We start from the raw sequence: 72,089 nt of genomic DNA, 5'->3' as shown, positions 1-72,089 counted from the left end.
TTGGCTCTGGGCAGTGCCAGAGTCTGTCCTCTCTCCGTTTATTTTACAAACTTTCATTCCTCAGAGTTTACTGCTTTGATTTGCTTTTTCTACAAAATTTTCTCGATGTATGGAAATGATGAGCTGTTGGGGAAGGAGCATTTCCAATTCTGCAAGGATCTATAGGATTGTACTTGTATGTAGAGGGAATGTTAGAGCTGGCTGGAGAAATTTTTCAGCAGAACCATTTTCTGTCAGAGAGTGCAGGTGTATCAAAATGGAAACACTTTCCAAAACTGGGTAATTTTCACTGGAATGTCATTTCAGAAGAAAACCAGGAAGAAATTCCGACAATGTAAAAAAAAATAATTTTTCATTTTGAAATGAAAAGTCATTTTAAAAAATCAGTCTGCATGATATTAAATAGACTGTAAAATTAAAAAAGAAGAAAAGAAAGCAAAATGGAGTCTGTCAAAACAAAATGTTTAAATCAACAGGAAAATTTCAGGGGAAGTAGCCCCAACTGCAGACTCTGTGCTTGGAAGAAATGGAGCTTGGCGAGTGGCACTAGGTCTGCCTGTGAGTTATTTGTTTGACTGTTTATTTTGTTGTTCTCTGTGTATGGGTATTATAGCTGGGCCCTGAGTAAGCCCTTGGAGTTTTGATCAGTGCCTTGCTAAAGACCACAAGGCTTTAACCCTTGGACTTGGATTAGCCCCGTTGTTTGAAGTCTCTGAGTGGTTAATTGCTTCCTGGTGGTGAGGGGTGGGGCTGAACTGAGCTAAGTAGGGAAGACTTCATATAAAAAATCACTTGGTAGGCAAACTCAAGAGCCACAAACAAAAAAAGCTAACAGAAAAGTTTCAGGTGGAGTTTGGAGAGGGAGTGTCAGAGGCTCAATACTACGTGTGATATCAAGATGGCCAGCGTTGGAACAGTGGTGGTGACCTGCAAGAGGGGTGCCATGTTCTTTCCTGCCTGAAGCCACAAGGGATTTCTTATGCATGAAATGCTGGTTGGTGACTGTGCTAGAGGAACTGATTCTTGGATTGGAGGGGCAAGTTGGGAAACTACAAAGAATCCAAGAAGCTGAAGAGTGCCTAGACAACTAGGTTCAGGAAACACAAGTACCCCAGGTTCAAGGAAGAATAGAGCTGGCCACAAAGGAATTGATGAGAGAGAAAGGCAAAGAGGAGACCTGGCAGTTCTTAACCACTAGAGGCAAGAGATTACAGCAATATTCTACACAGTTGGAGATAGCTGAGGATAGGCAGACTGTGACCACCAGAGAAAAGAGAAGCAGGAGGAATTCCACACAGCTAGAAGGCCCTCAATGGGGAAACTATGGAATAAACCTCTTGAAATCCAGCAGGTCTAAGGGAACAAAGAGATGTACAGGACATGTGTGTGGATGGCAGCTTTGCCCAACCTGAAGGAAAATCACATTTACTCTCACAGAGTTCTCCAACCAGCCAAGGTAGACAGACAATTCCTATTGGAGATTCAATACTCAGAAGAATCAATGGAAAAACCTGCAAGGGACAGGCAGACAACAGGACATTGTGTTGCTTTCCTGCAGCCAAGTCATGAGACATCACTCTAAGATTGGATAGGCTTCTGAAGTTGACAGGATCCACTGGTGATGGTTCATATCATTACACATGACACTGCACAAAGGGATATCTTGCAGATAATAGATGACTTCAGGGAACTGAAGAAGAAGAAAGTCCAAGTGACCTTCTATGAGATCCTTCCTGTCCCTCGAGTAAAGGGAGATACAAGTCAAATGCTTCTGGAAGTGAATTGCTGGTTAGATAATAGGTGAAGGGCTTTGGTTTTCTGGGATATTGGTCCTCCTTCTACTAAGGTGGAGGGCATCCAATCTATACAGCCCCCTCTCCCCACAAAAGTTGGTCAATCATTTTGGGAACAGGGTGGTTAGAATAGTTAGGAGGGAGTTAAACTAATAGCAAAAAAGGAGGGTAAAATGGATGATATCAGCACTCAACAAAAAATCAAGATGTTGAGAACAAAATTAATCAAGGAACCAAAGGATGTGAAGAAATTCTTTATTTGCCTATACACCAATGCTAGGGGCCTGGGTAATAAACAAGACAAATTGGAACTGATCATTTATAAGTATAAATTCAATATATTACTGAAACTTGGTGGGATGGTTTGCATAATTGGAAAGTTAAATGTTTATACTTAGGAAGGATTGAGTCAGCAAAAATGGAGTAGGAGTTGCACTTTGTCAAAAACCTGTTTCTGAGTCACTGATAACTTGGAAGAAAATGATTTTGAATGCTGGTGGATCAATGTGCTAACAGATAAAGCACAAGATGGGATACTAATTAGTGTCTTCTACAGACCACCAAATCACACTAGGGAACAGGATGACTGCTTCTTTACGCACACATCTGCAATGTGCAGTAAAAAATGCGGTGTGATCGTAGGGGACTTCAATCTGAGTGACATGTGCTGGCAGTCTCATACTGCCAGTATTGAAACATTTTTAGAATTTCTAAACATAATAGATGACAATTTCCTAACTCAAAAAGTGTTGCAGCCAAAATGGGGGAATTCTATATTAGACTGTGTCCTAACAGATAAAGAGGAACTGTTCGCGGAACTAAAATTAATGGTACCTTACAAGTGATCGTGAGTTGGTAACATTTATAATGTGCAAGCAGAATAAAATCCAGCTCAATGAAGAATAATATATCTACTTCGTGCTTTAAAATGTCCAGTTTCAAATATCTGAGAACAATTTTATAAGCCAAATCAGCTGAGAGAAATTATCTTAATTTAAAAAAATGTGAATGATAATTGGGAATCACTTAAGAACACCTTCCTGCATGCCCCAAAGGCTACAATCCCACAACAAAGAAAAAAGGTTGAGGGCGGTTAAAAAAAGGCCTGGTTGAGAACAGAAGTGAAGGCATCTGTAAAAAAAAGTGTGTGTGTGTGTGTATTATCTATCTATCGATAGATATAACAAAACACAAATGGAAGAAAGGGAAAGTTGATAGTAATGAAAATAAATCAGAATTTCGGAATGGTAGAAAAATGATTGTGTAAGCAAAGGGACACAAAGAGAAATCTGTGGCCAGCACAGTTAAGGACAATAAGGAGTATTTAAAAACTACATTAGGAATAAAAAGAATCCTGACAAAGGTACTGGTCCATTACTAGATGAGAATGGCAGTATTATCAACCGTAATGCACAAAGGCAGAAGTGTTCAATAAATATATCTGTTCTGTATTTGGGGGAAAAAAAAGTATGTGGTCTCATTATATGTTGATAACATTCTTTCCAATCCACTAATATCTCTGGAGGATGTTAAACATAAGTTACTAAAGTTAGACATTTTTAAATCAGCAAGTCCACATAACTTGTATCCGAGAGTTTTAATCAGCTGGCTGAGGAGCTTGCTGGACCATGAATGTTGATTTTCAAAACGTCTCAGAGCACTGGGGAAGTTCCAGAAGACTGGAAGAAAGCTAATGTTGTGTCAATTTTTAAAAAGGGTAAAACGGGATGACCAGGGTAATTATAAGCCTGTCATTGAACCCAGGCAAGAGAATAGAGTGGCTGATACAAACTAGATTAATACAAAATTAAAAGAGGGTAATATTATTACCAATCAACATGGGTTTATGAAAATAGATTTGGTCAAACTAACTAGATTTTTTTGGGGTGGGATTACAAATTTGGCTGACCAAGGTAAAAGTGTTGATATCATATACTTAGACTTGACTTGGTACAGCACAACATTTTGATTAAAAAACTAGAAAAAAATAAAATTAACGTGGCTCACATTAAAAACTGATGAACTGATAGGTCTCAAAATGTAACTGTAAATGGGGAATTGTCATTTTGCAGGTCTTTTCCCAGTGGGGTCCTGCAAGGATCAGCCCTTGGCTATATGCTATTTAGCCTATTTATCAAGGACCTGGATGAAAACATAAAATCATCACTGATAAAGTTTGCAGATGACGCAACTTGGGGGAGTTGTAAATAATAAAGAGGACAGGTCACTCATCCAAAGTGATCTGGATCACTTGGTAAACTGGGTGCAAGCAAAGAATGTGGATTTTAATACAGATAAATGTATATATCTAGGACCAAATAATGTAGGCCATACTTACAGAGGGGGGACTCTATTCTGGGAAACAGTGACTGAAAAAGATTTGGGGATGGGATGGATAATCAGCTGTATTTGAGCTCCAGTGCAATGCTGTGGCCAAAAGAGCTAATGCAATCCTGGGATGCATAAACAGGGAAATCTCAAGTAGGAGTGGAGAAGTTATTTTACCTCTCTTTTTGGCACTGGTGCGACTGCTGCTGGAATACTGTGTCCAGTTCTGGTTCCCACAATTCAAGAAGATTGCTCATAGAATGGAGAGGGTTTGGTGAAGATCCATGAGGAAGATTAAAGGATTAGAAAATACACCTTTTAGGGACAGATTCAAGGAGCTAAGTCTATTTAGCTTAACAAAGAAAAGGCTAAGTGATGACTTTATTATAGTCTGTAAATAACTACCCGGGGAACAAATAGTTATAATGTGATCTTCAAGCTAGCAGAGAAAGATGATCCAATGGCTGGCAGTTGAAACTAGACAAATTCAGACTGGAAATAAGGCATAAATTTTTAACAGTAAGAGTAATTAACCATCAGAACAATTTACCAAACGTTGTGGTGGATTCTCCATCATTGTTAGTTTTAAAATCAAGATTGGATATTTTTCTAAAAGATCTGCTCTAGGAATTATTTTGGGGAAGTTCTATGGTCTGTGTGGTACTTGGATGCTGTGATGAATAGTGCTATGGAAATGTACATAATAGATTTACTTACTTATCCGATGAAGTGAGCTGTAGCTCACAAAAGCTTAGGCTCAAATAAATTGGTTAGTCTCTAAGGTGCCACAAGTCCTCCTTTTCTTTTTACCTATATAAGGTAATTCTAGTGCATACATCACCATAGTATCTATGATTCAGGGGTGAAGGTGCTGGGTCCAGTTGTACTTTTCAGCCACAAAGTTATAGCATGTGGGAATGTGAAATAGTGTTGCTGCCAAAAGGGCTGATGGAGTGTAGAATAGGTTCATATGCAACGTGAGGCACAGAACAAAAAGGCGAGGCAGATAGATTGTACAAATAGCTTAATGTAATTGCTGAAGTATGTCTGCTTTGGTGGGAAAAATCTAACATTTAAGAAACATTATATTTTTTTGTAGGCTGATTGTTTATTTCTCTTTCTGCTGCTGAATTTATAAATAATTTGAACAAAAAGATGTTTCCCTCCAATATCATACCAAGTTTCACAAGCAATATATAAGCAAATATTTGATTATATCACATGCTTTGTTCATTTATACAGTGAGCTAATGATGGCTACAGGAAATGAGTTTACTCAGTCAATAGGCAGCTGAGCAAAATGATAATTTTCTCAAATGTAAATCTATGCAATCTGTCTGATTCAGCTTATCTCCAACTGACAACACATGCCAATCAGGGCTGCCACAGTTGATATTAGTATGTGATGTAACCCTCTTTTTTTTTTCTTTTTGCAGTATATTCTTCGTGTTTGAGGAAAAACCCTAGTGGACCCAGTACTAATTGGTTATGCTTCAGGGAGGGGAGACTTACCTTTAATTACAGGTTTCAGAGTAGCAGCTGTGTTAGTCTGTATTCGCAAAAAGAAAAGGAGGACTTGTGGCACCTTAGAGACTAACAAATTTATTTGAGCATAAGCTTTCGTGAGCTACAGCTCACTTCATCAGATGCATTCAGTGCATTTTTTTCCCCACTGAATGCATCCGATGAAGTGAGCTGTAGTTCACGACAGCTTAGGCTCAAATAAATTTGTTAGTCTCTAAGGTGCCACAAGTACTCCTGTTCTTTTTACCTTTAATTGTAACCAGCCAGTGGACAGAAAATGATGCTAGAGTTCATATTAAAAAACAGTCTGCTGGTCATACTAGTATGGAGGTGCTGGACAGTGTTTGGCTGAACCTTTGCCTTCTCCACTGTTTCTAACTGTTGTTGGGGAAGTCCTTGCTGCTCCTTGGGACAGGCAATAACCCTGGGAGGCCCTGCTCTTGTTCTTTCATTCCTTGTTGCTGGTGCACCTGGACAGGAGGTCCTGAGGTAAGGGGCTCTTCCCTGCTAGCGTCTGGTTTGGGAAGGGTGGTGGGATCCTACTGGCACCTAACCTGAACTAACTCACTAAGGGGCTGCCAAGTAGTTAATGAGCTCCTGATTCCACCTCCATTTACCAAATATTACTCACTTCACCTTTTTTTATTCTTTGGTTTGAAGAAAGGGGAAGAAAGGGGTTGGGGGCATTGAAAACTATATGGCCCCTTAGCATTCTCATGTCAGAAGGAATCAAGGGACTACCAGCACCATCTAGCAACAAGGAGAGAGTCAAGAGAAGAAACAGATTGTCCCATCACAGGGTTCTTCAGTAATTTGTACAGCACACTGATTGTTTATTCATTTGTTCTTAATCTTGTTTGGTATAACAGCCATCCTTCAGGAAAGTGTGATGTTGAAAGAGGTTGCAGAAAACATGAGTCTCATGTAGAAATTATCAGATCAGTTTGGACTCTGAATCTAAGAACTTACTTTTTAGCTGTCACTTTCAGTCTTTTTGTTGTTACAGCTGGGTGGAATATCTTCTAGCACTTCACTTTAGGTTTAATTATTTAGTACCTGGCTTTAGCTGGTCTATCTGGTTTTGAGTTCTTGATGAGTTAAGTGTTTTAGCTCCAGGCTTTTAAAAATTGTACTTGCAAAAATTCAGGCACAATTAACATGATTGCACATGCAATAAAGGTAATAATGCATGCAAGTTGTTCTCATACACTTTTGCATGTGCATTGAAAAATCTGGGAAGAACCTGGTTGCAAAATGTGCATGTTTTGGTAATGTGACATGTTTTCCCAGAAATGCAGGTTAGAGCATTCATTTATTTGTATTCCAGTAGCCTTTTGAGTCCCTTCCTGAGATCAGGACTCCTCTGTGCCAGAAGCTGTTCCTACACACATAGTAAAATATTCCCTTCCCCAAGAGTTACAGTCTCTAAATAGACAAGACATGCAGAGAGTGGAAGAGAGAAGTGTTATCATTATTTTGCAGATGAGAAACAGAATCACAGTGAGATTAGGGCCCTAATTCAGCAAGTTACTTAAGGCCATTATTAACTTTAGGCACACAAGAAGTCCCCCTGAAGTCAGTGACTGCTGACTTACCCAAGACTGCAAAGGAAGTCACTGACATAGCCAGAAACACAAGTCCCTATCTCTTGGGTTCCAGTCCAGTGCTTTAACCACAGGATTATCCTGCCTTTCATTTAATAGTGAAAAGGATCTATAGTGACATCTTGCTGAGCTTCAACTATTTATACAATATTTTTGTAATAAAGAATATAAACTAAAAATCCTGCCGTGTGGGCCTACTCTCTTCTATTTGGAGGAACCGTAATACTGGTTTCTTTAGGGACAAATCTCCTATATTTAGGATAGTGGTACAGGCACAGTAGTAACAAAGAGTAAGGCACAACTAATATAAAGTATCCTAATAAAGTTGTTAAACTTTTGTCATGCTGTCATAATCTTGACCATGAGTCCCATAGAGCTACATTCATTACTGACATAATTATGTGCAGGTAGACTTCATTGTTTGCCTGATCCTGGATCCAACATGGATAACATTCATTATGGAAGTGCCTCTTCTAGTTCCAAGGTTAAAGTTGAGTTGAGCTATTTTTGTATATTGACATACACACTCGAGGAGCCTAAATATCATGAAATAAAATGGTCATGATTTAGATATTTAATATTTGTGGTTCCAGACAAGATTAAACTGATTTTTAAAGAGACGTTCATATTTATCCATATTTTCCCCCTTACCCATATTACCCCTGAACAAGTTACAGTTGTTTGAGGTCCTTAACTGAGCATTGCTTACCTTAACAAATTTTTATTTCTTTGAAATATAACCATCACTTTGCACCGCTGTAGCAAGGATAACGTACAATTAAATACTGTAAAAGGAAGAGCTGAGTAGAACCAATTGAAATTTTTGTCCAAACTTATTTAACCAAAAATGGCTTTTTAACAAAATGGACATTTTCATAAGAAAAACTTAGAAAACTGAAATCCAAAAATGTTTTCACTTCCAGGTTTTTAGTTTTTTTACAAAAACATGAAAAATTCTGATGAAAATGACATGTGTTTTGGGAAAGAAAAGATGGTTAGAGAGGAAAAGAAGGAATGCTTTAGAATATGAAATATGATTCAAGTTAATTGGATCACAGCGAAAAACCCCTCTGCAACTCTACCAGTTTCCTATGTTGATCCGAGTCTAATAATAAGCAGAAGAAGCTAATCATTTTAAGGACTTAGGAGAAATTCTGAAAGCTGTTGAACTAAGTCATTGCCAAAACAATGAAGACTCTCCTACTTGATACTAAGCATCAGAGGGGTAGCCATGTTAGTCTGTATCCACAAAAACAAGGAAGAGTCTGGCTGCACCTTAAAGACTAAGATTTATTTGGGCATAAGCTATCAAGTATCTACTTGATACTGTGTCTTTTACAGGTGAATTATCTCTACTGTTAGAAATATAAGTATCCAACATTATTCTGCAGGAAATGTGGAAAAGGTCTTTCAAACTGAGATATAATTTCCTCCATCCTTTTCTCTTAAGGTCCTCCCAACACAGAAGAAAAGATGGGAAGTGTTGTGCCATGCTGGTTCATAAAAGCTGATTTTTACCAGGATGCAAGAGAAAGCTCCAAGGAATGTCACAAGATCACACTCCAACCTTTGTGTGTGGCTCTCACTAGTCAGTGTGTACTGAAGAAACAGTGATTGAGCTACATGCTACACATAATATAGCAAAAGAAAATGTAATAATGGAAGCAAAAATGTGTCTCAGGTCATTTCTTTAAGTCTGTTACAGTCAGGTTAGTGCCATCCTTAAATTACAGAAGAAATAGTGTATTCAACTGATATAACAGAAATAAGGCCATTGTGACTTGCCAGCTATGTGAAAAATGAAATGACAGCAAGGTCAGAGGTGAACTATTGTCAAGGTTCCTCCCCCACTCTGAACTCTAGGGTACAGATGTGGGGACCTGCATGAAAAACCTCCTAAGCTTATCTTTACCAGCTTAGGTCAAAACTTCCCCAAGGTACAAAGTATTCCACCCGTGGTCCTTGGAATGGCCGCTACCACCACCAAACTAATACTGGTTACTGGGGAAGAGCTGTTTGGACGCGTCTTTCCCCCCAAAATACTTCCCAAAACCCTGCACCCCACTTTCTGGACAAGGTTTGGTAAAAAGCTTCACCAATTTGCCTAGGTGACTACAGACCCAGACCCTTGGATCTTAAGAACAATGAACAATCCTCCCAACACTTGCACCCCCCCTTTCCTGGGAAATGTTGGATAAAAAGCCTCACCAATTTGCATAGGTGACCACAGACCCAAACCCTTGGATCTGAGAACAATGAAAAAGCATTCAGTTTTTTACAAGAAAACTTTTAATAGAAAATAGAAGTAAATAGAAATAAAGAAATCCCCCCTGTAAAATCAGGATGGTAGATATCTTACAGGGTAATTAGATTAAAAAACATAGAGAACCCCTCTAGGCAAAACCTTAAGTTACAAAAAAGATACACAGACAGAAATAGTTATTCTATTCAGCACAATTCTTTTCTCAGCCATTTAAAGAAATCATAATCTAACACATACCTAGCTAGATTACTTACTAAAAGTTCTAAGACTCCATTCCTGGTCTATCCCTGGCAAAAGCAGCATACAGACAGACACAGACCCTTTGTTTCTCTCCCTCCTCCCAGCTTTTGAAAGTATCTTGTCTCCTCATTGGTCATTTTGGTCAGGTGCCAGCGAGGTTACCTTTAGCTTCTTAACCCTTTACAGGTGAGAGGAGCTTTCCCCTGGCCAGGAGGAATTTCAAAGGGGTTTACCCTTCCCCTTATATTTATGACAACTATAAAGACCCGACTATTAACCTTTATTATCCTTGCAGTTGTTCTGGCTCTGCTTCCAGGCTGAAATCCGAGACACATTAAGTGCAAGACAATCCCTCAGGGTTCAGCAATAGTAGAATTCAGCAGTTGGCTTTATTGGCTTTGTTTCTGTAAGCATAGAAAGAAAATTCAATGACTATAAACTGTAAGCTGCAACACTGGAAAAAAACCTTTTTTTGGTGTCATGCCCTCTTATTCCACACCTCTTTTAATAGGCATTTGTAATTCTTCAAGTCTGCAAATTATAGCCTATTTTCTGAACTATTAAATTCAAACCAACCTAAAAAACCCCCTTCATTTGGACGTAGACTCATTTGCTGCTTTATGGTACTCACATGCAATAGGAATTGTATGGTAAACACATTGAAGATAGGTCTCTACCCTGAAGAGTCCAGGTTGTAAATGGTGGACTGGATAAGCAAAGTTATACTGCAGTGATATCCAGTCGCACTGGAATCAGTGACAAAAATCTCATTGACTTCAGTGGAGGCAGGATTTCATATCAAGAATGGAGAACGGAAAGCATGTTGTGTTACAAAAATAAGATGACATTATTTCAGTTTAACCATTGTTGAGGTTTTTGGTTTTTTGTTTTTTTGCAAATGTGCTCTTTATTTTTTGTAGATGCTGCTGCAGAAGTGAGCTGCAGAATGAGGTGAACGTGGGAACTTGCTAAAGGCATTTTAGAGGTGCAACATGGTAAGCTTTTGAAATGTTAATAAGTTTTTAACAGAAACATTCATATTCATTCCCAAAATGTATTGTGGGAACACAAAATAAAGGTCATTTATGGGCAAATCAGGTCATTTGGTTCTACTTCCACAATTTGTGCAAAAATTGCAGGTGTAAACTTGTGCATGTAATTTTTGAATCTCGGAAGAACCTCCTTTGAAAATTTGGTCGCAAAATGTTAAGCCCCGCCCACCCCTCAAAACAGATATATTTAAAATTCTTAGACCTTTTTTAAAACTGTGAGGAAGATAGTATGAACCAAAAATCTGTATGGATTATAAACATGAAATTGACTCCTGATGACACAACTGTGTGATATGTTCATGCCAGTTACATTGACCTATAATACATCAAGTACATTGTGGGCATTCAGGACACAATGAATATTTCAGTGGAGAATAAACTCAAGATACTTTGTTCCTCAGAACAATAAATGAGGCATGTGGTAGCTGGTGTTTGAAGTACAAAGGAAAACAGAATCATGACAAAATAGATCAGAAACATTGAAATTATGTTGTTAGAAGTGCTGATCACACCATATGTTCAAATAACTGAGTGTGAATTCAGCACGTTCCTTAATTCCTTTTTGGTGAAATAGTATCCTATGCTATAATCCAGTCTGAATGTCTTTAATAATCTCCTTTGTCTATCTCCTCCTCTTGAGAGAGATACTTCCCAAGCCAATTAAATCTCAGTGATGCTGCTGAACCATACTTAACTTCATAGAATCATAGAATATCAGGGTTGGAAGGGACCTCAGAAGGTCATCTAGTCCAACCCCCTGCTTGAAGCAGGACCAATTCCCAGTTAAATCATCCCAGCCAGGGCTTTGTCAAGCCTGACCTTAAAAACCTCTAAGGAAGGAGATTCTACCACCTCCCTAGGTAACGCATTCCAGTGTTTCACCACCCTCTTAGTGAAAAAGTTTTTCCTAATATCCAATCTAAACCTCCCCCACTGCAACTTGAGACCATTACTCCTCGTTCTGTCATCTGCTACCATTGAGAACAGTCTAGAGCCAACCTCTTTGGAACCCCCTTTCAGGTAGTTGAAAGCAGCTATCAAATCCCCCCTCATTCTTCTCTTCTGCAGGCTAAACAATCCCAGCTCCCTCAGCCTCTCCTCATAAGTCATGTGTTCTAGACCCCTAATCATTTTTGTTGCCCTTCGCTGGACTCTCTCCAATTTATCCACATCCTTCTTGTAGTGTGGGGCCCAAAACTGGACACAGTACTCCAGATGAGGCCTTACCAATGTTGAATAGAGTGGAACGATCACGTCCCTCGATCTGCTCGCTATGCCCCTACTTATACACAGTGATAGCTGGTTCTAGGATAAGTCATATTTGTTTAGTCTAGTAGCTGCTTTATGCTCACTACTGACATCTTTCAAAACTCTTTTTTTTATGCTACCATAGGTCTTACTACAGCATATCAATATACTGTATAAATTACAACGCATGAAGTCTCTAATTTCAAAGATTTCCTGATAAACAGCACACCTTCTCCTTTGGGATTTGACAGATAAGTATCTGCAACCCTACTGTACTTCTGCTAACAAATACTAACCTCAAAAAACTACTGACTGTTCTAAGTAAATGCCTCTTTATGGGACTAGATCTAAATCCACTGAAGTCAGTGGAAAGACTCCCATTGACTTCAATGGGATTTGGATCAGGCCCTGTTGTTCTATGTGTTGCTAATCCCACTTTCTGTGCATGTTACAAGCCTTATGGCAGTAATTAAAAAACAATATAGGGGCCTATTGTAAATGGGTTGGATTAGAAATAAGATCAGGATCTCGTGAGTGGAGCTGATTGGGAAATTTTTGATGAAATGATTTTCATTGGAAAATGCCAGTTTGTTGAAACCCAAGCTGTCAGGGCTGAATCCCCACTCTGTCACTCTGAGTGCAGGAAGTGGGGGCCTGCAAGGATTTTTAAAATTAATACTTGGCACTCTAGGCTTGTATTACACTCCCAAGGTTACAGCTTTACTCTGACCTTGGCTTGGTAAATGCTGTCACCATCCAAATGCCAAAACCCCCCTTGGACCCAGGAAGGAGCACTTGGGAATTCCTCCCTGTGGGTACCCTCAAGCCCTTTCACCTCCCTCCCTCCCCCCCCGGGGGAAGAGCTGAGAGAGAAACCAAAGGAAATTAGCTGTTTCCATCAGCTAATCAAACAGCATATGCACAAACCTCTTAGGACACCAAAAATCCAATCCTGTTCTTAAAAAAGGTAAATTTTATTAAAAACAAAGATAGAAAATACATCTGGAATTTAGGCTTTTGCCAGATTTTAAAAGAGCAATTCCAAAAACCAAGCACCCAAAATAGCTTTCTTGGGGGTTCAGTTTAAAGGTTACAAGCAAAGAAAAGCATCTGGATTTAGCACAGAGGAGTCCACAAGCCAATAAGAAATAAAAGAAATAACCCTAATCACATCTTTTCAGACATTCCCTAATTTTACTTACATATCTGAGACTCCGGATAGGTAGGTTCAAGGTATGAATTGACAATTTATAATCATACCTGGCTTAAAGCTGGTTACAGCATTACTGCTCCGTGTCCTTGCAGCCCAGAGAACAACAGAAAAAGGGAAAATTTCTTTCCCAATTTTAAAAAGTTCTACCTTGTCATTGGCTCTTTTGGTCAGGTGCCCACTCCTTTTCTTTTACCTGTGGGCTTGTTAACCCTTTACAGGTAAAGCAAGCAAAGAACAGACCAAGTGGGATTTTATAGCTAACTGGCTGGCTGGGTGTCCATCAAAGGGAGCTACTCTGCCCCCCCTCTCCCCTGCAACCCCTTCATGTATCACATAAGCTTTGTAGGAACATACCAGTTTTGACAAAACTTTTGTTGGGATGGCTTTCAGCCTTATCAGAATTATCTAGGTCTGAAAAATTGTGCCAAAAATTGCATGAGAAAAAGCCTTTTTTTGCTGTATGGGATGAGGGGAGCAAAACTTGTTTACCATTCAAGCAAGAGATACTGTGAGAAGGAGTCTGTCAGGGTATTTCATTTTCAGGCCTGGCCAAAACCAGCCAAGGGTCTTTTTCATATAATGAGCAAGTTTGGTTAATTGTCTAGGCTTGGAGAGTTGTATGATGAGGGTTTACATGAGGAAGTATGGAGTTTATGGATCAAGCCCACAGCATATCCAATAACTGTGCAGGAAATAAAAGGAAGTCCCATTGGAATGAATGCTGTGTGCAGACTGTAAAAATTTGGAAGCCATGGAATCTGGGTATAGAAGTATTCAGTATTCATCGGATTGTAAGTGAGCAGCTGTGGCATTTATGAAACTTCATAAAGTTAAGAGTCTGTACATAGTAATGTTAATAAAACAAGGAGACCAATAATAAGGCTTTGGTGTATCAAAGCTGTGATTTCAATGGATTAATCCTATTAGAATCTGTAGCTGAGATGTGAATTTATGTGACAATTTTCTGTATGACCTGATCTTTGATATTGTGCTCTGTTTTACCCCTAATCAAATTGGTATATCCTGAATGTGAATTAAACAAGTTTAAACTGTTCAGTTGGCCAGATTAGTGCAGTTTGACACAAAAAGCCTAATTAGCTGTGCCAAACCGACGGAGGCGATGACAACTTTTAAAAATGGTAGCTGACAGTGGTATATACATTGTCACCAAGCATAATAGCATGAGGAACAATCTCCTTTTAAAGTGCTGATTTGTGTGTGAGCAGGAGAAGGATTGCGGGGGAAGATAAAACAAAGAGGATCGCTCACATTTCATGTCTTACATTGTACAGAGTCTCTATGAAGCAGCTTTAAGGAGGCCCTTTCTGTAAAAACAAAGCAATTAGAAGAATTTGTAATGCATTACAGTATCAGCAGTCTGATGTATGGTTCATGGCTTGGGCCAGTGCTCGTTTACTCACAAAGAAAGTTTTATCCTTTAGCAATATCTGGCATTTTGTTTCATGCCCCTCTAAAAGTTCATCTTCCCAAATATAGGAAATTGGGCTGTGCAAATGTTTTAAGGTCAGCTGGATTTTATGCAAAATAGATTAGTGACGTCTGAAGGGAATTACCTCAATGCACAGCTGATTTTTTTTGCTCTCCACATATTATCATTATTTTAGATTTTCCAATTTAGATTTTGATATTTTATCATAATAAAATATTAGATATACTATTTAACAGAAGTATGTACTCCAGCAAAATCTGTCCTAAGGAGCAATGCCATTAGGCAACCCCTTTTATTATTTATTATTGGATGGGCTATTACCAGCAGGAGAGTGAGTTTGTGTGTAGGGGGGTGGAGGGTGAGAAAACCTGGATTTGTGCTGGAAATGGCCCAACTTGATGATCACTTTAGATAAGCTATTATCAGCAGGACAGTGGGGTGGGAGGAGGTATTGTTTCATGATCTCTGTGTGTATATATCATCTGCTGCAGTTTCCACGGTATGCATTTGATGAAGTGAGCTGTAGCTCACGAAAGCTCATGCTCAAATAAATTGGTTAGTCTCTAACGTGCCACAAGTACTCCTTTTCTTTTTGCGAATACAGACTAACATGGCTGTTACTCTGAAACCTTTTATTAAACTGTCTCTTTTGAAGCAACATCAAAATTATGATCCATTACAATTTTACTTGACTGTTAAAACAACTGCCTTTCGCTGGCGTGCTGGGTGGCCCACTTAAGACAGATGCCAACATTAATACATCCTGTGGCCAAGGAGGATTGGGTGGAAACCAGGTACAACACTTTTTTAGACAAGTTTTCTTCATTGATGCTGTGAAAATTTACACCAGGAAGATCTGCCTGTGAGCTTTGTCTCTGTTTAAGCTGTCTTAATATAACCTTGTAGATAAAAACCTTTTATACAGCATATTGTCTAACATGTATAACTTAACAACTAGGGCTCTCAAGCAATTAAAAAAATTAATCGCAATTAATCGCACTGTTAAAAAATAATAGAATACCATTTATTTAAATATTTTTGGATGTTATCTACATTTTCAAATATATTGATTTCAATTACAACACAGAGTACGAAGTGTACAGTGCTCGCTTTATATTTATTTTTGATTACGACTATTTGCACTGTAAAAAACAAAAAATAGTATATTTCAATTTTTTTAATCGCAGTTAATTTTTTTGAGTTAATCGCGTGAGTTAACTGTGATTGATCAACAGCCCTACTAATAACACAATCGCCAGAAAGGGCTTAACTACTCTGGTATTCACACTGATATTTCTTTGTTTACCTTCTAAGGCTGAAAGTCCATCAAGACTCATATTCTGCTATAGAATTAAAAAGGAATGGCTGTCTGTCTTTCTGTGTAAATGACTTATGATTATTTTGTCAGAGGTAGAAGTAGGCAAAAATGAATAAACAAATTGATTTGACAAATGTATCCTCCTCCTCCTCCTCCATTTTCAAACTATCCACAATTTCCCTACATTTATTTGCTTGGTCATAATTCTTCACCAAATAATTCTTCAAACAAATGCCAGTTTATAGCTTATCGACCAGTTGAGTGCTATAGTTATTCATTAATCTTTGTGGTAATTGTTCACCTTAGTTGCAGATATTATTTCTGTTCTTTAATTAGAGGATAATGTAAGCTTTATATAGGAAAGAAGAACCATAACAAATCAATTGGAGCTTTGAATATCTCAGGAAGAAGGAGAGGAAGGAGCACCTCAGGGGGAAAGACTTCAAGCCCAGGAATTTTAGGACTTTTGAAATTCATTCTGTTCTTTGTCATACAAGGAACAGCATTTATTTGCCTGTCTATATGAAGAGAAGCCACATTTTAAAATTGATTCCTTTCCCCTTCTGAGAGAAAGATATAAGCTACATTCACTGGCTGTCTAGCAGACTTTACATTCAATTTGTTCTCGTTACAGTCACGCCATGTAATTATTGTGACCCTTGGTTTCTCTCTCTAACTGGTGCTGCTTTCTTAAACCTCATCCTCCCCATTTTCTCCTTAGTAATGGAACTGATGACTCTGGAACATCATACTGACATGTTGCTGACCCTAGTACTATTCTTTCTACTGTACCTAATGATCACGTAGTGTTTGCAGCCTTGGACATTAGCAATGGCTTTTGGTCTGTTCCTGTGCACCCTGACAGTCAATTTTGGTTTGCATTTACTGTTAAAGGGAAGCAATATACCTTTACTCGCCTAAGCCAGGGTTTTCATAACTCACCTACTTTGTTTCGTAGAGCATTAGCTGATGCACTGCCAAAGCTGCCAGACATGGCTTCTTGTGTTGTACAGTATGTTGGTGGTCTTCTTATCTCCTCACTAGATCGCCAAACGCACATGAAAGACTTAGAAGTGATCCTGCAGCACTTGGCAGACAGTGGGGTAAAATGTAATGGTAGAAAGGCTCAGATCGCAAAGGAGGAAGTATCATATCTGGGGTATTTAATATCCAAAGGGTACAAGCGTTTAACTGTTGACCGCATTGAGGCTATTAATACATGCCCACGACCAATTACTGTCAGGGAACTTAAGAAAATGTTGGGGCTATTCAATTTCTGCCGAACTCAAATCCTAAATTATTCAAGGATTGTCCAGCCCCTTAATCTCCTGAAGGGTGCTGGTGGACCACATGATGCAATTGAACGGACACTTGAATGTGAACAGGTACTTACCACATTGAAACAGAGGCTAAGTACTGCCTCAGGGTTGGGACTTCCTAATCCATTAATGCCTTTTACATTGTACACATGTCAGGGAGGGACATATGGCAGCAGTGTTAATGCAAAAACATGGGAACAAACAGCGCCCAGTAGCACACTACTCTTCTAAACTAGATGCTGTCACTCAAGCAATGCCACCATGCCTCCAGGCAGTGGAAGGAGCTTCTATGGCCCTAAGTCAGGCGTCACCACTTACTGGTGCGCAGAATGTAAATATTGTCATGCCTCATGCTGCCCTTGCTATTTTATCAGGAAAGAAATCTTCAGCAGTCCATATGGCAAGATGGACTCGATGGGAAATGAGCTTGCTAATGCCTTCGGTACATCTGCAAAGAGCATCATCGCTAAACCTTGCCACCCTCATGCCTACCCCAGATGAGGGACACCCGCATCATTGTTGCCTTAAAGAAGAGCCCATGGACCTTCCATTGGTAAAAGAAACTGAAATACCTGGTGCCCCTTGCCTATATGTGGATGGTTCTTCCTTCAATGTGGACGGCAAGCGACACGCAGGACGGGCCATTAGTACTCAGGATGGGCAGCTGGTGGTGCATGGCAGTTCACCTGGGGCATCTGCACAGGTCGCAGAACTACAGGCGTTCGTTGCAGCATGCAAAGCTGCGAAAGGTCACCCTGTAAACATATACACTGAGTCTAGATATGCGTTTGGGGTTGTACATGATTATATTAACTTGTGGGTAAATTGGGGATTCCTGACAAGTACAGGATCCCCAATACAAAATGGGGGGTGTCAAGGTTCCTCCCCCACTCTGAACTCTAGGGTACAGATGTGGGGACCTGCATGAAAAACCTCCTAAGCTTATCTTTACCAGCTTAGGTCAAAACTTCCCCAAGATACAAAATATTCCACCCTTTGTCCTTGGATTGGCCACTACCACCACCAAACTAATACTGGTTACTGGGGAAGAGCTGTTTGGACGCGTCTTTCCCCCCAAAATACTTCCCAAAACCTTGCACCCCACTTCCTGGACAAGGTTTGGTAAAAAGCCTCACCAATTTGCCTAGGTGACTACAGACCCAGACCCTTGGATCTTAAGGACAATGAACAATCCTCCCAACACTTGCACCCCCCCTTTTCTGGGAAATGTTGGATAAAAAGCCTCACCAATTTGCATAGGTGACCACAGACCCAAACCCTTGGATCTGAGAACAATGAAAAAGCATTCAGTTTTCTTACAAGAAGACTTTTAATAAAAATAGAAGTAAATAGAAATAAAGAAATCCCCCCTGTAAAATCAGGATGGTAGATATCTTACAGGGTAATTAGATTAAAAAACATAGAGAACCCCTCTAGGCAAAACCTTAAGTTACAAAAAAGATACACAGACAGAAATAGTTATTCTATTCAGCACAGTTCTTTTCTCAGCCATTTAAAGAAATCATAATCTAACACGTACCTAGCTAGATTACTTACTAAAAGTTCTAAGACTCCATTCCTGGTCTATCCCCGGCAAAGACAGAATATAGACAGACCCACAGACCCTTTGTTTCTCTCCCTCCTCCCAGCTTTTGAAAGTATCTTGTCTCCTCATTGGTCATTTTGGTCAGGTGCCAGCGAGGTTACCTTTAGCTTCTTAACCCTTTACAGGTGAGAGGAGCTTTCCCCTGGCCAGGAGGGATTTCAAAGAGGTTTACCCTTCCCTTTATATTTATGACAGGGGGATAGTGGAGAAACTGCTTGCAGCCATGCAGAAACCTACCAAAGTAGCAGTGATAAAAGTGAGGGCCCACACAAAAGGGACAGACCCTCATAGCAAGGGGACTGAAGGGCAGACGAACTACCTAAACAAGCAGCAGTGGAAGGTAATGAGGCACAATTGATTGCTGCAACACAGCGTCTCATAAAACCCCCAAATATTTTTGAATTACAGGACATCCAACGCGCTTCACTAAGGGCAAAGAAGTGGTTATGGATGGATAATGGGGGCAAACGATAACACTTGGAGGGGTCCAACATTAGTGTTACCAAATGTGTTGATGGGAACTATGATACAAGGGTATCACATGTTGGGACATGATGGAGCATGGAGGGGGATCCACCGGATGTCGAACACCTGGTGGCATCCTAAGCTTAATGCAAACGTGCCTGATTATGTGAGGAGGTGTGTAATGTGTGTTCAATGGAATTCTGATCCCACAGTGAAAGTGAGAATGCGACATCAGCCAAGACCAACACAGCCCTTCATGCAGTTACAAATAGGTTTCATTGGGCCCCGCCAAGGTGCAGAGGGAAAGAATATGTTCTGGTGATCGTGGATCACTTTACTATGTGGGTACAAGCTTTCCCAGTGGCCAAGGCCCTGCGTCTGACGTTGGGTTCCTGAATCGGAGGCTCAGCCTGTCCACCCACTCCCATTCTTATGTCACAGACACCTGTGTAGCATCAAGAATTCTGGGTATGTAATAAGAGCCAGAGATAACTATATAGCTTTCCCACGGGACCAATGTTCCATCCTGGGAGGACGGGTTTTGTGTATGGGAAACCTGGAGTCAGGACAAGACTTATCTCAAATGTTGGGACGTGACTTAATGGTGCATGTAATGTTTAATTTAATGGATGATATAACAGTGAGGAAGGACTCCACTACCTGGTGTGGATTTGGGTGATTAACTTTGGCAGGCAAGCCTTGCTTAACTATCTCGTTCTTCCTATTGTGTTAAGCCTATTAGAAGATATTACGAAAGAAGTGGTAGGGCAATTACAGTGATTCAGTGGATAGAAGGGTTTGCTATTGTGGGAACAGAGAATCCATGGGGATGGATTTGGGTTGTGTTCTCGCAATGGGTATGCGGACTTATTATTATTATTTATTTTTATTGTAGATATCATTATGTATTATTTAATTTTGTTACCAAAATTGCAGTTAATTAAGTGTTGATAAGGTCAATTATTGCTCCTAATAAATACAAGGAAGTGGTGTTAGTAGGGTTGAAGAATTGTTCTTAGCCCCAGAACCGAATGGGGGAGTTGAAGGGTATGCTTGTGTTCATTTTAAACAAAATGTGATTTAGAAGGTATGTATGCATAAAGAAGCATGCTGTGGTTCACCACCCTAGGAACATTCTAGAAAAGGCCAAGTGGAGGGGGGGTGAGCTCAACATGTGGAGTGGAGAAGTATAAGCATGTGATGAACAAATCCATATATGGAAAGGTTAAATATGATTGGCTAGAGGTTTGTGTTATGTAACTTGTTATGTAACTACCATGGGCTATAAAATAGCAATGGGAGGGGCTCTTTGCTGGAGGGACTCTGGCTGATTTTTGTACCAGGGGCTTTCCCTTTGTGCACATTGAATAAAGTCTTATTGAATTGAATAAAGTATTGAAGACCCTTGATTCTGCCCGGCATCTGACTTTTTTGGTTATTATTGGGAACCACAAAATCCCGACACCACCTTAAGTCAGATTTACGTGACCAATAAAGAAGCTGTAACCTTATCATTTTACTTGGTATAAAAACCCTTCCTACTAAGGTCTTGTTTTAGCTACATCCACTCAACATATTTTAAGTAGTAAACAGAACTCCTATGGAGCCAAACTTCTAAAGGATTTCCAGTTCAAAACTTCTGTTATTAATTTAAACTCTACTTGAAGATATCAACAGATATAGATATTTCGGTACATTCAGATACCATTTCTGAGCTTCCGTTAATTGACAAATAGATATAAAGAGTAACAGAATTAAGACTGATATTATATTAATGGTGGATGGGTCTAAATTAGTTTTCTCAGTTAAGACAGTCTGTTATCAAATAACTATATGTCCACAATAGAAAACTCTTTAGGAGAGGGCCCTTTTTTCTTTTTCTAATAAAGAAAACCAGTTACTTATTCCCTTTAACTTCAAATACAAATGCAATGGTTTAATGGAGCTATGTGCATCTTTAAACATTATGTAAGTTGAAACAGAAATGTATTGAATTATTCGAATTCCCTGAGATAGTTGGTCAGCTGTATCTACTAGGTCACAGGTAAACTATTCCATTTCTCACAGTGCTTCTCTCATACATTCTGGGTACCGTACAGTCTGTCTGATATATATGTTGCATAGAATTATGGTATATGTCAGCATAGTAAATGAATTAGTTATATTTCACTCCAATACTTCTGGAAAAATGATCCATGTCCTAATTAACTTTAAACAGTCATAACTCCTAACAGTATATTTTATATGATGATCATGCTATGAAAATGAAAATTTTAAATAATAAAACACCATTGTTACTCAAGTTAAAATGAAAATTTGCATCAGAGTGACTGCAGATAAGTTCATTCAGACTCAAGCATGTGTGAGGATATTGCATGTTGATAGAGCGGTGTTTGTTCTTTCTAAAACAAAGTATAATTATGATTCATAGTGTAGGGTAGGTTTGCAGCATAAGGAAGGAACATGGAATGATCAAAGCTTCAGCTACAATGCTATATTACTTTGTGAAAGTCCCCCCAAGATATGACAAAAAGATTGAAATTAATGAGGTGGAATAATTACCTTTCATCTAATTCTGCTCTAAAAGCAATGCATCCACTCAGCAGGAGCTGTTTTATTTACTTTAAATGAATGCTCTCAGGGCTATATCCTCTATCGTAAGGATTCGGGCAACTTTTTCATAAAGCGTATCCAAAATGCAAAACATGGTTATCATGAGATTTGCCTGTTATTCAAAGTTCACTGAAATCTATGAATCATTAATTGAGCTACAGTGATTGGCACCATATTAAAACCTAAATATCAGTTTATAGATATAGGCAAAGATAAAAAGGGGAAGGGTAAAAAATCAGAGGAAAATCATGACCAATTTTTAAAAATTTCCAGTCATTTTAATTCAGTAGGTTTCAGAAAGGAATGATTGTTTTAGTTTCGCCAACATTTTTGGGTAAAATTATATCTGAAATGTTTTTTTAGAAATGTTTAATTTTTTTGTTTATATTTTCAGTTCTATTTATGTTTATCCACCTATTTCCTGCTCTTTCCCCCTCTTTTTTCCATTTTCCATTTTTGCTTGAAAAAATGACTGTATTTTGTTTTTCCAATTTTATAAAAAAAAAACAATTGGGTGGGGGTGGAAATTGTGCACATTTCTGAAGTAAGGAAAAGGCCATTTTTCAACAGAGAAAATAAATGTTAAAAAAAAAAATAAAGCCTGCTGTAGCCAGAAGACTTGGCCTTCTAGTCTCAGCTCTGCTACTGACTTACTATGTGAACTTGGACACATCTTTTGATTTTACTTGGTTTTGAAGTTCAGATATTTTATCATTTCTGTTTGGTTTCATTTCCTTGTTTGTTTACTAAATGTTAAATAATGTTTAAGATGTAGTTGCTGAGGTTAAAGAAAAAAGGAAGTCTCTTTAAAAATAATAAAGCCCCCACCAACCAAAATTTACTGTTTTAATTCTGTAATGGAGAGTCCAATAAGACTTTTTACCCTACTCTTCTCTTCTCACAAGATAGATCTCTTTGGTTCAAGGTTTGAAAATTCATTTGAGAATCTGATTCTTAACAATGAGGCTTATCATTCACCTAATTATGAATTGATAGTGAAGTAAAAAGAAGTGAACTCAAATTGGAACACTTCGACTCAAGTGGGAAATAGATTATTACCCCATTCGTATACCCACATACACAGAGACAGATCTCACCTTATTCATCAAATGGCAAACGTAAGAGCCCTAAGAATACTCCTAGTAAGTGTTGATTTGGTCAAGCAAAAATTTACCAAAAGAGTTTATTTTTGGTTTTATCTGAAGGAAATTGTTAATTAGCTGATGACCCTTATTGCTATGGTTGCAAGGTTTCTCAGCCACTCCAGTTAAAAATTATCAGTTGACCTACAATTGAGGCTATTTAAATGACTTTGCCTTGCCATAGTAGCCATGGCAGAACCAATTCTTCACATTAGAGATTTCAGTCACCTGTGTGGCTGCCACTGCACCGAAACATCTCTTTTAATCAGCTTTAATGCTATATGAAAGGAAAGAATAAAACCTTGCCATGCTGTCTAAATATTTTAGAGAAGGAATGGAAACCTTGGATATTTTGGTACCAGCTATACTACCATCATTTTCAACAGACCTGAAAGTGACATGGAAAACCATGGATTTTTTGTTGTGTTTTGTTTTTGTGTGTGTGGTCGTAATATCAAAATGAATTCAATTGATATAATTAGATTTAGTAAAAAGTGTAGTGCCACCATACTGCAGAAGTCACACACATTAAGTATTATGTGGTCAGTGTATCATCTGAGACACTTGTCCTTTTCCCCCTTTGGAATAAAGTAAAAGATTTTTAGGAAGAAAAATAGAAGAGTGTATTAAAACAGAATCTTGATGATACCATTTAACATGGAGGCCCAAGGCAGATTTTTATATTGCATGCAAAAAATTTTTTATCAATACTGAAGGCAAGATTTATTGGGAAAAAATAAGCACAAGATTGGTCTTAGTTTAAAAACAAATCTGAAACTCAGATTTTATATGGGAAGAAAAGCCTATGGAATTCACTGTATTTAGTAGGTTCATATATGAGTATATAATTTGTTTTTAGAGTGGGGTTGTTCTTTTTCTTCTTTTACTTGTTTATTTGATGCTCATCACTTTAAGGAATTTGCTAGTTTTTGCTTTGATTTCAGCAAAGCGGCACATTAAGTGTTTCTTGCAGTGTCAGCAATCACAGCACAAACTGGGGTTTATTTTAATGGATGATGACTGGATGATGTCTTTTTTTAGATGTATAGGGAAGGCTATTCTACATTGCGGTACAAGCTTAGTTTTGCAGCTAGGTGTTCTTCGCCTCACTCAAAGGCAGTTAGCAATGATATACTGGCAAGATACCATGACTGCTCTGCTCCATTCTGTATGTCAGTGGCCAAGCAGTAACTGTTGCCATTTCAGAAATGGAGCAAGAGGGGAAGCAGCACAGAACTGAAGAAGCATAAGACTAGCAACAAAAAATGGAAAAGACTGGGCCAGATTCTCAGGTGCATGTATAAACCAAGCACAGGAGCAGAGGGAGTACTGAATAAAGCAGGTGTGATGACATGACATATGCCACAGTGAGTCTTAAATCAATTTCTGTCATTCTAAGCCAACATTATGTCCCTTTCAAGGGAGACTTTCTATGTATGTCCCTTTCAGTCTGTCATGGAGGAAGATACATTCCACAACCACAGCCCTTCAGCCTCCCATGCTACATCATCCCAAGAGAAAGGTCCCTGTTCTAAGATAAACCATGTACTCTCTCTGGACCCAAATGATACATCAGAGTTCCTTTTAGAGGGTGGCTGGAGAGATTGCCATAGTACACCTGATGGCTCCACACCCCCTACTACTGATTCCTGCATAACCACTCTCCACTTCGGCCCTCCATAGTGCAAAACACTTTACCAGCTTTGGGTCAGATCAGTCATTGGTATATTCATGCAGCTCCAATTCTGTAGTCAGAATATTACTCCCTATGTTAGTTTGCCCATCATGGGAATGGAAAAGTTATTGAGGTGGAATGTAGTGTCTCTTTAATAGCACACGTCAGCAGCTGAGGACGGGAAATGAAGCATACCATGTTCAAATGAAATACAGGGACAACTGAAGGAGGCAGATGTAATTACCCAGACTGGAATTTGGCCAGCTTTACGGAGTTAACGTTTTTATAATAACAATATGACTTAAAATAAGATGTGTCCTGGTGGTGCACTGCTCTTCAATAGCTCTTTTTCTTCCTCATTCCTTTTGATAATGCAGCTGTTGAAACCATTGTGACTTTTTAAAAAAGTATATACATTTGTAGGAGCTGGGTGAATAACAGGAGTATATGACATTTGATTTGAAAATTTCATCAAACAATTTGAATACTATTTAACCAGCATTAATATTTCTACCTATTCAATATTTCTTCCTTTTTTATGGAGATATATGGTATGGTTCTCACAGACTTTAATAGTCTTATCCCATTGTATTTGCATTCATTTATGTACAGTTTAGGCCAAGAGACTGGCATTTCTTGAAAGAACTGGGATGTATAAAAATAGCAGCATTTATCTGCATAGTGACAGATATATGGAGCTACAACTATAATTTGGCACTGCATCTTCTGATTGATTGTAGTATTCAGTTACACCCATTCGCCTTTCTTCTTAATCTGTTCCTGCTTTGGATTTGGCTGGTTGTGGTCACTTATTTGCGAGGTTCGCAGTATAGATGCCAGTGCTCGTTATACCATTCATTGAAATTTTTTCCAGTATCAGCTTGTCTTCCTGTTCTTGTCTCCAGTAAGGGGTGTGTTTTTTTGGCAGATCCAGTCATGGCTATTAAGCTATTGCAGACAGAGTTGCTGACTCTTACTTCATTGCTGATGCACACTTTAAAATATCATATATTTTGATGACTACATACAAAAGAAAAACCTAAGTGGAAAAATAAGCCACTAGTCATATTCCCTATAAAATGCAAATATTTTACAACTTTCATTTTATAAAAGGAATGCTTTCTTGTGTCTCATCATTATTTTCTTTTTTAAAAAATCATCCTGCCTTTTCATATTCTGTTTGTTTCAGTTTACTATTTTACTGTGTGCCCCATTCTCAAAAGACACCTTAAGAGGATGGCCGGGGCCCATATTTGGATGCTCAAATAAGCACTTAAGCATGTAATCGGTAGACACTGAGGTAGATACAAGTTAAATTGTCATAATAAACAAAAAGTGCATTAGTTATCTGTTAGTCTGAGCATACAAGTATGAGATCTGTCTGTCTTAGATTTTTATTATTTTTCACTATGTGTATTACTTTAGCTCCTAGAGAGCCCTCTGTGGTACCCAACATCTTGGGAACTAAGCACAGTCCTAATAAATAACCCATGTTTGTAAGTTGGATTCTCTGTGTTTACGTGCGTGGTGTGCACAAGCACAGTGTCATTTGTAATGTTACATTGAGAAGATTTGGAAGTTCTGTTTAAAAATCTCTGTAAAGTTCAGCTGTTTATCCAAAACTTCTCTGAACACTTTTAAACCTCTCTTTTCTGGAGATGAAGCTGGAAATCTCGTAAAACGTGGCTTCCCAGTGATTTTTCTAGTACTACCTGGTTTCAGCTGCGTTGGAAACACCCCAAGAATAACCCCTTTTGTGGGATTTTGTTTCACTGCTACAGTCCTGGCTGAAACCAGGAAGTGCAATTATGTGAAAAAGAAAATAAAAATGGCCTCTAGCAGCAGTGATCTGAAAGATGGGTGTTGGTTGATGGTAGTGGAGAGGGACCCTCATGGAGAATTATAGAGCTTACTGTACGGAACTGTCTTGAATCCTGCAAGAGAAGGCAAGGAACTAGGCACAGAGAAAGAAGTCAACCACTGGGGGACAGACACTCATAGTTGATAAAGAGAGGGAAAGGGGTCCTGGGTGTGGTGAGGGAGAGAGAGAAATTCTTGGCTGGGCCTGAGAAGCATACAGCACAACTTAGAGTTTGGAAAAGTTGTTTTAAACCATCTTTGAACTCCTTCAGTCCTGGGCTGGGTGTGCATCAGGCCAACCCCCTTATGTAATGCTTCTGTTTTCACTTACACTGGCTGCCAGTTGCCCCCAAAGGTATCTGGGGATCAATAGGATGCAGAGAGCCTGGCCAAGAGGAGCCAGTGCATCATCTCTATGCCACCAAAGGATTCCCCTACATAGGAGCAATTTCTGCGGCTAGCTACACTGGCTTTGGGGCCAGTATGCATTAAGGGAGTTGTATGAAGCAGCCTTCACATTGGGGACAGACTGGTTCAGAGTAACACAAAATGGACTAAAAATGTGGGAGAGATATTTAGCTGTAAGAGCAACAGTCTGAGATCTTTATTTTCTGTTTTCATGCCACTATTTTCTTGGCTGTCCCATCCCTAGATAAAATTAAGTTTCCACTTTTCTCTTTCCAGTGAGCTGTAACACATTCTAAGTAGAAAGAATCATCCTCTGTTTAACAATGACAGCCATTAATCCTGAATAACATTTTTGCCTAATTATTCAAATAAGTAACGCCTTATATGTAAGTGCCTACAGCACAGTCCAATCAGGTAAAATCTTGTAAATAATTCTGTAATTGAACTGAGGGCAGTAATAGCCCACATTTAAAATAATAAAATGTTAGGGGAAGCTATTCAGCTCTCAGTAAGTGAGTGAAAGCTAGCATTACTGAGACAGTCAAAAGAGGCTGTGTTTTGAAATGTGATCTTGGAAAAATCTATACTTTCTGGCTATGGGCAGGGATCCAATTGTACTTTAAAAAAGTCTCAGAATGATTATATGCTTTGTGGATATTGCTTTAATCTATACTGTGTATCTTGTTCTGAATTCTGTGCTGAAAATAAACCACACAGCAGTCAGGGGGCCTAAAAAGTAACACTTACAGGATGTGTGATCACTTTAGTTGTTATGAAAGATCCACATATATATGAGTAGCATAAAAATAATGTACAATACAAAGCAATTGATATGACACAAGATGTGAGCATCTCAGAGCAAACTTCTGTACATTATAATGAAAGACGCATGCACGTAGTTTGCCACATTTAAAGGGAAAGATTAAACTAAAAGTCCAAGCAGCTTCCATAATATGGCCCAAATCCATTTGCATCATCCAGATGAAGTAACTTGGCTGGGCGAGTCCATCAGATAAAAGGAACAAATCCTTTCTTGTAGGTTAGTGGTTCTAGTAGCCACTGTGGCCCTAGCATCCCCTTCACAAAGGGATTAGGAAAAGAACTAGTGGAGCCTCCAGCCCCATCACAACTCAGCCCACCTCACACAGCTGCTACTTGTTAGATCATGAGAAGGTCTGACAAAGGGTTAATTCCTTACAAATCACTTGTGTTTCTTCCTCTAGATGGCAGGTGTTGCTTTGTGCCCCTAAAACTCTGTCCTCATCAGTAGCCATTAGGCATTACTTAGCATCTAAGCTCTTTTGAGCAGAGACTTTTTAGTTGTATGCTTGTTCAATACCTAGCACAGTTGTGTCCTGATTCCTGATTGGTGGCTTCTATGTGCTAATGTGTTAATGAATATAATTAATAATGGCTCACAGTTCTGTAGGCAATACAATTTATGGGAGAGGATTTATGGGAGAGGACTCCTTCAACTGCCCTTTTGACTGAAATTTGCAAACGTAGCAGACTCCAGGCAACCCTTCCTATACTACCTCTTGTTAGAGGTTGAAACGTCCTTTCATCTCTCCAGGCATTCATATGCTATGGGAATGGGTGGTATCATTATTGTATCATTAGAACTGATGCTCATGAGAAAGATGCTCAGTATGCTGAAATGGTCTGCTAGTTTGTTTGTTTTAGTTTCTTTTCCTGGAACATTTTGCACTCGCCCCACCCCGCCCTGTCACTCTCTCTCTCTCTCTCTCTCTCTCTGTTTTCTGATAACATTTGTATAAATTTTTATTTTTCTTCCTTATTTACTCCCTTCAGAACTTAACTGGAAGCCTGGACATTTTTTCCCCCAGGTTAACTCTTTGATGCCTGGTCTAACAGACATTTAAAATAAAATTTTACAGTATGGAACATCAACATCTACTAATTGGTAGACATGCAATCTTCCCCATAAGGTAGGGAAAAAAAGCCCTAAAAATCATCTCCTTGTGGCATCCTGTTTCTACAATACTTTTAAAAAAAATTTATTTGGTTGCTTATATAACTTTAGCATGACGCCTAGTATATAGTGAGTGACTAAATGTCAGATTGCCATTGGCAAGATTTAATGGAATACTTCCAGATATAATATTAGAATTGCAATGTTTTAGTAAGGGGTTATCAAAGACCCTGTCCCCCCCTTCTACCTCACCCCCCGTCCCCCACCGCCAGTCACCAGCGTACAATTTGCTGATGAGTTGCTCCAGCACATATACCAACATCTTAGTGTCCAGTCTTCAGGCAATTCTAAAGAGAAATATTGACCCAACTTTTATCTATTTAAAAAAACTCCCTACTGAATCTTTAATTCATTGGCTTATTTTAGAAAATAGCAAGATCTCTCCAGTAATCTTATGCATGTGGAAGTGAAGTTATTTTGAAATGTAGTGAAAATCTCACCTAAGCTTATCTTAGAATCTGTGAATTCTCAGCTAGGTTGATAATTTTGATAAAGAAACTTGTTAAATGAATTACTAAAATGCTTTTTGCAAGTGTAATGCTAACAATTTATTGGAGGGTAATAAATTGATTAAAAACACATGAACTTGGTATCTCTTAGTCTTCTGTGTAATAAGCACTTTTTTACAGCTTTATCAGCATTAGAGAATGACACTATTACTCCACCATTTCTCTCCTGTGTGCCTCCTTTCATGCACAATCCTGCAATCTAACATCTCTAACTCTCTGGGATTATATGGATGTTTGATTAATAGGTTAATTGGTGATGGTAATGAATTCTACTATGAAATATTTGTTTTCTCATTTACAATGAGGCTGCGTAACAGCTTTAAAGGGGAGCACTTAGGTTGATTACCATCACAGAATGAATGGAAACTGCATTTGCCTATGAATGAACACTACTGCATGGTTAAAAATTGAAAGCTTGAAGTCAAATGCATTCAAGAGGACAAGAGCAGTGCATATCTGACTGAATTTTTATTGACTATGGATTCTTTTTTTCTTTTTCTTTCATAAATTGAGAAATGGGTTTCTTTTTTTAAAAAAGAACATACATCTCTGGGTCAGCCCACTCATTCGCTCCTTTTTTGTATAAAAATTCTCTTAGTAACCATAAGATGAATAATATGGAAGAAAATATTCATTCACTTTTGCATTTCATCAATGTTTGGGTGTGTTTATACTTCTAAAAATTACACCAGATGGAACAAAAGTCAAGATTTCAAAGGAAAGGCTTCATACCAACATATTCCACCCTTTAGAAAACAAATCAAACTTTCTTTTTCCATAACCATGTTTGCAAAAGGAGTCCTAATAGCAGGCTGCTGGCTGTTCCAGTTAAAAGGGAAAAAAAATTGGGAGAAAGTCATGGAAATGAGTTAAATTAGTCATCTCCATCTGAGCTAACTTATTAAGAAATAAGGGCCCAATCCAGTGTCCACTGAAATCGGTGAAAAGATAGCTATTGACTTTAATGAGAAGTAGATCAGGACATACTTTTTCAGTGCATGTCAAATGAGTCGGATGACAAGGTGGGTGAGGTAATATCTTTTACTGGACTAACTTCTGTTGGTGAGAGACACAAGTTTTTGAGCTTACACAGGGTTCTCAGGTCATGGAAATTTGTACATGGAAAGCTTGTACATTATTGTTTCTGAAAATAGTTTTAAATGTTTGCATTTACAGTCCCCCAACTCTTTTGAATATGTAAATTTATGGGCCAAAACTAGGAGCAAATATTGCACCTTGGTGATATATGTTGAATGATTAAATAGATTTACCCATTGGGGTGCATCAGAAGTTGGTTGTGCCTTTCAGAACAAAACAATAATTACAACCAAACAAACATACACTCTTTATTCCATTTTCAGGTGCAACAACACATTTTGTGTGTAAATAAGTTCAAGTTTTTGAAAATTTAGACCCAAATGTCCAAATCTGTATACCTGTTTTCTGTAATATTGTGTCATCCTCCCTGATGCAGTGGTGGTGTACTTTAATGGTCAACAGCAGAACAGTGGACATGACAGTTGTAGACTACTATATTTTGTATCATCATCTGTGTTTCCATTCATAGTGAGTTTGTGGCAAATGAAACATTTAAAAATGTATGCCTGATTTGCTGTGTAGTGTGGCTCTTGGTTTTCTTTAAAGAACTACACAAACATAGGGTTGCCCCCCATCCAGGTTTTACCCAGACAGTCTGGTTTTTGGCTTCTGTGTCCGGGTGCCATCAGCTGTTTTGATTTTGACACGACAAATCAAATTATAGGAGAGGTATTATTACTAGTAGTTTTATTCTGTCAGATCACCATAATGCATCTAAAAATGTTTTGGAGAAACCAAACTAAAAATATATGGGTAACAGTTATGTTCTTGTGATATACTTGCTAATCCTTTAAAAATAGTTGATTGGCTAATTTTTGATGCAATATTGGATTTCTTTGTGATACAACAAATCTCTGACGGATCACATCTTTTGACTGACATTCAGCATTATATGCTGTTGCTCACAACCCTCTGCATACATCAGATTGTATCAGATTTGCCCATGACAGGATGCCATATAATTGAGTATGGCATGTCTTAAAGTGATGTTATTTTTCAGCCAACATTTGAAAAAATGTATTCCCTCATCTGTCAGCAACAGGCTCATGGAAAAATCACAAGTGATATCGAGTCATGGATTACATGATTTTCAAACCTTACTTTAATTTAGTATTATTTGTATTACACTAGCAATGAGAGATTACAATTTAGATAATGGTCCCATTGTTCTAGGTGCTGTACATAATTAGAATAAGAGACAGTCCCTATGCCAATGTGCTTCACACAGCCTTGAAGGCAAGGATCCTTTGTTTGGCAAGTGGGAAGAAAGGGGTCGTGGCCTGTCCTTTAAAGGTTCCCCCCTTAGGTTAGGAAGGGAAATGTGTTTCACCTGAGCTAGGGGCTGACCAGAAGGGGCTCAGGTAGGCTACTGGCCACCAACATCTCTTCACCACGGGGAGAGAGATGCAGCTTCAATGGGAGGAGACTGAGAGAGCACCACCCCAGAATACCTTATTACCCAGTGGTCAAGGCACTCATCTGCAATCTGGGAACAGACATTTAAGTCCCTGCTCATATTAGGCAGAGGGTGGATTTGAACTGAGATCTTCTAATCCAGAGTGAGTGCTCTGCTCACTGGGCAGCACCACCACAACCTCTTTCAGCTGTACTTTGTGCTGGGCCCAATCTGTCAGGTAGCCTCTGAGAATGCCTACTAGACTGGGCCCTGCAAGTGAGATAGATAGGGCAATGCGTAGTTTGAGGATCCCACCAGGCTTAGGTATGAGCTAGTTGCCTAGGTGTCAGAATTTAAGGGGCTGAGGTATGCCCAGTGGTAAGCACCTAATGGATTTTATCAGTGGAAATGTAGGCACTGAGGGAATTTAGGCACCTACAGTTTTAGGTGGGGTTTTGAAGATCTAAATTTTGCATTTGGCCACTTAGAGTGGAAGTTAGGCACCTAAATCCCTTTGATAATCCAGCCCACAGAGACTAAGGCCATGTCTACACTACAACCTATGTCGGCATAATTTGTGTCATTCGGGTGTGAAAAAACCACTACCCTGAGCGACATAAGTTACACCGACATAGGCACTTGTGTGCACAGCACTATGTTGGTGGGAGAGTTTCTCCTGTTGAGATAGCGTCTGTTGATTGCAGCGGTTTTATTATGCTGACGAGGAGCTCTCTCTTGCTGGCATAGAGTGTCTTCACCAGACACCCTGCAGTGGTGCAGCTGCATCGGTACAGCTGCACCACTGCAGCGCTGTACGTGTAGACATGCCCCAAGTGACTTGCCCCAGGTGTCATACAGAGTCTGTGGTAGATCTGGGAATTGAACAGAATCTCCTGAGTCCATGTCTAGTGCTTTAGAAGGCCATGCTTCCTCTCTAACTTAGTCCGTGTCTGTGTTCTGGTTTCTACTAAAATACCAGCCCCTGTTGCACTGTATCAGCGCTTCAGAAAGCAACATCATTTTCAAGATTTAAAATCACTGTTCATATGCTGAGATAATAAGGTTGTGTTTTGTTTTGTGTGTGTGCGTCAGATCAGTACAAGTAACAGAGAATAGCCCAGCTGTTGTGAGCAGTTGGATGCCAAAACTGAATCTTGGCAACAATGAGAGAGGAAGAGCAGAAAGGGGATAGAAGAAGAGAATTCTTATGCCTTTTAATGTGGTCTGTGTCTTCTGATTTATGTTGCCAGAAAAGACAAAGCAGTTCAGACAGAAGCCATTATGACTAGGAAGGTGGATGTATGTGGGCTGTGGGCAGTGGCAGGGAGGTAGCTGAGATTGGGAAGGGGAGCTGATGACTGAAGCATAGCTGAGCAATTGAATAATGTAACTATTTATTTCCTTGCTTTTTACAGTTTGCGTTGGTGGACTATGCACTGTAGCAATCCTAACTCAAACTCAGTGTGTTTTCTGTGTGAGAATAAATGTTCAAACTGGCACTTTAAAAGATGTTGTTAACTCACAATTCTTTCAGTAATGATGATCATTAATAATGTGTATTTGTAGATCATCTTTCATCTAAAATGATTCCAAAGACTATCACTTTTATGCAGATGGTTCACTATACCTGCTATTGAAGTTCCTTCTCTGGGGTCTAAAAGTCAGCTACTTACTGTGCAGAGCAACTGCAGAGCAGAAGTGAATTTAGATAGACAGGTATAATTACTCCAGCTGCAATTTGTCTAGAATGCCAGGGCTACTCTTGCAAAAAGTCCCATAGGCTTTTCAATGCCAAAGTACGCTGTATGCTTACTCCATCTGTAGAAGAAGGCACTGCTAGCAGCAGCGCTATTTAGCACCAGTGCTGAAGCATTGGTTCCATACTAATTAAATGGCCACCTAATGCATCATCGACATTGTGCCTTGATTTTTAAGTCTTTAGAAACATATTAATGAAAGAGCATCTAATAGTGGAATGTTGATCAATATTTACAGTTGTCTTTCTTTAAGACCAGTACTGTTCTCAGAGTGCTGTATGTGATATTTGGTATTTAAATGGTATTTTACAAAATATTGCTCTGCTGTCTGACTCACTAACCAAAACCACTGAATTAAAAGCACAGGTCTGATTTATATGAGGTATTCCAAGAAAGTCAGATATTATTGTGTCGGGTTGGATCACAGAAAACCCCTTGGGAACTGCCAACTGATGTGCCGAGACTACTTCTGCCCCTGCTTTCCTGCCCTGGCAGCTTGAGACTTCAGTGCCCTGCCTGGTTTGAGTCAGACCCACTAGCCTGCTGCAAACCCAGACCCAGGTCTGACCCATGTCCCCTAACAGCTGTAGGCCTAATTGAAAGCAGCTTAAGAAGTGTTCCTGTCTTTAACACTCATATGCTCAACTCCCAATGGGACCCAAACCCCAAATAAATCCGTTTTACCCTGTATAAAGCTTATACAGGGTAAACTCATAAATTGTTCTCTATAACACTGACAGAGAGATATGCACAGCTGTTTCCCCACCCAAGTATTAATACATACTCTGGGTTAATTAATAAGTAAAAAGTGACTTTATTAAATACAGAAAGTAGGATTTAAGTGGTTCCAAGTAGTAACAGATAGAACAAAGTGAATTACCAAGCAAAATAAAATAGAACACGCAAGTTTATGTCTAATACAGTACGAAAACTGAATACAGATAAAACCTCACCGTCGGAGGTGTTCCAGTAAGCTTCCTTTTACAGACTAGTCTCCTTCCAGCCTGGGTCCAGCAATCACTCACATCTCCTGTGTTTACTGTCCTTTGTTCCAGTTTCTTTCAGGTATCCTTTGGGGGCAGAGAGGCAATCTCTTGAGCCACCTGACGACAAAATGGAGGGGTCTCCCAGGGGTTTAAATAGACTTTCTCTTCTGAGATTTAAATAGACTCCCTCCCCCTGGGTAGAATTCCAGCTACAAGATGGAGTTTTGGAGTCCCATGGGTAAGTCACATGTCCATGCATGACTCAGAAATTACAGGTAGCAGCCATGGTGCACATGCTACCTTGAACATCCTCATGCAGACTTCTTATGTGGATTGGAGGCTTCCAAGATCCATTGTCCATTAACTGCTTCTTGATTGGGCACTTAACTTGCAAATTCCTTTCTAAAGAAGCTGACCAAATGCCTTACTAAGGCTATTTAAAATCAAAGAAGTATACAGCCAATAGTCATAATTTCTAATACAACAATGACACATGCATAAAAATAGGATGAATATATTCAATAGATCACAATCTTTACATATGTTTCAGAGTAACAGCCGTGTTAGTCTGTATTCGCAAAAAGAAAAGGAGTCCTTGTGGCACCTTAGAGACTAACCAATTTATTTGAGCATGAGCTTTCGTGAGCTACAGCTCACTTCATCAGATGCATCTTTACATAGATATGTTTACATAGATATGTTACATGGCATATGTTGCATAAAACATATTCCAGTTATGTCATATATACATTCATAAGCAAATTTCCATAAAGTCTTATGGGGTGCAACGTCACAATTATAAAGCAAAAAAAAAGTAATTTCTGTTTTCCTAAGCACTCTGATAACAGTGCATATGAAAACTAGAACCTTTGAACTATCTGTAAAAACTCTTTACATTCATCTTTTTGACCTTGAATTCAGAGTATCTCATCAGCTTTGTGGTGGCATACAAAATTAGAAAGTGTTCAGGCAATATAAAAGAACACTGACACTAACTCCTTGTGAAACTCACAAGAGCTAAAATTATGGATATTAAAAGCAATAGCAATGATAATAGTTAACACCGAGAAACCTGCAGGGTGGTCATTAGTTATAAAACTCATTTTACTGTCTCTTCATTACAAGTTAACAGAATGATATTAGTCTATGCTTTCTTATAAAGAACTGATATAATATATTTAATCTGTTTCTAGACAATGGATCATTACATAATTAACCATATAATTTCAGGCTATATGTCTTTTACAGTTGTAAAAGACACTGGCAATTTATATTTAATCATGCACAATAATTAAAAGTAAGGGGCATGCACAATAAATGTAGGCATGGGCAAGAATTTATGTATTGTACTAATTACGAGGGGTTTAAAAAAATCTATCTACTGTACCTGCTTTGGTGATATTTGAGCATTGTCCACCTGAATATATTTGCTCAACAGCTACAACTTCTGTGGAATAGGGTATATTTGGAAAGTGAGTACCCATGATAATCAGAAGAGTAAGACTGTATCAGAATGCAACCCCTTCCTTCACACCAAACTGTTTTCCACTTCAACCTTGCTTTTTCAAGAGTTTTCCTTTTAAAGCTTGGTTTGTGGTAGAATTAATAAAACCAACTATTTGACTCAAATCCTTAATTTTCCAATTAACAAACAAAAATATTAAATCTTGATGCCCTCCAGCTTTCCTGGTGTGTTTCCCATAGATATAGCTACGTTTTAAAAAATGTTAAACTACTGGCAAGGAACAGTGGTGCAATTTATCAACTGTCAATATAAATTACCTTTTACAATTGAAGCAGCAGACCTCTGGAATGAAAGACATGAGTTTTTCTTTTTTATCAGGCAAGGCACAGTGCTTACTCTTCCCTCTGAATCCTACCTATAAGAATTATATTGTCAGTATGACATTCATGTAATGTATAGAATGCTGAGGTATTCCTTCATTTGATCATGCACTGTGTTTCAGGAAAAACAGCTCTTCTATCCATTTAATTGTGTAACAGATTTGTATTAAATAAGATGTCCAAAGCCAGCTTATTTGCCCCGTAAGTAGCAGTACGGGAGATAACAAAAAGGCCTGAAAGGTAATCCTAGGCCAGATGCAGTTCCTCTGTGGAGATGATGAACTCAAGCATTAAAAATACAATGAATCACAGTTCCTCCTGCCCGCACTGTTATCGCCATGGCAACTAGTGTTGCCAGGTGGAGATTTTTCTCATACATCATAGTCACTATGTCCAGTTTAAGTAGGTCAGAAATATGTCCCTAATGAAAGTCTGAACTATTTTTTTTCCAGAAACGACTTCTAGTGTTAATTATATAATATGCTATCATTGTTTTATATAAAAAAAGAGATCACATCCTGTAGAGTACCATATATATATGAAGCTTTTGCCTTTTTAAGACCATATTTTGGAAGGTAACCTTTATAATAAGAAGTGCTATAGCAATGGTTCAATACACTACATCTTCCAATAATGATACTGCAGTGTTAAGGGCTAATGCTGTCGGATGCTATGGTACTTAAAGAAAATAATATTCAGGGTGTCCTAGATAGAACTGTGCAAATAACTTATTTTTTTGGTGAAACAAAAGTTAAAAAAATTGTTTCTGGTTGAATTAAATGTTTTGTTCACCCAAAACTAAACATTTTATTTTATTAAAAAATCTTTAATAAAATCAGGGTAATTGTGAAACAAAAAGGCATTTCAAACTGAAATATTTTCATTATGTCCCAATGAAACATTTCTATTTTTTGGAATATTTTGTTGTCTTTTCAGCCGGAAGAATTCAGTGAATTTGAGTTGACATTAAGTTGAGTTGAGTTGACTTGCATTTGTTTGGTGAAAAAATTTCATCTTGAAAAATTTCACCCAGCTTTAGTTATAAGGTGTTAATCTTTTTAGGGAAATGTCAGGAAATTTGGTAGAACAGTATGATAGAAAATAACTATTGACTGTGCGCAATCTCAGGTACAAGATAAGTGAAGCTGGCCAAGTCTATTGTACTTGAAATTTGTCTTGTATTCATTTCTTAGGATCAAATTTTCAAAGGTTGGCTTCCAGTATGTCCTTATAATTTTGTATGTACAGTTTTTGAGTACTGGTATTGGTATAATCCCTCACTGTTTTGCAGCCTCCAGAAATCACTGTTTTATCCATCTGTTGTCTATAGCCTTACACTTCGATTGTAACCTCTTCAAAACAGGGCAGGGGCAGCTTGTTAGCCCAGGTGAGTGAGGCATAGCCTAACCAAGAATTCCCAAAAGCCACAAACTACATTTTGCATATTCTTTGTTATTTCATTGCTAAATATATACAGATTTAGGGAAAACTGGGATTTGATTTGAATGTCACAATTCACTCTCTCCACTAGTGAAAGACAACACCAGGAAGTTTGAAGAATGTAGTGTTGCGTGAGGCTCAAATCTTGGTACAGCTAAGAGTGCCTCAAGACCCTGCTTTGTTACTCTGGCAATTTACCACACCCAAGAGCCGCTTTATAAAGGCGTTGCTGTGGTAACCCCTGCTTGGTGAGGCCATGGCAGGATTTTAGCAAAGCCTACACTGCAGAGGGATTACAGGGGACACAGGGGTCCCACCTTCCACCCCACTATTGGTGCCGGCATGGGTAGCAGTAGCAGTCATGGCAGCCCCAGCTCCCAGGTCTGTCTGCTGTTTCTTCGCTGTAAATAAGATTAGCTTTTAATAGCTATTCAATTATTCAGTGGGCTGGGGCAGGAATAACTAATTTGTGCTTTGCATGTAACCTGTCAATAAAGTAATGAGCTGCCACTGGGAGAGAGACTGTCTCTTTGTTCTAGGTCTATCTTCTGTCTAGCACAATGGAGTCCTGGCCATTAGGCACTACTGTTAAACATACAAATGACAATGAAGTGGGAGAAAATAGAATTTTCCTCTAATCGCATTGTTATAACAATCTTAAGTGTTATTTAAATAATAAATAGAAAATTTGAAGTTATGAGCATGATTTTTAATTTGTTCTGACTATTTTTCAAGTGTAAAATTTCTTTACATTTTGCTGTATGCTGGAGGGCAAATTTAAGACCTAAGCTCAGTAACTAACTGAGCAAGAAACTGACGGGGGAAAAAAAAATTCATTGCAATGCATTTTGCAGTGCATTTAGCAAAGGAAATTAAGCATAATTATCACCACTGATTTCACTCCAGTTCAAGTTAAGACAAGCAACAAAATACATCTCAAAGAACTACATCAAAATAAAAGGGAATAAAATACAAATCAATGAACCGATTTTTCAGAATGTACTTATATCACTTTTACACGCAGAAATTGATTTTTTTTCAGTTACTTTTTATGATGTATCTTAGGATCGCTCATTTCTTGGTCATATTCCTTACTGTTCATTGTTAGCATTTCTCCTTTTAAAATAGATTGACACACTGTGTTATCTTGCTTTGACAAGCACCATCCCTTCAAATCAATGACTGAAAAAAAAAAGTTCAATGCACAGTATGTTTTGTTCCATTGCCATAGATCAATTATCATTAACATATTAGGGTGTAGGTTTGTAGCACCGTGGTTAAGGAAATATTTTCCCCCACTCTCAGTTATGCCATCACAATCTGTTTTAAATTTGCAACTGCTTCCCTTTGTAATCTATAAATTTGCACCTGCTTTGTCACTTATCAGTTGGCATTGATCAATGGCAAATGTATTTACTATCATCATCTGGTTCTACACTAAGTGGGCCATTCTGTAGCATTGTTTGTTCTGGATTCTGTTGGATTCATAATTCTGGCCTCAAATGGATTTTACAGAATTATTTTAAAACGAATGTTCTTGGATGAATTTTCTGATCAGTGAGAAAGAGGTCTGATTATGAAATTCAGCTCCTTGAAATAAAAAGTCAATTCTCAATGCCATACAAACGTATGTTCTCCCACGTATTCCAGATGAATTTGCCTACCTGATCTGTGGAAGTAAGGTTTCCAAAGTGTAAGTCGGAGAGAGAAGAAGAAAGGCTTTTTAAACAATATCATACACTTTTTTTTAAACTCCTATGAGATACTGAAATAACTGAAATAAGTCTTAAGTTTTTGAAAGAGAGACACAGAAATGTATGTTTGGCATCACAGATTATCAAGTACAATTTTAAATGCCAGCTATTGCTCAGAAATGCAAGAATCAATATAGATCTAGGAGTTTCAGCTCATCTAAGCTGCAGTGCACATAATAGCACACCTACCAATACACTGGTAAAATCAGGCAAATGGTAGAAGCCATAAAACTTTATGAAAGTGACACATTTTCTGTATTTTTTCCAGAATGCTGATTATAGGTGTCATAAATATAAAAGGAAGGGTAAACCCCTTTGAAATCCCTCCTGGCCAGGGGAAAGCTCCTCTCACCTGTAAAGGGTTAAGAAGCTAAAGGTAACCTCGCTGGCACCTGACCAAAATGACCAATGAGGAGACAAGATACTTTCAAAAGCTGGGAGGAGGGAGAGAAACAAAGGGTCTGTGTGTCTGTTATATGCTGATTTTCTGCCGGGGATAGACCAGGAATGGAGTCTTAGAACTTTTAGTAAGTAATCTAGCTAGGTACGTGTTAGATTATGATTTCTTTAAATGGCTGAGAAAAGAACTGTGCTGAATAGAATAACTATTTCTGTCTGTGTATCTTTTTTGTAACTTAAGGTTTTGCCTAGAGGGGTTCTCTATGTTTTTGAATCTAATTACCCTGTAAGATATCTACCATCCTGATTTTACAGGGGGGATTTCTTTATTTCTATTTACTTCTATTTTTATTAAAAGTCTTCTTGTAAGAAAACTGAATGCTTTTTCATTGTTCTCAGATCCAAGGGTTTGGGTCTGTGGTCACCTATGCAAATTGGTGAGGCTTTTTATCCAACATTTCCCAGGAAAGGGGGGGTGCAAGTGTTGGGAAGATTGTTCATTGTTCTTAAGATCCAAGGGTCTGGGTCTGTAGTCACCTAGGCAAATTGGTGAGGCTTTTTACCAAACCTTGTCCAGGAAGTGGGGTGCAAGGTTTTGGGAAGTATTTTGGGGGGAAAGACGCGTCCAAACAGCTCTTCCCCAGTAACCAGTATTAGTTTGGTGGTGGTAGCGGCCAATCCAAGGACAACGGGTGGAATATTTTGTACCTTGGGGAAGTTTTGACCTAAGCTGGTAAAGATAAGCTTAGGAGGTTTTTCATGCAGGTCCCCACATCTGTACCCTAGAGTTCAGAGTGGGGGAGGAACCTTGACAATAGGAATGGGTGAATCAATGCAGATAAGTTAAGAACCATCATAAACCTCCTCCCAGGGAAGGAATATATAAAAACTTCTCTTTAGTGGAGAGCAATCCCAAAGGCAAAAATAAACAACAACAACCCAGGTTAATCTACAGACGAGAGCATTAAAAATACTGGTCTTGTGCTTGCTGGTAGACCTGGCTGTTAGGATATAGATATACAGGCCTGTATGTAAAGGCCTATCCTCTAAGAATTTAGGTGTATTCTTATCACTTCGTTAGTTATAGAGGTATAAAAGAAAGAATCAAAATCACTGTCTGCCGGTGTAAGGTTCTTCTCTTACTGTGACAGTCTGAGGCCCTGTTCTTGGGCTAAGGCCTTTGGCTAAGCAGCAGAGGCAGCCATAAGCTGGGAAGTGACCGGTCACCTCCTCACATTCCAAACTAGTCACATTGAAAGAAGGTGCTTTTGGGCTGTTCGGAATACAACCCTGTCCTGATAATGCCTATCACCTCCAGAGAAAGGGAAGTGCCTAGAAGATGTAAACGGAAACTTAGTTTGATAGCATCCTGTCTGGCAAGAACTCATTTATCAATAGCTGGGATGTGAAATCCTCACGTCTGTATTGTTTTGTCATTATAGTTCCCACTTTGCTATTGTTTGTTTGTATAATCTCTGTCTGGTTCTGTGATTGTTCCTGTCTGCTGTATAATTAATTTTGCTGGGTGTAAACTAATTAAGGTGGTGGGATATAATTGGTTACATAATCATGTTACAATATGTTAGGATTGGTTAGTTAAATTTCAGGAAAATGATTGGTTAAGGTATAGCTAAGCAGAACTCAAGTTTTACTATATAGTCTGCAGTCAATCAGGAAGTGGGTGGGAAATGGGAACAGGGAATGGGGGTGGGGAAATTGGAATCATGTTTAGCTAAAGGGGGAAATGGGAACAGGGACACAGGTAAGCCTCTGTGGTGTCAGAGCTGGGAAGGGGGACACTGAGGAAGGAAACTGGAATCATGCTTGCTGGAAGTTCACCCCAATAAACATCGAATTGTTTGCACCTTTGGACTTCGGGTATTGTTGCTCTCTGTTCATGCGAGAAGGACCAGGGAAGTAAGTGGGTGAAGGAATAAGCCCCCTAACACTGGCTTTCTGCCTGTTGCTATCTTACCTTTAGCAAAGCCCAAATTCTACTAGAAGAGGATGTCCTTGGAAGTTGAAATGAGCTTGCATTATAGGATTATGTAAATAATAAACCCAACTCATCTGCTCAAGCATAATAATTATAATCTTCCTCTTTGTTACAGCAATCAGTATAATTTATCTCATATGCCACAAACAATTGAGATAACTCACCACCACTCTTTAATACAAAAATTGCATTAATAAAACATTACCTAATGTAACCAATGATCACTGCAAACAACACCTGCCACTTACTCGTCCACCAGTTACAAAGCTATTTTCCCCTGAAGGCTCTGGATCCTCTGGTCCCTCTACTCCACCTGCTGGTCCTCAGCCAGTGTCTCTGCTGTTCTGGATCTGAACTCTACTGGAAACCATATTGCATTGCAAGTATTGTACATATATAATAAATTACCATAGTTTAATCATAGTGGTGAAATGCATTTTTTTTCTGGAGATTAGAGTGTCAGAGTTATATATGCCTTGTGGGAAAAGTTGTACGCTAATGGTCCAGTACTTTCTGATTATGGCTTGCCAGGCAGATCCTGAAGTGCCATGAGTCATCAGTGATGCCTATGGAGTATACTGCAGTCCTATCACTTTACAGTTTAAATAATAGCTGTCTTTTCCAAAAGCAATAACTTCTTTATGTGTATTGATGGTCTTTTAAAGATGTTACTGCTTCAATAAAAAATTAACACTTGTTCACTTTCAAAACACTGCCTGTTACAATAATTCTGGCATGAGGACAAGCTTTAATTCTGTTATAAATCAACACATCTTAAAGCTCATGGGATAAATGTTATAGGAAGTGATTTGAAATCTATTATTCAAAATCTCTACTAAAATATTTCATTGCAAAGGGAGAGACATTTTGCAAACAGTACCTGGCATGGGAGATGTGTAGGCCCCAATCCATTGCATGGGAGAAGCAGGGAGGAACCTATAATTTTATGTTTGGGAGGGGAAGGAGTTGAAAGGGGGGAAATGGCTAGTTTTTGAGGTGATCGCTGTAAATGTAGGCTTTAGGATCAATAAAATATAGACAAGAGGTTAAACAAAGAACCAACAAAGGAATTCAGTCCTTTCCCCACATCCTTTAATCTATATCTATTTTTATCGTAAATGTTATAGAAGGGACTTATCTTTATCATACAGCTTTGAGGTGTCCAACACACTTATGCACTAGATAAAAATAAATAATTTGGGTTTTCTAATTATGCTACTTTTGCAACAAAATATAATATTTACTATGTAGCTCTTCTCCTAAACTTCAGACGAACTCAGTTTGATTTCCTTAAATTATCCATAGTAAAATGAGCTCGCATGTCAGATAAAACTATTAATATCTGCTCCGCAGACAGTTGTATTTTTTGCTAGGTGGGATATATATAGCTTCCCTGGTGTTCAAAACCTGAACTGGACAAGAATGTTGCTGACTATCAAAAACTAGAGGTTGTAATAGTTCTGGAGATGTGGACATCCATCCACTATGAACTTAACTGAGACCACTAACTCAGTTCATGTAAGTTACTGAATAGCCATCAGACGGTACATGTTTTTAGTCTCCAGGGCAAGGTGACTTGGAGATGAAAGGCACTTTGTTCCATATCTAATCCCTTTAGCCAGCCTGATCTGCTTTATTAGTTCACTTTCACTGAATTCACTATAAGATTTCATATTCAGAAGACATTACGGTACATTTTAATCCAAATTTCATGAAGCATTTTTGGGTCTGTTCAAAATATTTCTCAAAGTAACAAGACTCACAAACATCTTTGCTCAATACCGAATGTGTTTCTATCTCTGGTACTCCCTGGGCCGGATTCTGGTTTCATTTAGCCACTGTAAATCCAGAATAACCCCATTGACTTTACAGAGAACAACAACTTCTCCTCACATTCACCAAACTTTAGGTGTTTATTAATCACTGTTTCAGTCTCTGCATGTTTCTGTATTCCTTTGTGTGTGTAAAACAATCCCTCTGACAGTGCACTTTGTCTCACTGGCATTTCTTACACTATGTAAATACGCTCTGTTGCAAAGGCTTTCCTCATGGTGATATTCCATATGTGTATCTTTATGTGTTTTCCACCTAATGGAAATGAACATGAATACAAGCATTTGGAGCTGAAATTTTGAATGACAAACTCCCTGTTGGGCAAGATGTCTAAGATGAACATGTAGTCATGAAAATCAAAAGTGCTCATTGTTTGATCAGAATTGTCTGAATGATTGAGGTACAGTATTTTTCTGCTGCACATCCTTCCAACCTAACCGCATTCTAATGTGGGTGAATGTCTATAATAAATATTGCAAAGTAGATTTTTAAATATCAAGGTATTTTCAAAGAAAAACAGTCTTTTTACATTTCTTTGGCTGTTTTGTTCTATAAAAGGTATAGGAGATCTAACCAGACACTTGATGTGGCTTTATCTGTTTAGGCACTGAGACAGCAGGGCATTCAAGTACATTCTTCATTTTAACTTCAAGTCAATGGGATTTAAGCATGTGCTTAAGTGTTTTGCGATAGCCTTGTGTGTACACATACTAAGCCTAATACTCCTCTCGCATGGATTGTGTATAGTTGTAGCTCAGTTGACTTCTGTGAAGATGCACTGATTTATTAATGTGGATGAGAGGAGAATCAGGTCCATCATTCCCTGTGAGGTGTCTAGAAGCTCAGCAATCACAATGTTAACCTGAGCATATTTCATTATATTCAAGCAGTATAAGGCAAGAAATCTTTAGAGCAAGTTGTGGAGTCACACTGTTGTACATGGACTCCTTTAAAATAATGAATTAAAACTTTCTTAAAACCAAACAAGCCATGTTCCTGTTTCAGTTGAAAAGATGGAGTGTAATTAACCCAAATATCTGGACAAAATGTTCATGAAATAGCAGTGTCGCAAAAAGGTCAAAGACCACAAAGGCTGGCAGGACATTCTGGAGAAACATTAAAAACTTTTTAGAAGTTTAGATTTTCTTACTACCTACAGAATGTTAATATTTGGTGTTTGATACTTGATATGCCATTTGAGTAAAAAGTAAGCACCTGAGCATGGGATGCAGCCATGTGATTCCTGATATTAAAGGGGGGAAACTTGCAACTCTGTCCACATGTACCATGTGGAAAATCTTCAAAAGCCTTCAGCTGGAAATCTTTAGCTGCTTTTTATATGAACACTTTCCACGTACAGACCCCAACACCTACACTTTTTGAAAAAGTAGAGCAAGTCAATACATAAAATATATGTTCACAAATGTACATCACGATTGTGATTAGAGTTACCATGAGTGCAGGAGCAAATTGGGAAACTGCTGCCCAAATACTGTATCTAGTCTGGCAATAAGAATCTCAGGCTTCGATCTTTACAAATTTTGTTCCAAATATTTGTGTTATGTGCGTAGAAGTAGTTCAGTAGAAGCCAGTTCAGCTATAAAGAAAGTTTTTTTTAAAAAACTATTTTTAAATCTATTAAAGGAATCCATTAACACCAATCTTGCTATTTTTATTATAATAGGATCTAGAGACCCCGACAGAAACTGGAGACAATTTGGGCCAGGTGCTGAGCATACACATAGTTCCTAAACAGATTACAGTTTAGTACACAAGAAAGGCCCTGGGTGGGAAAAGGGAGTATTGTTATCCCTGTTTTTACAGATGAGGACCTGAGGTACAGACATGTAAATGATATGTACAAGTTCACAATGGGAGTCTGCAGCAGAGCTGGGAATAACCAACATCTCCTGAGTTCCAGTGCAATGTCTAATTCAGAAGAACAATCCTCTCTGTCTTGGCCTTGTCTTGTTTTCCAAAATGTGCCATGTTTACATAACTCTTAAACCAGGTCAGTATGTACCAAAGAATGTTCATTAGCAATTCAATTGTTTTAGAGTTGCAATTCCATGTTTTGTTGCTTTTAAAAAGCAGTGATTATGTTTGTTGATCTTCAGGATCAAAAGGCTTCTTAGGATATTTGTGTCAAAAAAAGATTGCAAATTTCCTGTTTCTGATTCTCTTTTCTTTCAAAAAAGAAAATAGGAAAGTAAAGGGCAAAGGGAAAAGTGCTATATATTGTCGAGCTCTGTAGAATTTTTACATGAAGTTCATTATCAACTTTTATTTTTTAATTAGAGCTTTTGAGCATTTTTGCTCCTTCTTAAGAACATAGGAACATAAGATCGGCCATACTGGGTCAGACCAAAGGTCCATCTAGCCCAGTGTCCTGTCTTCCAACTGTGGCCAATGTCAGGTGCTACAGAGGGAATGAACAGAACAGATAATCATCAAGTGATCCATCCTGTCGTAGATTCCCAGCTTCTGGCAAACGGTAAGTATTTGTCAATGTTACTGGGTCAACATGATCACCATAGTTTGTGCTCCACTTCTCTCATGGGAGGACCAATTCCCATCACTGTGATCTGCTGATATCCTTTTGTTTCCTTTCACCTTATATCACATTTGACTCAGCAATTATAGGAAAGAAATTGTCTTCAGTCAATCAGCAGAATGTTTGAGTACTCTCCTGTTGCCTTTTTATTTCTGTTCTACTTATGGCAGTTCCTGTGACATGTGTTTTGATTACTTAACAGTGAACGTGTTAAAAAATAAAAACCAAACAATCCCCCCCCTCCCCCATCAGCTGTATGAATGCCACAAGATTCAGAGGCCTAGGTTTGTTCGGACAAAGATTCACATATCTAGATTCTTGTTAGGTATGCAAACTATCTATGGTCATTTCCAGTAAGTCTGGTTCCACAGCCTGTGTTGGCCTTGATTCACCACTATCTTGTACCTGACATATACATACAGCGATGCATTGTGCTGGTAAAATATTGTTAAATGAGAATGTTGAAGTTTTCAGCTCACTTTGCGCTCCTTAGGCAAATATGTAAATGATCCACCAAGTGCATAACGGTACAGAATCAGTCCCTTTGTCTGCTTGCACAGACAATCTGTTGTCTCTTTGCCAGCAGGCTTCTTTTCTACTTAGGGTATGGGAAGTGCATGATGATGGAGAAATCAGTGGGACTGTTAGTGGCTCATGGGGATCATAGGAAAGAGCAGGGACCAAGTTATAACATCCCACATCTCTCTTCCTAGATGGAACGTTCTTATCCAAACTTTTTTGACCTTAATAAAAAGATTTTGGTTTGGAGTTCAGTTCAATGGGTAGGCAAAGAGTTCAGTCAGTTCTTGTTTTAACCAACTACTTGGCCTAACCCGAATTATTTAGTATAAGGTAGGTGTTAAGCCTTCCTCAAATACTTTCAGATTAATAACGTACAGACTCTGACATTACCTGGGATGCTTAATTTTCGATTATGCAGCAGCACAATTTTGGGCATAAGTTCATTTTAACTCCTTTTCTGCATAGATATTAAATGCAACATACTATATATAGTAATAAAGGGATTCCTCTCTAGCCATATGAACACATGCATCTGGTAGTATTTGTGCAGAATAATACAGACTTTTGAACTGAAGGGACTAGTATATTAAATGTTTTGCTAGTGATGGGTAAATGTCAAATAGATCATTGGTTCACTTAAGGTCCCTAAAATTTCTCTTTATGCTGGCTGGAAGTCTCAAAGAACACTGACATCTTTCTCATTAGATTTCTAGGCATTGTTCTTTTCATCACAGTTGGAAATATGGTACTGCAAAACAAATGAGCAAACACCCAAGAAACCAGTTGTTCCCACTGCATTTCTCTATTTCCATTATTGATCTCGACCAAAACCAAGAAATACAGAGGAGTGGAGAAACTTAAAAAAAAGTTTTTTAGCCTTTGTCAAAGCTCAGAAGAGCTCATATTTATATTTGAGGTGAAGGTCCTAATCAATGTGAGCCTGATCAAAAGCCCACTGAACTCAATGGAAGTCTTTTCGTTTATTTCAGCTGGCTTTGGCTTGGACCCTATTTCATCCAAACCAGTCTGCTTATCTCTCTCTGGTATCACTCTGATTTACAACGTCACTATAGTGGGGCGGCTGCCCCACTCCAGGAGAGCAGGGGTTAAAAGCAGCCCTTGGAGAAGGCTGTGGCTGGGACCCAATTAGAAAAGGGGTTAAGAGCAGCCAAAGCTACAAAGCTACAAAAAGCAAAAGAGCTACAAAAAGCAAAAGAAAGAGGCATGGAGTGGGGAATGCAGGTTTCTGTTGGGTAACATCAGAATGTAGGGTTCTGTTGCCATAGTGCTCCCTGCTGCTTCTCCTCCACATGCAATCAGGGCTAAGGGAGGAGCTGGGAGAGTCTCACTCCAGCCTTGGAGTGGGAAGGACCTAGCTGCTTGAAGGAGCACAGGGTACCTGAAGCAGAGCACTGCTGGGGAAGGGCTGGCAGGGCTGGGGAGCTCTAGCCTGGTGAGTCCCCAGGCTGAGGCCTTATTGCAAAGGCCTAAGGAGGTACTGAGGCTTCAGGGAGACAGCTGGGCCAAAAAAGGAAGCAGGTCCAATCCTCTTGCCAATGATGAGTGGCCATTACAGACTGCAGTCTGTCTCAGAAGAAGGGGACTAGATGATGACTGGCAATAGCCACTGAGGCAAGGTGGGTTTAAAGAGTTGGGGGTTCCCCTGGGAGGGGAGACCCAGAGTGTGGGGACTGCTGCGGGGCAGAACCCAAGGGTAAAGAGCACCGGGTTCTGGGAGGGACATGGGGGCCTGAGGCAGAAGAGACACTAGCCAGCAGGAGGCGCTCCAAGTGCTGGTATCAAGCTAATTCCCAGAGTGACCAACAGGAGGCGTTGCGGCAGTGAGTCAGCAATCTGCTACAGTCACTCTAATTAATTATGGATTTTTCCCTAAATTCTCTTATGGAATTAACATTTATACTTCTGAATGCAAAGAGACAAATCTGAACATTTTTCTTTTTATCTGCTGCTTGAAGATAAAGGCAAAATCAATAGAAATGCCACCATTCCCTGCAGCTACCCTTTAGCCCTGACTTGGATCCTACTTTTCTCATGCTGAGATGCAATTGAGTACTTTTGTCAGCTTAGTGCTGTTCCCACTGAGCAAAGTTGAACAAGTCAGTGAAAGTAAGGGGTGTATTTTTATGGTGTTGAATTACTGCTTCTCTAGGGACTGAGATGAAACTGCCAAATTTACTTTGCAGTCATGCAAGAAAAGCTGGTCCTAAACTAACACTCCAGCTTTCATCTATCAAGGACCTCCTGTGTGAAAGTCATAATATAAAACCAACAACTGCAGAGTTTTGTGAAATAGAAAGAATCCCCTGTAAAACTGAGATCTTTTTACACTGCAAATAATAATCAACCATCTTTGTCACATCTTACACATGATAAAAAACCTACAAATCCCCCAGAAAAGAGTTTTCTTGAAAGAGGTTCTGTAACAATATATATAGTATATTGTATATAGTGTAGTGAGGAGGCCCAAACTCCTTGTCCCTGTTGTTTGTTTACAGTAGATCCTAGAGGCCTCAACCAAGGTTGGGGCTACATTTTGCTCGGTGCTGTAGTTCACATAGCAACAGACTGTCCTTTCCCCAAATATAGGGGCAGCTGGTTTTAGAGTTAATGGGGCTAAGCCCCACCAATAATGCCACTGCTGTGTAGTGTGGCTGATGTACAGGTAAGCCAGTACCACCTGTAGTCACTAGAAACTCTGGGCCAGGCTGAAACTGCTTTACCTCAGCAGAATGCAGTGCATCTGGCTGTCACCAGGGAGTCGTGCTGAGGATGGAGCACATAAAGCCTATTGCAGATGAGGAAGGGGGCATACAGCAAGCAATACAAGCTTTCATGGAACTAATTGAGATCTGAGGCAGAGTTACATGGCTGTCTGCACATGCTTCCTGCCCAGGTCCTAGAATTCTTGCAGCATGTGAGCTACAAAAAGCAAAAGAAAGAGGCATGGAGTGGGGAATGCAGGTTTCTGTTGGGTAACATCAGAATGTAGGGTTCTGTTGCCATAGTGCTCCCTGCTGCTTCTCCTCCTGCTTCTTCAGGCCCAACAATAAGTAAGGGGATGGGGGCTCCGATCTTGGTGTGGTGATGGTGGATGTCAGGCAGGAGTGGAAAGGGTTCAATTTGTGTCACAGTGTGAGGATGGGGGGTGCTATTTTGAGCCTGGATGTGTCTGATGGAAAAGGATTCAAAAGGGAGGGTGTTGGTTTCTGAGGTGTGGAGAGGTTACCTAGGAAGAGTGTGGATTCTCAGCCTGGCATATAGTTATATGGTAAGGGTGGGGAGAGATTTCTGAGAATTTGGGGGTTGGGGAGGTTCTAGGCTGGAAGGGGAGAGCTTTGTACCAGCAGGGTTGAGTGCAGGCAGAATGGAGTCAATTACTGAACAAGGGTGTGGCTGAAATGGTGGCATTGGACAGGGGATGGCAGGGTTAGTGCTAGATTGAGTGGGTAGACCAGGGATCGGCAACCTTTGGCGTGTGGCCCATCAGGGAAATCCGCTGGTGGGCCGGGACGGTTTGTTTACCTGCAGCGTCTGCAGATTCGGCTGATCGCAGCTCCCACTGGCCACGGTTCGCCATTCCAGGCCAATGGGGCTGCGGGAAGCAGTGGCCAGCACATCCCTTGGCCCTCACTGCTTCCCGCAGCCCCCATTGTCCTGGAGAGGCAAACCACAGCCAGTGGGAGCTGCGATTGGCTGAACCTGCAGACGCTGCAGGTAAACAAACCGTCCCGGCACGCCAGCAGATTTCCCTGATGGGCCACGTGCCAAAGGTTGCTGATCCCTGGGGTAGACTATGAGACAACAGTGAGGGTGCTACAGAGAGATAAATACAGTCATCTCCAGTCTTGTCCTGCATTATGCAACCCAGTGAGTGGGGATGGCATGGGTGGGGGTACCCTCCTTTTCCTACTTGGCCAACAAGCTCCTTTACCTCCCACCCAAATAATTCTCTGAACAGTGTTCCAGGTTTTCCACTTTGAAAATAAGTTCACCTTGCAGGAGAGAGTAGGAATTTGGGAGGGTTACCTGCAGCACCACCAGTTATTCTGGTAACTGTTCAAGGAGCATTCATTTTAAATAGACAAGACAAAAGGAGTATTATTTTTATCTCAGTTTTTCACATGAGGAACAGAGAGATTGTGATTTGCTCAAGGTCACACACAGGTTGTGGCAGAACTCAGAAATTAACCTTGTTCATAGAGTGCCAGTCCAGTGACTTAAACACAAGGTCATCCTTCCTCTGGTTTAGTTTGATGTACCTACTCTTAAGCATATGTATCCATTCTTGAGAAGTTAAATACTTGTTTTGGAGAAATAATGTATTTTAAAATCAAAAGACTATTATTTATTATAAAACCAAGTAAAGGAATATATATGCATCATTTCTCTAAGCCAAAGCAAGAAACTTAGGGACAAATTTATTTGGAGTTACCCCTTGGATGAATTTTGTCTATGGGATTTTAAAAAAATATTTAAAAAGTTAAAATATAAGCAGATCAGGATGTTCCTATTCAAATGCACACTTTGTGTGCTATTAAATACATATTTTAATTATATTTCAAAGCATAAAATATATTCACGAGGGAAATGGATGAGTAATATTATCTATTTATCAAATGACTGAGTTGCCTATTTTCTGTTCAACTTCCAATTTTAATTGCCATTGAATGTGCTTTAGAACTATTTTCAGCAAGAGATTTTAATGTTAAAGTTTTCTCTCTTAAGCTAATTCAACTTGTAAGATGCAATAAAACAACACTGATTTCTAGGTTCTAAGGAATCATAATTGAATCTAAAGAAATTACACTGATAAAAGACAGCTGTAACCATATATATACACCTCTTAAATCTGTTTATTTCATGCTTTCTTGATGGTAATGGAATGTGCAGTTCTCTTTTTATTAAATAGTCTAACTTTGATTAAAAGCTTTAGGCAGCATTGTATAATTGGAGCGCCTTATTTGTCTAGGGCTGCAGTAGCTTATACATTAAGGGGATGGAACTGCAGGATTGTAGGAGAAAAAGCAGCCAGCCCAGGGTATAAGGTAAAGCTTGTACTCTTATGTTGGTTGCTTTTCACTCCAGCTTTCCAGTCTAGTAAAGTTTACCTGTTTTCCCCCACACGCATTTTATCCCACTTTACTAATATATATCATTTACATCTTCATTTGCTATCAGATTTTGACCCATTCTGTACATCCCTAGGCTAAATCCATCACTGATTAGTGGAGTTATGTCTCCTTAAAAGTCATTGTAATTCTGTTTGTAATAGGGCTAAATGTGACTTATGTATAAAGAAAACCAACATTTCATCTAAGATATGTTCCCTCTGTCCCTGTTGATTGTTTACCTGATAGATTCTTGTTCTTCATGTAATTTGTTCTTACTAATAGCTACTACATCACTGCCATCACTGACAATTTTATTTGAAACTGTCAGTTTCCATTACAAACTATATTTTTCATGTTTTTTTTTTATGACTGAGCTGTGAAAATTCACTGCAGGCTTAAATTCTTATTGCTGTTCCTCTTATTAACGTAATGACATACAGAATCTGCCTGAGAGGAAAGTTATGTACTTGTTTTCAAAGTAATCATCTTTTTGTTACTTAAGAGCTGATGAATTTTTGAAGATAATGCAAACCAGATACTATACTATAAATACCAAGAAATTAATTGTTTTTGTTTCTTTCTACACTGGAAAAATACAACACAATTATTTTTTCTATAGGCTACATCATATTGTACACCCATCCTTGTAGGTGCACAGACCAAGCATCTGCACCAGTGAAGTCCCACTTATACCTTCAAAACAAGACCAAAACCAAAATCAGATCTGAATTTTAAAGAAAGAAATTTGGAAAGCAATTGATGCCAAAGACAGTTATAGAATTGGAAGGGGTGGGACTCTAAAATTATTTACTCCACCTTCCTCTCTTTGCAGGATTGTTCTCTATTGCATATTTACTAGTGCTTGCCTCAATCTAGTTTTGAAGGTGCCAATGATGGGATTTCACCACTTCCCTTGGGTGTCTTTCATAACCTAATTTTTTTTTGTCAAGACAACAAAAGATCATGGTGTTCTGTTCAATTGTTTCTCCTTTTTTTATTTCATCCCTTTACTACAGGTTATTCCCCCTTGCACTACACTAAATAATTAATCTCCCTTCTCCCTGGTGAATATCCTTCCAGTAGTTGCAGACTGCTATCTTGCCATCGTGTAACTCTTTGAATCTTTCTTCCTAAATCCATTTTTTCTCCAGTTTGTCAACACTTCTTTGGTAAAGAGGTGCCCAGAACTGAATGCAGCTTCCAGTACAGCCTAATGTGAGTCATACAGAAAGACATTACTATTTTGCCACTAAGGATATATCTACACTGCAGGTTTCAGAGTAGCAGCCATGTTAGTCTGTATTCGCAAAGAGAAAAGGAGGACTTGTGGCACCTTAGAGACTAACAAATTTATTTGAGCATAAGCTTTCATGAGCATCTGATGAAGAGGGCTGTAGCTCACGAAAGCTTATGCTCAAATAAATTGGTTAGTCTCTAAGGTGCCACAAGTACTCCTTTTCTATCTACACTGCAGTTCGTGTAGATATACCCAAGCTATCTTTAATCTAGCCAGCTCAGGTTTCAGAGCAGTGAAGCTGTGGCAATGCAGATTTCAGCCTGGGTTGTACAAGCCCACCCAAAACCATGGGTAATTACTTAGATGGCTCCATTACACTGCTGCTGCTGTGGCTCCCCTGCTGTGTTACCCAAGCTAGCTGGGTGAAAGCTATTTCGGTATGTCTACAGGAGCTGCCATCACACTCCATGCTGCAGTTCCAGTCTCAACGAGTGATGCTTCTACTTTTCAAGCCCCAAACGGCTTGGTCTCTTTTGCTATCATGTCACAGTGCAAATCACTGTCTCTATCGCTCCTATAGCTCATTGAGCATTACATCTCCCCAGGTTTCTCCCTCCCATTTAATAGCTAGCACTGGATTGAATGAAGAAGAGAGGAATTTCATTCTGTTGTACTCCGCTAATGTTTTGAATATCTCTAGATCTGTATTATTTCTCTGTCCCAGTGTTTTCCCAGCTTCTCTCAGATTATGGTTGTGTCCTCAGAGTATTTCATCGGTGTACCATATGCTTTCTTTTCTCAGTCATTAGGGTTCTATTATGACTCTCTGGTCCAGGGGTGCCTCTGATCCCCCCTCCTTAAATAGCACCACCTGACTAGGGCTCCCAGCAGCGATTTATAATTGTTTTGTGGCAGAGCAGGCAATAACGGAGGGATGGGGGTTGGGGAGAGTGCTGAGGGAGAACAATTGCTAAAGCTGTTCTGTAGGTGTAGTCTGCACCCTTCCAGTGCCGCTCTGTGGAGGGCATGGCTAGGCTGTGAACTTTCAGTTGTACTGTATTACAAAGTACATTGCACACAGTGTCTCCTTCTGCCTCCCTGTTTTGCTCCACTGGCAGCTCTTGGCCTTCTTGCTCCTCTCTCTCTTTCCCCTCCAAGAAGCAGAGAGGCCTCTGAGGAAGTGACCCCAGGAATTTAGAGTAGTTTTTAGTTAGGGGACAAGTGGGAAGGAAAGCAGCAGGCTCAGCTACTACATTGTTCACAAGAGGGCAGTGGGGAGATGGGAGAGAGCTGTCGCACTCTTCACAGGCTGGGAGGTTGTATTCCCTCTCACCACAAACCCCTCCTGTCAATTAAAAAAAAGTAGCAGCTTAATCTGCTACCTCTCTCCAACTCCCCTCCTCTTGGAAAACAAACTTCAGCTCCTGGGCTGCTGAGCTCCCTTACTAGCTTCTCTTGGTTCTTACAGAAGAAGGGGTCCTAGAGCTATTGCAGGGGGAAGAAGAGCATCACCAACGATCTCCATTGGGTAGTAGTACCGGAGCGCTGCAGTTATGATGCAGTGGGTAACAGAACTCAGATGTTCCTCATTCCGCCATCTGTTACACATTTCAATAGCTTATGTCCATTGAAAGGTACAGCTATGCCACTGCCTCACTCCAGCATGCAGAGTTGCTAGCTGGCTTCCCACTTCCATGCATTGTTCTCAGAGCAACCAAATCATTCCTTTTTTCTCCATGGGTGCATAGTGGGGACAGACGCTTTCTATAGCCCCTTCTCATTTGGCAGATCTGCGCACGGTGGCCATAACTTAGCCCTTAACAATTGTATCAGAATTTAACCCTTAATGAGCCAGTGCAGAATCAACAATTGTTCTATTGCGTCAAAGGGCTCCACTGATGACCTCATCAATTTGCAGAGGCGCCTCCAAGCATTCAACTGATAACATCTATGCATCCACTCAACATCCCCTATCCCTCATTCCTAAGTCAGCTAGTGTTGGGGAAGGACATCCCAGGGAAATGGTGCCAAGTAGTGCAAGGGGCCTACCATCAATCAAACATTGGCCCCTCCCCTGACCTGTCAGGCTCTGCCTTCCTGTCACCCTAAGACCTGCTCCTCTGGGGTATTATGTCCAGGGTCAAGATGGACACATGACCGGAAGCAAGGGTTGGCATGTGACCCCTCTAAGAACTCCTCCCACCATCCTCTACTAATCGGGGTGGATTTCTCCCCAGTAGGACCACCCCAAGGGGAGATTTGACCAATTGGGAGAAGTTCTGGGGTCATGTGACCAGTCTAAGAATTCCCCCCCACACACACCCTCTACCAATTAAAGCACAACACCCCTCCCCCCCCCATAAGTCCCAGTGCCATGTGAAAGAGGCCATCTCATTCCAAGAACATGTGTTTTAGAAATTGTGGAAATGCTCATAGGAAACATGGACTTCTTCACCACCTCCATGAGAACTTCAGAATTTGTTTTAGCTCTGAGGGCCTTCGATTGCCTGCAGGGAAATCGGTACAGAGGAAGAGGGAGCGACCAAGGGGAGCCCTTTGGCTCAGGCATTGATGGATACACCAGAACCCAACCCTGAAACCCAACCACTTGTAAGGAAGACCGATGAGCATGATGGCCTCTTGTCATCCACCCCCTGGAGGAGGAAGGCGACTGCAGCTCGTGGGAGTCACCAGCAGACAAGGTGAACAGAAAAGATGTTGCTTAAGTAAATGAATGATTAAGAAGTGACAGTCGAGAATGAGGTGTAATGGGGTAGGAACTGAGCTGGGGTTGCGTAAATCTAAAAAAACAGGCATGGGTGTACAGTTGTTTCTTTTCTGAAAATCTCTCGACAGCTCAACAATGGCTACTGGTACCACCATGAAATCTGAGCAAGCTACAGTGGATGACCAGTTCCTTGCTGGTATAGTGACAGCGATAGAGTGATCCTGGGAACCGGTACAAAATCAAGTTCTGTCAGTGTGGGAAATAAAGCCAAATTTTTAGCACCCCCCCCCCCCACAAATCACCTGCCCCTTAGTTAATCAGCTTCCCAGGAAATAAATAATCAATACTTTCAAAAGAGTTAGTATTTTCAGCTACGTTATCTATCGTATTTTTCTCTACCTTGCTCCTTTTTAAGTTACTGATTTGAATCAGACTAAGACTGGTCCCTTAATGATAATCAGTCATTTATGGTGGGGATGTGAGGGGGGTTCCAATTCCATTCTTCTCTCTTCTATAATTTCTAACTAATTGATAATTGATGCCTCCAATTATAATTGGAAGGTAGGCAGTTTTCATGTTGAATTTTGCCAAAGTTTTGTTGCTGTCAGACCACATGCATATTACTTTTATCTTTTCAAAATTAAATAGATTCTATATAAATGGCTTCATGTGGATGAGTGCTTTACAGAAATAGCAATAAATAAATTGGGTGGCTGGCCCTTTAAGAGATGTTGGGTCTAGCTGTGACTCATCAGCTGCATCCCAGCTGAGGCCAGGGGTCAGGTTGTCACAATATAACTGCCCCCCAGGGGGTCCCCTGGGGAAGCACCAGCGTTATATATTGCTAATACTGTTATATGTAGTGGAAAGGATCTCAGAAGGGGTGAAGGTATGAGTGTGGAGTGAAAGATTTCTTTGCAAGCTGCAAGAGGCTGAAGGGGGAGGAAAGGAGAAAGGAATGGGTTAACTCGATGTTCCAGATAAACCCGAAGATAAGAAGTTGACTCCTGCCCAAGGCCACGGCACACTCTGCTACCTCCCAAGAAAGACGGGGGCCGAGATTCTAACCCCGACCAGCCGTGAGAAAGGAGCATTGCTGAACAAAATTGTAGGGGCTGTGAAAACGAGTGAGATGGCGAAGGTCAGCGAGTGAAAAATAACTCACGTCCTTGAAGCCGGTGTGTTTTGGGAAAGCTGAGGAAGCCACGGAAAGCCGGTTCAGACTGGTACAAAGAGCACGGGGGACAGAGGTCCCTGAACGGAATGCCCCCAGAAGAACCAAGGGCTTAAAAATCCTCCCAAGAGCCAAGGCAGGTAGGAGATCAACAGCGGACCCCTGGATGACCCCAGTCCCGTCTACACTTCCCCCTCTTCTTCTTATATTAAACCCAGGCTTGGCCAGCCTTGGGTAGTAAGTGTGTGAGTATGAAAGTGGGTTAGGGCTTGGGGCACTAATGCTTTCTTCCTTCCTCTGAGTGATGTGGGGAACCCCCAGCACTCTCCGCTGTTATTTATTTATTTTATTTTATTTTATTATTAAAGCTTTAAACTCAGTTACTTGGTGTGCACCATCATCTCCTCCCCTAACAATCCTGCGGCCTCAGCCTGATCACTGATGCCTCAGGCAGGTTGGTAACATAAATCTGTCATGGGGTGAGAGCTTGAAGATTGCCTGGTCCTCATAAAAGACAGCAAGTAAATCAGCTGAGTGGTGAGAATTAATTAACTAGCCCACCAACTTTTTCCTGAAAAGAAAGGGACTAAATCCTGTGGCTGTAGAGTGTGGGTTTTGTGCATGGGCTGGTGAATTGGCCCAATGGCTTACAGTCCCGCTTTGTAATCATTTTTGTTTGCTGACTATAACTCCCTGAGTAAATAACCCTTCCTTTTACCTATAATATCACATATGATATGTTCTTATCAACAGCAAACATTAGTGCAGTTTGGTCTGATGACTGACTATTGATTTTCCACCCTTGTAAATAAAGTCAGCATCTTGATCTGTTCTCGGTGCTTCCTGAGGAAATAGTCATTGAAAGAAAAATCTTTAACTGAGGGCACTGACCTATTCTACTTATTTATATCCTTCTGCTACCCCAGTCCCTGTCATATTATGGGCTGGTGGTTGGGAACCAGAGGGCTACTAGGGGCTGGATTTTAAAAGGTGCCTAAAGATACAGGTGGGTGCCTAGTGCAATTTACAAAAGCCCCTAAGCAGGTTAAGCACCACTGAGCTAGGCAACTATATACTTAAATACCTTTGAAAATCTCACTTCGGGTGACTAGCAGAAGGCATCGCCCCAAATGAGGAAAGGAAGCGACAGTGGTGGCCAGTAATAATGACAAAAAACTTGCAGGTTGCCTGTGCTGCTGTTTTCAATCTAATTATAGTACTGGATGGGGTGCTTTAAAGACCAGGGGAGCAAAATGCTGAGCTGTGAGGTACTTGGGAGCTCATGTAAAAGCTAGAGAGAGAAGACCAGGTGCAGATGGAGCTCATGCGTATGTTGTAGTGAGTGGTACTGTGGTATGATCTTAGTCTTTCTCAGGATAATCTAGCTATGAGTCATCTGCAGAGGAAGCCCTCTCCTCTAGATCCTCCTATGTATGCACAAGAACATTTGCCACATCCTCTGCACTCAAAATGGCACCTTCAGTTCCTGACTTCCTGTTTTTTCCAGTCAAACTGTGAAAATTAGATGGAATTTTTTGTGTAGCAGTTTTCTGTAATCTTTCATTCTATGAAGTGCCAGGTTGTGAAGCAAAAGCTGTGTTGGTGAGGGGTGTGTTAGACCTGTCCTGCAGCATCCGAATGAGGCCTAAATATATCTTACTGGAAGGCAAGAAATCTTTTTAATTCCACTTCTACTATGAGTTCTTCATTTGTTCATTTTATGTGGTGACAGACCAGTGCAAACACTGCTTAATACAGCAGGGGCACGGTGGTCTTTCAGAAAACCCTTTTGTACATAGGCTGTTATAGATATCTGGCTGCACCCTTAACAGCTTGGCATTTAGATATTGTGTTGATGGATTGGATAGATACATAGCTAATAAGGTGCTGCTGACATATCTAATGTTAATAATGATAGATAATGACAAGAAAAAATAGAAAACCATGTATTAAATAAATGCATTTGACAGATTAGAAAATAGCATGCTTATGTATATGGAATGTCAGTGGGACTCAGTTACGACAGCAATTAATTAAATGAGACATTTAAATATAAATGTTCATGCCCTTTTCAATGAGGGTAGAGCATGGTGGATTGATTTAAAACAAAGCAATTTAAGTCACCATTTTTAATCATGATTTAAATCAACAAGCAGGAAATCTTGATTTAAATAATTGATTTAAATGTGTTTTGTATTTGTACTTTTTAGTATTTTCCTAAAAAGAGGTTGCTTCTCATTGGTTGGTAACAATTTAAAACATGTTAATTTTGCAATTAAATATAGCCTTTACCCTAAATTTGGTGCTGCTTTTTGCTAACCAGAAAGACACACTACATCTACACACATTTATTTAAGCAATTATATAGCTTAACTCACATTTATCGAGATTCTTAAATGTTTACATTTTTTGTATTAGAAAACGGTGACTCGTGTATAGATGGTCATTAATGTTTTACTTGTGATTGGGGCCAAGCTCTGTTTGGATGGAACTTCAAAATCAATTAGAAATGCACAAACCAGCATTTTAATGTTATTAAATAAAATTACAATAAATGTGCTTGATACATAAGAAAAAAAGTTTAGCAAAACATATTTGGTATCTAAAGCTAACTAATTTACAAAGGAAGTATTAACTGTAGTTAGTGAATTGAACAGATTGTTCCCAGTCAGTATGTCATTCAAGATTTTAGAACTAATAGATCTCATCCTCTCACACCTAGTTTTAGTCATAGATTGGAAGAGGAAAATAAGCTTTCTTGATTTTTCAACTCCCAATCAGTTTCTTAACTTTTCAGCTAGTCAGTGAACCAAATTAGTTGAATCAAATGAAATGAATAAAATATTCTCTCTGCTTCTGCAGAAGAGGTTACTGCTGTCAAAAGCTGGTGTAGTTCTTCAAAAAACTCTGTTTCCAGGTGGTTAGCCAGTGACTTCTACCAGTTCAGTGGTTTGACTTTCTTTAAAATGTGGCAGCAAACATGTACTGCTTGCTGCTTATTATTTTATATTTAATGTAGACGATTTTCATACATTTAGCCCTTAAGTTGAAAATTTCAAATTTAATTTTAAATAGATATTTTTTAAAATGAACTTGTATTTAATTGAAATTTTAAAATTGATTTTTTTAAAATTGGATTTTATCCATCCTGGGGCAGTGTTTATGCACACAAGGAGTATATGACTTGACAGGAAATTAGAGTGATAAATGGTGATAGAAAGGAGAGATTGGTAGTATATGAACTATGATTGTGCATGGAAACACTGTGGAACAAGACTACAACATTGTGTGTATCAGAAGCAAATGTTAATAAGTAAGAATTTTAGGGATGATCCTTTCCTAAGGATAAAATCATCTTAGTTTCCTTTCAAAATTAATGCACAGTGGTGTGATTTTTGCTTCAAAACTGAGCCGTTGAACAACACATCAACTGTGCATTTTTGTTTACTGTTTTAAAATTGACACCTATACTTTAATTCTTTTGTGTACTAATGAACACCTGTTTAGAAACAACATTTGCTCATGTAAATAATAAATATCTCTCATGAGGTAACTTAAGTGTTAGACTTCAAAGCAAGCATATTACTCTAATAAAATAAGAAAATGCTGCAAATGCACTGTACTGCAATTCATGCCACTAAAAAGTGATGTGGTTATATTTTCTTTGCCATGCCACATTTCTTGGCACAGGTGGGGAGCACCATTACGTAGGAGGGGAGGAGTAATAGTAACATCCATATTTTATGTCTCAAAATTTTACACAGTCACTGGACACATGACTGATATTATGCAGGAGAGCCTTTTGAGATGATTGAATGTAAAGAAGTTTACAGAATTGCTCTGCTTTTAGATGACCTGGAGAGTGGCTCATTGAAGTCCACACAACCTGGTTGGAGTATATGGAGGAAGTAAGTTGCTTAGAAATTATAGATCTGTTTGTCTTACTGTCATTATAAGAGGGAAAACTTTGGGGCAAATACCAGAGAGGCAGGGGATGTTAGGGAAGAGATCAGGGAGGGAGGTAAGACAGCAGTCACATGGTCATTGGCACATAATGCACATAAAATAATTCCTCTTAGTCAGACATTTTCCAGGAGTCTGATTTATACAGCTACAGATGTGGGGAAGTTGCCAAATATTTGTATAAATGAATTTTGCCTTAGGGAATTTCACCACTGCCCGGTCTCAAGAAAAATTCATTCAAACTACAAATGAACCAAATCTATTACAGTTAATAAAGAAGGCTATTTTCCAAGCATGTATTTGTAATTTAAAACTTTATTTTGTCTGGTTTAATATTCAGAACATCACTGGAAACATAGAAACTTGTAGGTTCAAATGACTTTATATTGGTAGTTTTGAATAAAATATATTAGATAATGAAATGGCAATAAATACATTTGGATGATAACTATATATCTTAATATCTCACATACATATATAAAATTCATGCTTTGTGAATAGTTGACTTGTCCATATCATGTTTGCATGGTGCTGAAATTCACTGTAGATCTTACAGGTCTTCAATATTCTCAGGGTGGGTGAGATAATATCTCTTATTGGACCAGCTTCTGTTAGAGTGAGAGACAAGTTTGAGATTACACAGAACTCTTCTTCAGGTCTGGGAAAGGTACTCAGAGTGTCACAGCTAAATACAAGATGGAACAGATTGTTTAGCATAAGTAAACAACACACATTTAAAAGGGACCATTCAAGGTGAAATGGCCCATTAATACCTCTCCAGTCATAGGGCAGAGGGTTAAATGGGTTATATGGAACTCATATGGAGTATCATCAGACAGTTACATCCCATAATCTATAGGGATCACATCCTGAAAGAAATCTTTCCTGAACACACTCTTCTGGCCTTCAAACAACCCTGCAAACTCTCCAAGCTCATCATCAGAAGCAAACTCCCCAAAGACCAGGACACACCAACTCAAAGCAGCACCAGATCCTGACAGAACATATGCAAAACCTATAGACCTCTCTCCACTGTTGTGATGATCAACACTCTCCACAACACACCTTTCAAGATCCATGGGTCCTACACAAGCTTATCACAATATGCGCTGTACCTAATCCAGTGCACTAAGACAATCACTATGCTGTAGAATTAACTCACACAGAAAAATAAGACAAAAACACCATAGCAACTGTGAGCGAACACTTTTCACAAAGCGATCACTGTATATCTGACTTCTTAGTCCTCATCCTCAAATGAAACCTGCACAACTCCTTCAAAAGATGAGCCTGGGAATTCATAAATTCGTAAGTTTGCTAGATACCAAAAATCATGAAATAAGTATGAGACACTGACTTCATGGCTTATTACAACAATCTATAACCCACTTAGCCCTCCCCCCCCCCACTCCCACAGCTTTTTTTCTTTCCCACCTAAGACTGGAGAGGTGTTAAGAGGCCATTTCACCTTGAATGGTCCCTTGAAATGTATGTTTACTACTTATGCTAAATAATCTGTTCCACCTTGTATATAGCTGGGTTATACGTCCCAGACCTGAAGAAGAGCTCTGTATAAGCTTGAAAGCTTGTCTCTCTCACCAACAGAAACGGGTCCAGTCAAAGATATTACCTCACCCACCTTGTCTCTCTCATATCCTGGGACCAGCACAGCTACAATACTGCATTCAGTATGCAATGTTGTTCATGTACATTTTCAGAGAACTTATGTATATTGGTATCACATTTCAAAGGAAAACACAAAATATAACAAAACTGTATTTTCTCTTTATTTCTTGTTTTTTTGTTAGTTGTTCTATAAAGAAAAAGAACATCTGTATCAGTAATAGCAAAACAAATATTTTTGACCAGCTCACAGATATGAACATTTTAGTATTATAAACTGCAATGGCAATGCAAGGGTATAAAATACATTAGAGTCAGTGGTCCATGAATAATATTGCTTCTATACTGACCTTGCTTTAATACATGCAAGTGCATGAAATAAATCATGGCTTATTATATTGTTGGAGAGGAATCCACTGGGAGTCAAAGGAAATGGTCCTTACCCTAACAGAAACAGGTTTTACTTGTTTTATTTCTACTCTCACTGCAGAACTGCTAATCTCTGTCCGCCACTGAAGTCCAGGATGGTATTTGGTCCAATAATATTGATAAAGTCATGCTCTTTGAGCCTGATTGAGATCTCATTTACAAGTGTAAATCATGAATAACTTCATCAAAGTAAAAGCAAGTAAGTAATATTGTAATAAGGCTCTTTGTCTTTAAGGTGACTTTTTAGTTTGTTTCTATACAGCTATCATATAAATGTAGCATACCAAAAAAAGTTCTCAGACACAAGTCAAACACAATCGTGCCTTTGACACATATTCACAATGACTAGTAGCATCAATTGGAGTTCAATTGCCATACAGTTGAGCTCTGTCTATGGCTCATTTTTTTAATTTGTTGCTGGCTGCAACAATATTTCTTAAACATAGTCATTCTTTTATTTTCCATTTTGTTAATGGAGTCCAAAAGTAGGAAGATGAGGATCTTTAACCACTTTAACCATTAGCTTACAAACAGAGGAAACATCTATGTAATTCCCACTAAATATACCACTGATAAATGTGTCACATCACTGTTCTTCCAATACTGTTTGTTTTTTCAATAGCCTGTCTGAGAGAAAATCACTCAGCATTATAAAACAATTCCAGAATCCTTCATACATTTAAGAATTGTTTTAGACGGTCAATTGACTAGAGAAATCCTGAATTTCATTTTAATGTGAATATCAAAAGGTGAAGGAAGAGTTTAAGCCTGTTTGTTATACTCACTTCAATTTTCTCATTTCTTTTCCTTATTCAGTCGTATGTGATTATTTTAAGGATTAAAAGGAAAAACTGGCTCAGTAGCTCTTGCAGCTGGGAATTAGCGGCAGAGTTACAATTCTCTAGATCTACTGTAATTAGGTCAGAGGGTGAAATCCTGGCCCCACTAAAGTCGGTGAGAATTTTGCCATTGACTTCAGTGGAGCCAGGATTTTGCCCAGAGAGAATTATGACAGTTAAGTTCTTCTCTCTTTTGAGAACAGCAGTGCTGGCAGCTGGCCTGCTACAATCCTTTTCTACCGTGCTATCCAGTAACTAACTGGTTGCATTTCTGTTTGGAAGTTGGAAGGTAAACAAGAAATCACTTTAAGAACAAGGTAATTATTTCTAAAGTGAATACTGCATTTAAACTGCTCTTATAAGACATTTATAATGTAACATGCATGCAAATTTTCCTTGTATCTGACTGCATTTTACAATAATATGCTTTTGACATGCACGTTTGCGAAAAATACCTTTTGTTTTAAAGCAGAAAGGTGCAAACTGTAGAATATACAATTTCATAGCTGTTAAAAAAATTAATGTGCTTTTTCATCTTTGATGGTCTTCACTTTGCTGTTAGTTGTAGAATATAGAGCAAACCATTCATGTTGTGTATTTTTTTTTAAAAAAAACCAAACTTTGGAGAGATTTCAGAATAACTCACATTAAATATACTTATTCTCCATCTCGGACTGCAAAAAAGCAGTTTTCCTTAAAAAAAAAGTCTTAACCTGTTTTTTCTATTGTGAACCTAGTATTGCATTGTCACTCACTTTTTGACTGAACTGTTAATGTGCCGAACCCTGTAGTCTTTACTTAGGCAAGTCTTCTATTAATGCCACTAGAGATGGGGCCAATAAAAGTTTTCTCTAAGTAAAGACAGCCAGCTATGGTTCCCTGAAGAGTCTCAGTTGTTCAGACCACAAATTTAAATAATAAATATAACTCCCATTTGCCAATTTAAAGACAATAAATCTAATAGTTTAGTGTATGTTTATCATGAGATGCGGGCAAAATCCTAATTCAGATGCAGTAATTATACAGAAGTTTGATTTGGCAAATCTGGCAATAGGAGCAAAATCATTCTCTCTCTCTCTCTCACACACACACACACCTGCCTGCAATTCTATAGACAATCTGTTCATTAACCAATCATATTGTGCTCTTATCAGAAATGTTTGAACTGAATAATTTCCACAGAGGCCTTTGTAGAGGGAGTCCAGAGTATGTCCTCCTGGGGGAAAATTTTCCCCCATCTGCACACCATATGATATAAACTGACATGCTCCAAAGGCAAATATTTGCTCTTCGGAAATATCTTGGGCCAGAAGTTCAGGCCATCCCTGGAAATGATGGTTTAGCTGGGTCCAGAGAGCAGGGGATGATCTCCCGCTGACCCAAGGAGATTTTCCCCCCTCCCCATCATTCAGTTCAAACACTGCTCATCAGCATAATACTAAGGAGGGACATAATATGGTAAGTGGAGAATCAATATCACATTTCGCTGCATAACCCCTTTATTTCCCTCAAATGTACAATAGTTTATAAATTGGTAGCTCCAGGGTTATTTTCTTCCCCACACCCTTCAACCATGAACAGTCAGCACCAAGACTTGTACAGAAAAATATTTGTGTTATCTCCAGCATTCTTGAAGGCTATGATAAATTAATCCTACATGCATTTATACATTCTAGATTTCTTCATTGGCATTTCCTTCTCTTCTAAATCTGCATTATGTAGATATATCACCTTCCTTTACAGTTATATGCAAACAGCATAATAAACATAAGTAATTGACTTCCAGTCCTTCCATAGTGCAGTATATTGTTAATAAGGAATTAAATTTTCTTCTATTTGCTTTAAAATTAGAAATCCTTTCCTACTTTTTTCATTCTTGATTTTATTTTCTAACTATAATTTGAGTTGCTGGGAGTTTTTTTTCATAGCAAATAAACTCCTCTTTTAAAAAAATCTAGTGTATTTCTTTCATAACAGCTACTAATAAATAGGATTTTACATGGTTCCTCATTGTCTATAGGTTTCATGTTGGGTTCTGTCAGAAAGAATGAGACTACATGGTTGCTTTATAACTATGCAATTTTCACATGAGCACACATTTGCCTTTCAGCTTCTCTTTCCTTTTCTGCTGTTTGCTTTTTTTACCATCAATTTGTAAACTCACAGTCCTGCGTTTCTCTAGGTTTAGCAGCTCTTGGAACAGCTCTTTCACATTGTGGTTCAACTTGGCAGAAGTCTCCATAAAGGCACACTTCCACTTCTTGGCCATGGCTTCTCCGTCACTGCTCTCCACCTCTCGGTTTTGGTTTTCATCACTTTTATTCCCCACTAACATAATTGGAATGCTTTCCACATCCCCTTTAATCTGACATATTTGTTCATAGATGGGTTTGAGTTCCTCCAAGGACTGTCGGCTGGTGATTGAAAAAACCAATATGAAAGCATGTCCTTTGGAAATAGACAGACGTTGCATGGCTGGAAACTGATGGCTCCCAGTAGTGTCGGTAATCTGCAAAGTGCATATGCTCTTATCACAGCTGATCACCTGCCTGTAGGTGTCTTCAATGGTGGGAATGTAGCTCTCTTTGAAAGTGCCTTTGACGAACCTCAAGACCAAGGAACTTTTGCCAACTCCTCCAGCTCCAAACACCACCACCCTGTAATCATTGCTTTGCTCAGGCATGCTTTTCACTGTATCTGATGCTCAACTAGGGGGAAACCTATAAAGGAAAATGCAACAAAATATTAATTCAGCTTTCCATGGGGAAAACGCTTTATAACTTATATGGTAAAAAAGACTTGAGAAAATGACTGAAGTAATGGCATATTAATAATACATAATGACTCAAAAGGACTGATCAAGGGCTATAGAGCAATTCATCTCAGCACTGTTTCTGGATTCCAACCCAGTGCAGGTTGATAATGGATGAAAATTGCTGCTATTTTGTGCTTATCTGGTGGCCTTTGTAAATTGAATGTGTAACTTTAAGTCCAGTTACTAGTGGGCAAAGGTACATAGCCCAAAACATACCCATCCATTTAACATCCTTATTGACAGTCTGTCTACCAAGAGACTGAATGTGCTATGGAGATGGAGTTACACTCTCACCCATAGAAGACTTACTACAGGTCATTGTTGAGGCATATTGATGGGGAGACCAGTGTGTGTGAACTTATCCTTCTGCCCATGCTACACCTCTTCTGTGAATAGAGAATTTGTCTCCAATGTTGTACAATTCATACCTTTCAGAAGCAAAACTTAAAACTAATGGATAAGTGCTAATATTTCATTGGTAGCACTAAGTGTTTCATAGTCTGCCTTTGGGGGTTTTCACCACTTTGGCTTTACCTCAAAAATATTGTTTTATTTCCTAAATGAGCATGCTCATTTATAATTCAAGAGGGAAACTATAGCTTTTGATTCTGATTTTATTTATTGCACATTATAATTTTTGCATGCTAATATTGGTCTATATTTACGAGAAAAGAGATATCTGCATCTTCATAAGACTTTGAAAAGAATCATACTGTCAACTCTATTAAAGGAATGATACTGCACGGCATACTTGGTAGTGAGTTCTCTGTCAACCTTGAAGTTCAGTAGGTTCAGCAAGATTACCTGTCACCAAAAATCTCTCCCTAAGCAACTAACTATAAATCTGGTCATAATAACAATAATGTATTCCATGTGTAAAAAAGTATCCAAGGTTCTGTTAACTATGGTAGTTCCAGAATTAGAGAAACTTTGGCTATAACCATGGGTTTATCTAAGGGCTAATCCTGCTGACTTTGGGACTGACACAGTACCCATTTATAAAAAATGGAAAAATTCCCATTCACTTCAGTGGGTGTTTGTCAGGCCCTGAATGATACAAAACTTCTCTGAATTTCAGTGAGACTTATGCAGGCATAAGGGCAGGCAAATTGGACCTTAAAAGGGGAAGCAGAGAATAAAGGAAGGATAGTTCATAGTTTAATTGAGATTAAGGCCAGAAAGGGACCCTTAGATCATGTAGTCTGACATCCTGTGTAACACAGGCCATTAAATTTCACCCAGTTACCTCTGTGTGGAACCCAATAACTTGTTTGACTAAAGCATATCATCCAGAAAGGCATGTCTCTAAGACATCAAGAGATGGAGAAGTTACTCCTTATTTCCAATTTGAATGTTTGGCTTCAGTTTCCATCATTTGTTTTTGTTATCCCTTTGATCAAAAAATTGAAGAGCTCTTTGTTACTTGGTATTTTCTCCCAGGAAAGTACTTACACACTGTAGTTAAGTCACCTCTTGGTCTTCTCTTTGATAATAGGGTGACCGGACAGCAAACGTGAAAAATCGTGGGGGGTAATAGAAGCCTATATAAGAAAAAGACCCAAAAATCAGAATTGTCCCTATAAAATTGGGACATCGGGTCACCCTATTTGATAAACTAAACAGATGGAGCTCCTTAAGCCTCTCACTGTCAGGTACTTTCTCCAGCTCTCAAATCATGTTGGAGCGTTTTTTTCACCCTCTCCAATTTTTCAACATCATTTTAAAAAATATATGCTGTTTTGGTATCCCCAGTATTCTAGTATTGATCTCACCAATTTCACACACAGAAGTAAAATCGCCTCCCTATTCCTACTCACTACTCCCCTGTTTATACATCCAAAGATTGCATTAGCCCTGTTTGCCACAGCACTGCACTGGGAGCTCATGTTGAATTGCTTGCCCACTATGACCTATAACTCTTTTTCAGAGTCACGGCTTTCCCAGATACAGTCCCCCGTTTTGTAGGTCTGGCCTGCATTCTTTGTTCCTAGATCACTGAGCCTATTACAGTCCCTCTGGAACACTAGAACCTCCACTCCCATTTGATGAGGATTCTCCATTGGCAACTATTTTTTTGATATCTGTCAGCTATCCAGTTCTTAATCCATTTAACATGTGCTTTACTGATATTTTATCATTTGAATTTTAAAATCAGAATGTTGCGTGGTCCTAAGTCGAATGTATTTTAAAAAGTATGTTTATTACATCTACAGTTACCTTTATCAATCAAATCTGTAATCTCAAAGAATGAAACCAGGTTTGTTTAAAAAGACCTATTTTTATAAAAGCAGGTTGACTGGCATTAATTATATTCCTCTCCTTTAATTCTTTATTAGTCAAAATCCCAAATCAGCTTTTTTACTGATGTTAGACTAACAAGCTTATAGGTATTCAAGCCTATTTTTTTTTAATAGTGGCAGAATGACAGCACTCTTCCAGTCCTCTGGAATTTCCCCATGTTAATTTTTAATAAAATACATCAGTGGGCCAGGGACCTCCTTAGCCAGTTCTTTTAGGACTCTGGGGTGCAAATTATCTGGGTCTGCTGATTTTTAAAATGTTTATCCCTCGTAGATATTGTTGTTTAACATCTTCCTTGGTTACTAATAGACTGGAAAGTACAGATGTGATCCAACCACATTATCCTCCTGCTTTCCAAATACAGAACAGAAATATTTATTGAACGCTTCTTCTGTCTCTGGATGATTAACAACAATTATACAATCTCCATTTAGTAATGGACCTATTCTATTTCTAAGATTTCTTGTGTTCCTAATATACTTTAAAATATATATATATTGAGATATATTAATGCATGATTGAGACAACCACCGCAGCAGTGCTGAAGTTTGGGTGAAAAGAGCATGTGGTTAGGCAACCTGGGAATGGGAGGATTAGTATCTTTAAAAAATGCATTTGGCTTTAGAGTTTTGCCATTGGTCAATATTTGTTAATTTTTATTAGAACAAGTGATAAAAGATCTCCCAAGCACATTTGTTTATGCAGGCACTCCTATGTATTTTTCAATGAGCTAGGAATCACGCCCAGTGCTAGCGTTCAACTAAATTAAAGCCAGATAATAATGTAGAATTCTCTATAAGAATAATGCGCATGTTGTATGATCAATTAATACCAAATCTTCTTTGTGTGTCCCAGAATTTAATAGCCTTTGATATGCTTGTTGGTGTATAATGGAGAGGGGGTAATGGTCAGATGGTTGGTGCCCACAAAGTATTGGGTTATAGAAATAAAGGGAGTCTGTTCAAGTGATTTAGGTCCCTGTTCAGCAAAGCATTTAAGCAGTTGCAAAAGTGCTTTGCTGCACAGAGATGGAGGTGAGTATGTGTTTACAAGTACTTTGTGAAATCAGAGCTATAACTTAGTCCGATTGAACATTGTTTCTGAATACTGGATATAAGGCATGCATGTAGCAAAAAAGCTCTTGACAGTGAAAAAAATATAATTAAAAAGGAAATCAGTGATTTTTGTCTAGGTCATTGGGTGCAGCGATTAGAAATTATGTGATTATTTCTGAATATGCTGGGTCATGTTGACCGAATGATGTTCTATTATTGGACACTGGAAAGATGATTATTTATTTGGGTTTAGAATTGCTTTGAAGTAATCACTGGAAAAGTTACTGTGTGTGGGATGAGGAAGGGAGTTACTAACTGGATCAGTGATTCAGTGGAGGCTTGTAGACTTCAAGAGTTTTGTTCAGGGACCATGAGCAAAAGCGGGATTAGCGTTGGCCAGGGTTCATGATGAAAGGTAGTCACAATCAAATTGCGGCAAATGGGAGAGGCAATACTGACTAATTGGCTTGCGTGTGAATCCAGTCAGGAGGTAGTAGAATAATGTGGTTTCACAGTGGACAGCATTAGTTTCTGTACAGGGAAATCAAAATAAGGCTCTGGGCCCTCACACTCCATCTTCTGTCTGGGATGCGCTCTTCAATAATTTTTGCTTGTTTTTTGAGAATAAGGATGTCTTCTACTCCACGTATTTTGTAAGATGCACAAACTCAAACTACTCAGAAGGGTTACCTATGTTCCGAACTGTACACAATGCAAATTGACTGGAAGGGGGTACAAAAGTTGCTAAAAGCTCACTTGTGAACTTCACTGATTTATGCGGGATTGGTCCCCCTGTATTAAGTTAGAGCAGCCAAAGGGTTGATAACAGCACTATGGGGTCAAAACCACAGGTAGGAACGTGTGTATTTTGCAGGAGATTGGACTAGATGAGCATAATCGCTTTAAATAAAACCTATGAATTGGAGTGGCCACACACACTCTTGTTCAGCTACCACCCATCTTCCTTTCTCTGATACCAGCAACGAAGGGGAGAGCATAAAGCCTGTCCAAGCCACCAGAGCATCTCTCTTGAACTGGGATGATCTTTTCAGGCTGGATACACTGGCTTCATAGCAGATTTCATCCACAATGCAAAATCTGTCCCAAAATATGCAAATAAAACAGTGACTTTAATATTGAAAGTTTTTTTTTTTTAAGAACAAGAGCCCTACACTTCTGTCTCAAAGACAAATGAGCATTTAAAGGAGGCAGAACCCAGCAGCTATATCATTCATTGATTACAGAAGCTATGCTCTGATTTTGCAAAGTAACTGGCATATTTTCAATGAGCAGTCATTAATTTCTATGTTTTTTCAAAGATAAAATATCCATAGAACAACCAGTTCCAATGCATGCCATTTCTCCTGAGGTTAGTTTAATTGTGTAGAAACAAAGTTTGCACCTGTATGGTTAAAAGAGGTTCAAATAATATTCCAAATGAGTGTCCTTTAAAACTGTTTGAACACCTATGAAATATTGTACAGAAGACATTTTCTAGGAAGACATTTCCCTCAGTAAAGTGAAAAAAGTATTCTATATTGATATCATATTAATAATAAAATCTTGACTAGTTTTTAACCCAGGACAATGT

At 39.0% G+C, this 72,089-nt stretch overlaps 1 protein-coding gene across 1 annotated transcript; it reads right to left on the bottom strand.

Moving 5' to 3' along the window:
* Positions 1 to 66,410: 66,410 nt before the first annotated feature.
* On the bottom strand, positions 66,411 to 67,010 carry DIRAS2 (DIRAS family GTPase 2). Its single transcript, XM_077816371.1, has one exon. It carries the CDS (start codon positions 67,008 to 67,010, stop codon positions 66,411 to 66,413), a length of 600 nt encoding a protein of 199 aa, XP_077672497.1.
* Between the last annotated feature and the right edge of the window lie 5,079 nt (positions 67,011 to 72,089).

The sequence above is a fragment of the Eretmochelys imbricata genome, chromosome 5 (genome assembly GCF_965152235.1).
Source record: "Eretmochelys imbricata isolate rEreImb1 chromosome 5, rEreImb1.hap1, whole genome shotgun sequence".
In the NCBI taxonomy this organism is placed as follows: Eukaryota; Metazoa; Chordata; order Testudines; family Cheloniidae; genus Eretmochelys; species Eretmochelys imbricata.
This window is presented reverse-complemented; position numbering and strand designations above follow the sequence as displayed.

What these genes read in the sequence shown, in the direction of transcription:
- DIRAS2 (XM_077816371.1), bottom strand. Translation starts at nt 67,010, where the DNA reads ATGCCTGAGCAAAGCAATGATTACAGGGTGGTGGTGTTTGGAGCTGGA.